This window comes from Sylvia atricapilla, chromosome 3 (assembly GCF_009819655.1).
Source record: "Sylvia atricapilla isolate bSylAtr1 chromosome 3, bSylAtr1.pri, whole genome shotgun sequence".
NCBI classification, from domain to species: Eukaryota; Metazoa; Chordata; class Aves; order Passeriformes; family Sylviidae; genus Sylvia; species Sylvia atricapilla.
In genome coordinates, this window is record NC_089142.1 from 88,263,908 (window position 1) to 88,318,237 (window position 54,330).

The window sequence follows — 54,330 nt, forward strand, 5'->3', positions numbered from 1 at the left end:
GCAAAGCTTTACAACACAGAACTAAAGCTTTAAAACACATAAGCAATTAGAACACAGAGTAATGAACACACAGATGTGTTTTCCATCCTTGCGTGTCCTCCTGAAGCACTTGTAAAATCTTCTGTGTTGCTTTTCTCTGCGCTGTTCCTAATATATGTCATACGTGCCACAGAAAGTGTTCTGATCCTGTTCTGTTGTAGCCCTCTGAATTAACTAAGTGATCATCGTATGTTCAAACATGGACTAAAACATCAGCTGTTATTACAGAGTGCAGTGGGTCCTTTCATGTCGGTGGCCCATAGCTCAGACTATTTCCAGAAGTGCAAGACTCACCAGCGCCTTGTCACTCGTTCGAACCGTACGTGAAGCAAACAAAAACCCCCAAGCCCACCCCCGACCCAAATCCCAGGCTGCAGCCGCGGTCCGTGGCAGGCTCCCGCCCGCGTCCCGACTCCTGGGGTTCTGCTGCCATCCTGTGGCGGCCGGGCTGCCGGCGCCCGCACCGGGAGCCTTCCTCCCAGGGAGCCCCACCTGCTGCCTCCGCTGCTCCTACCAGTCCTGGGTTGATTTCTGCTTGATAAAGCGCAGAGAGAGATAGTATAAAAGCAGGAAGCTGCAAATTATGCCAGTGAGGACAATGTAGCTCACATAGAGAGGGTGGGAGTCCAGGTCCATAGCCTGAGTGATCTGTAATGACCAATAACACAAAATTAGAAAAAGACACAAAACTTTCATGCTGGATCTGTGAAGTGTGTTTTATGTGTAAGCTTCCCTGGCCCCTGTTTTCCAGCTTGGGTGTAGCTTCCAGGGTGGTTTGATAGAGGAGTTGTAGCTACACTATTCCAGTTCCAGAATACACAGTTCAGCTTCTAAACAATTCCAGCAAAGTGCATTGTTAGGGTGGGTGCAGGAAAGAGCTGCCCTTTATTATGTTGGTTTTTGTCTTCAACTAAAAGAAAGGCACAGAAGGAGTGACTGCTGTAGGGCCATCTTTAGGAACAAATTTACAACCAAGCATAACAGAACTTCACATGCTGATTTGGAGATTGCTGAATTTTGAGGCCTACGCCATCTATTTAAATATGATAGGTATACAAATAGCATTCCAGTTTCCTATCAAACGTCTGCAACAATTTTTCCTTCTGACTTACAAGTTTCCCTGGTATTTGAAAAGTAATGTTTCCATCAGTCATTTCATATGTGGTGTCAGTGAACTGAACTTGCATCATTCCTTGAAAATTCCATCTGATGAAAGAGATTTTTGAAACCCAGAAAGGAACTGAAAAAGAAAATGACAGAAATTGATACACACACAAAATCTGAGACCTCGAATACTGCCCTGCTGCTGCCAAATACAGCAGGTTTGTCTCACTTCTTGACAGCCAGAGGCTGTAAACATGTGACAGTTTATTATTGGACAAAATGGCAGATATACTTTACATAGTTACATGGAGATGGGAAATCAGGAGTTAGCTAATATCCATATCCATCAAACTCCCCCTGTCAACTAAGTCTTCCTGGAGCTCCATCTTTGTCTTTTGAATACAAGTCTTTTTCCTGAAGAATTTAGCAACCACATAAGAAGCTAGCCCTTCACTAGTGCTTTTTTGACCAAACTTTTTGTTGCCTGATTTTCAGATGGAGAAACTGATGTAAAGTAGATGACCTGACTGCACCTTCACCATCCAAGAAGATAGTTACAAAGGTAAGAATAAAGAAGAGTTTTTCAGCACAGGACACGCTGTCACTGATGAAAGTCACTAATGTTTTAGTTTGGAGGCAGGGTGGGAGCTTTGTCTTACCTGTCCAGAGGCTGTTCAGGCTTATCACAAAACCACCACTCAGGTAGAAGGATGTGAAGAGGACATTGCCAAGGAAGGCCGAGAGCTGTAACGTCGGCAGCAGAGCTGCCACCCAAAGTGCCATGGCACGGGCACTGTAGACAGCCAGCCACAATAACAGGAAGTTCAGCAGGAAATGTTCTGGCTCAGGAACAAGGTTTGCCAGCCAGTAGATGGGAACCCCATAAATTATGACAAAAATGCAGTGTTCTGGGAGCTCCCCCAGAATCTGTTTGGGAAGATGAAAAAGAAAATTTAAAAAAAAAAAAAGAAAAAAAAAGTGAATGATGAGAAAATACATGAGATGTACCTTAATGTACTTTTGGACTGTTTATAAAAGCTGTAGGAAATACTTCCTTAGAATGCAATCATCTCCCTGTTAGGGCTTGCCAGTAACATGCAAAACCAATCCACAAGAGAAACAAATTCTTGCTAATTTTTTCTCTGTTGTATCAATGCCTAAAACTAATTGTTACAGATTGTTAAGAGTTTTGGGACATAAAAGAACATAATGCACTTTTGCTGTGAGCTGGTGTGCTTGATAACAATAACACTGTTACTGAATCCTGGCGACTGAATGTTTTGTTTGGTTGAAACCAGTGTGAGATCAAATTTGAGACAAATTTGGCTGTTGGTCCCTTCGCCACCTTGTCCCAAAGGCAGACCAGTTAGCAACTGCATTCACTGTAAAACAAAAGCACAACTGGAATTTTCTCAAATACCTAAACAGGTATGTAGGAAGAATTAGTTCTTTCCAAGAGGGTTGCTACTATCCTCTAATACCAAGGTTGTAACAAATTACATCGATTTCTCTGTGAATAATGTGAAATCTTTGTGACACAATGTGAAGAATATTTTTCTCTGGCAACCACTAATAAGCATTTAAAATCTTGTGCAGAAATGGAAACCTAAATTACAGATGCCATGGCAGGCAGAACTCATCTAACATCACAAAAGAGGGATTATTCAAAACCCTTGTGAAAAAGAGAATGTAGTTTTTTAAAAGTTCTAAATTTAATTCTAGAAACTCTGGCTCTTTGAGTACGTAATACATTTTTTAGCTCAGACCAATAGAGGCCCAAACAACTACTGGAAATATCACAGCATTTTGTCATTTCTGTTTTACCTCTGCTTTAGCATTTGATACAAATGTTTTGTTTTATAGATCAAGATATGGCAGCAAACTTTCAAAGATGCTGCAGTGAATTAAATATGCAGGTATGTAAAATTGTCTAAACTTGGAAATCTGAGTCTGAGATTTCTCACATTTTGGCCAAAGAACCCAGTGAAAAGTTCTTTGGCTTTTCTGGTGTGGGATCTCAGCCATGACTTATGGCAAAGTTCTAAACTAGTGTGGGGCTTAATCTATTAATACTAAGGAAGCGAGACTGATAGCCTTAGCTGGCAGAGAAAAAAAGAACAAAGTCTGATATGAACTTGATTATTTATACAACAAGGCTTTCTTTTGCTTGTGTTTTTTAACGTTCAAGACAGCTGTTTGTATTTCCTGGCAATAAAACAAATTACCTTAGCAAAGAAGTATGGGCTGACAGAGTACATTCCACCTTCCAAGTCATGATAAAGCATTGCTCTTTCTGAATGACCTGCAGGGTAGGAACAAACACACTAGGCTGTAATAAGAAGTTTACTTTTTCATAGATTTAAGAATTTTTTGATTTTGATTCCTTATAGTGTTTACAAGAAGACTGACACTTACATTTGGCAATAACATCCAAAATTATTGTGAATGGGATTAGGGCACCTATCATGTACAGCAGTGCTGCTGCGTCACGAATGGAGAGTCCATTTTTTTCATGGCCATAGTACAAAAATCCAATTAGTAATGACATAAGAAGGGCTTCAAATCCATGGATTAATAATGTTGAAAGATCTCTGAAGTCATTGGAGACCTGACGACTAGGAAAACAGCAATATTGACCGTAAGATACAATACTTACTAATGCTTATATTAGTAATACTTACTAATACTTACTAAGTTATATTCAGACATATAGCCCCAAACAGTGTTAAAATCAGTTCCTGGAACTTGCTGGCTTTGGCTAGCACAGGTGTTGAGCTCCCTGTTTCTGTAAGGGATTTTACCTAATCAAACCTATGAAGAACCTACCTGCAGCCACCAAGTATTTCAGGTAAAATGCTGAAAGCTTGAAGGAAGGAATTAGTGTGGCACGTTCTGTGCCTCTTTCTGATGATTTTATATACAAATGGGCATGATACAAAATTGTTTATGCTGAAGAATATGTTACCTTAGTAATATAGTGAACTGCTTTAAGGCTCCTGGTAATTGATCACTTGAATGGTGAGGCATATTGATAACCTCTTCTGAATTCCTGCCCAAAAGAAAAAGAGGAAAAAAAAATTAGCACAAGGTGTAGCTATTATTCCAGATCTTCCATATGACACTCTTTTCTTTACCTCTCCTTGATGACTGTGGTCTCTGCATTGTCTCCTTCAGTAGCTTTCCATAAGAAATCATCAAAATGTTTGACCTTTTCTGCAAACAAGTTGGCAAGAGCATTTGCTGTTTTTCGGCTCTCCATCTCCTTTTCTGCAGTCTGTTTATCGATACTGGTCAAGTCAACTGTAAGATATTACTTGATATGAGTCCATGTGCTGTAGAAGAATTAACTTTCTGATATGTTTAGAATCAGGGATTTCATTGGGAGCAAACAGTCCAACTTATGTACATGCATTAAAACTATCAGTTATTTTAGGTAATTAGAGACTAACAGATTGTTAATGTGTGTATGTTTCTTACCTAGTCACTCAATCACTGAGAGATTACATAATTGCTTAATATAGTATTATAAACTACTATTTCAGATTTTTATAAATTTCATAGCGCCTTGAGGACAGTGCTGAAAAAATAGCTTGAATTTCCTTCCTGGCATGTAGGCATTTACAGTCTTCTATATGACTTTGACTTAAATCATGTTTCTTCTTAATCTTCAAAATTATAGTCACTGTCCTAGTAGTATTTTACAGAGGTGCCATAAAATTTACATGATACTGAGAAAGTCCAAAAGGAGTATTATCTAAGGACAACATAGTCATACTCATACCAATAATAGTTGACTTAGCTCTTTTTTTTAATCTGAATTTACAACAGTATTTTCCCATGCTGACCTTTGGTGTAGATTGACAATACCTGATGTTTTACAGATGCTTTTTGAGAGAGCTATCACTGCACATTTCCTACCTCCTTGCACTGGGCTGATCATGTCTGTTCAGCCACTCTTAGGAGGAGTCCATCTGACATTCTTTGCCTTCCCTTCTGTCCTGGTCACCTGTTTCTCTGTCAGACACAAAGCCAGCATCTGTGTGTTTCCATCAGGTGCTCCCTCTTGCTATGGATGCTCTGCCATCCTGTCCTATTTCCACCTTCCTGGTGCCCATATTTCCTTTCTTTTCCTGTGGATCCCGACTCAGAGCTTACCATTCAATGATCTTCCACCCGCCTCTCTGCCCTCCCACCTCCATGTCACAGGGGTTTGTCTCTGTGACCACAGGCTGGAGCTCCAGGTTTCCCCAGGACTGCCCCTTGTTCTCCATTCTCATACAGGGGTGCTGCAAGCCTTCCCCCAGGCTGTGCTTGGCTGAGGACTGCTCTGAACCCTGATGGTGACAAAGGTCTTTTTTGTGGAGCTTGACACCGAGGTTAACTTCTGTTTATCTCTGCACAGCTGGCACTGCCTGCCACTGAAGAGATTACTCCAGAACATTATGGTTGTCTGAGGTCTATACCAGGTTTTCTGGCCAACTTGAGTGCAAAGACCTAAGGGCTGGAACTGAACCAGCCTGTGTAAAGAGATTCCTGCCATTAGATTAACAGGGGCAGATTCCCCTTCCACATTGCAAAAACCAGAAGATTAATAGATTTGAAACCATGTACACTTTCTTCAGGGAGTAAAAAGGTTGCTGATTTGCTTTAGGATTTTCTCCCTACCAGTATAGAGCAGCACTCCTTTTTCCCATTACCTGTTCCAGGTTTGTCTCAGACTAGGAGCTAGCCTCTGGGAAACAAACTTATACATTTTCTTAATTGAGAAATCAGAAAACTGTCTACAGAAAGCATTTGATCAGGTTATCTGTGTCTTTACCAGAGAAGTTTCAACCAGCTAAGACATGGGGATAAGTATGCTAAACATGTCGACAAGTTACTGCATCTGGCACGATTAGAAAGAGCATTTTTTAAATTAGTTTTGTCTGTATCTCTTGGTTTTGCTACATTTCCTGTACAGACAAATAAGGATCCTATTAAAAACTGAACTTGCTGCAATATCGATCTGAGTTAGTTACAAGAAATTTCGAAGAGAGTCATGGTCAATAAAAATCAATGTTACCCAGCCACTTAGGAAAGCAAATGATTTCCAGTAACCCTTTTTTTTTATCACAGTGCTTGATACTGACCGTAGAAATCTGCAGGATTGCTGTACTTTGGGCAGGGATAGCCTAGATCTGTGAAATACTGGACCATGTCTTTAGCTGTTCCACAGTAGACAGTGAGTCCAGAAGTCATCAGAAGAACCAAATCAAACAGTTGGAAGATATCTGACCGGGGCTGATGAAGTGAAAGAAGAACTAATCTGTTTCCTCTGGCCAGTCTGGATAATGTTATCACAAGGTTATGTGCAGTAAAACTGTCCAGTCCAGATGTGGGTTCATCAAGTATAAGTATTCCTGCCAAAGACAGTAAGTTTAGCTGTGGAAAGCAGCATATTTGGTTTGGAAAATATGTTCTAAGTGAAATGGTGCTAATGCATGAAATTTCACTCATTATTTTTAAATTTAAAGATTTTTTTTTTTTTTTTACTTCAGTACATCTATTCTTGAGCATCACTTCTTGTAAAAGCAAAAACCTGCTTTCCCCATAACTATAGAAATATAACTTTATACAAACAAAGGGTTTTCAAATCCATTTCCTAGGGAAAAAGCTGATGGGGAATCCTATTCAACAAGAGGCTCAGTCAAGGTTAGTAGTACTTTTGATATATATAAGATCAAAAGATATATATGTCATATATATTTTGATTGATATATATATATCTCAAAAGTAGTACTTTTGATATATATAAGATCAAAAAGATCAAAATAAGCCAGCAAAATCAGCTGTGGATTTAGCCTCATGTTTTGCTTTTACTGAAGCCAATGGAAGTTTCTAGTTCACCTGCAACATGAAGCCATGTCAGTAAGTTGCAAAAGATTGCAATGACTGACTGTACAGTGAAGAAAGTGACCTTTCCTCTTAATACTGCACATGTGAATGGGGGCAGTGTCAGAGGAAAGGAAACAATCTCCATGTTAAAGCCAAAGTAACTTGTGACATGTGGTTGGATAAACCCCAAACCTTATTCTGATATGCACAAAGCAGGGCACTACTGTGACACTAACTTCAGGCAACTTTGAGTGATCTTGGTGGTGGTGGTTTTAGAGTGGTGGGTAAAAGCTCTTGGGGGCTCTGCCTTGCTCTGTCTCCACTTTTCCACAGGCAAAGGTGACTGAAGCAAAAAGTGTGTCAGCTGCTGAAACACTGTCTTACAGAATTATTCCAGTAATAATTACAGTATTATCTGTGATCAGCACTGATTGCAGTTGAAGGAAATGGACCAGCAGCAGTCACTACTGTGCTGTGGAGAGGCAGCCTCTGGCAGAGGGTGGTGCAAGGCCTGTTGAGTGTCCGATTATCAACCCCTCCAGCTGCCCTAGGGGCAACTGAGTGTGTGACTCCTCCCTGAAAGCTTCCATCGTCATGCAGTTATGCCCAAGCGGTGTGCGGTGGGCCCCAGGAAGGTGTGAGTTGTGCTCACCCGGGTTCCAGAGCAGCTGCACGCCGATGCTCACCCTGCGCCGCTCTCCCCCGGAGACGCCCCGCAGGTACTCGTTCCCCACCCTGGTGTTGGCGCATTGCCGCAGGCGCAGCTCTGCGATCACATCTTCCACCTGCGGGGATCCAAGGGCGACAGCCGTCAAGCAAGAGTTCGTTTGCACATTCGTGCATAGATAGAACTGGAAATAGGATTAATGGGGTTAAAATTCATCTGGATATTTCAGTGCTAGAGACGCTTGGAAACAAATCTTGATTTTAGAGGTAACATTAAAAAAGACTCAGCGATCAAAAATTTAGTTTGTCTTTCAGCCTCTCTAATGCTTTCTCTAGATTGTCATTTTTTATGAGCTTTGGAACAATTGCTGGTTTCTATCTTGAAAGATGAAAAAGGTTTATAATTCATAATCTACTCAAAAAAATGCCAGATTAGCTGTTCTGACTCCAAACACACAGGATCTCTTGGATAATTCCTGTCAGACACATTTTTGACAACTTTATTTTTTCCCAACAGCTTAATTACCCTTTTTTTCCTCTGTGAGTCTGAAAAAAACTTTGGAAGGCGCAGTTTGGCAACGAACAATAGTGTTTCTCTGACAGTCAGGTGGGGGAGCAGTCGGTCATCCTGCCTCACGTGTGCTATGCATTTCCTAACAAGCTGGGGAGTGCTGGGTTTGTTGTTGATCATGACTTGACCAGACTTGATTTTGCCTCCATGATCCCGGCAGGTTATCACGTCAAGCAAGGATGTCTTTCCACCAGCTAGAAAAATAAAAATTGAAAATTAATTTCTAAGGGATGGTTTTGAAAAGTGACCTTGTCTTGGAGAGAGATGTTAAGGAAAAAAAAATCTTCTCCAACCCCTCCCGAAATTTTCCCCGAGTCACAGAGACATGATGATCTTCAAAGGAAATACTGGCTACAAGCTCCTGTTCAGGAAATCTCTCTCCTCTGGAATGGAGCACGTGGTTTGAACCCTTATCATTTCTCAGCAGAATTGGCTAGCTGGGCTTTGAGGGCGGCTTCATGAACACAAGAAGTGTCTCTTATCCCTTTGGTAAACTCTCTTTCACTTTTAAAACAGAGGTGAAAGGTGGTCCGCCCAGGCTGCAGGGCTGGCACCCAAATGCTCAGCAAGAGCTTTCTTTGTGGAGGGATTTGTGAACTCAGAAACAGCAGCAGGATCAGCTGAATGACTAAGGCATTGAATGATTATACAGACAATAAGAAGATTATTCACAATTGAAATAAAAATTATTATTACTTAAATAAGACAAAACCTCATTTAAATAATTAAGAAAAGCTGGCTCATACCCAGAGGTAAGAAAAGTGAAACAATGAAAACAAAACCTGATTTGGAGTTAAACAGCAAATGAATTTTTCCTTTTTGTTGTATGATTCTGTGTGTAAACACACAGAACTCTTATGATTAGATGTCATTTATTTCTAGTCTCCCTGTTGAAAGATTAACTCCACACTTGCTTCTTAATACATACATCTTAAAAAAGAAACCCATCCATCTGTAAACCACGTATTGCTCTGTTTAAGAGTGACATATTGATTGCCATTGACAATGTGAAACCCATCAGCAGTTTAATCCATTTTACTAAGGCATTTGATGAAATAGATGATAAACAGCTTTTGAAAATAGTTTGACTAGTTTGCTGAAAGGGGTTTGTGCTCAGTGTATGTTGCCTTACAAAGGTGCTATATCTATAACTCAGTATGTTATTTCATCACAAAGCTTTTCCTTTTCTTATCAGGAGAATCTCTGAGGTGAGCTTCACCTACATTAAGAATATGTGCTAAGGAAAATTTCCCATGGCAATAGGGAAGAAAACTCTCATTTTTAAGGAATAAAGTTAAAGCTTGTTTGGCAAATATGCCTTGCCTTTGAGAGAGCATCTTCACTGTATCAGTGAGCTAACCTGATGTAAGACTGTAGCAGAGACAAACCATGGGGGTTTTTACCTCCCAAGTATGTCACTTTTAACTTGAGTTTAAAGGTCCTGTGTCTACTTCTTGTCCCCCCTTGACCAGTCCCACCAGAAAATGGAAGGAAAGAAACCAAACCCCAGTGTAATAAAACAGTAACACCAGACAGAAGAGGAACTGTCTTTTCTTCTCTGTAAAGTTCTATTAATTAATGCAAATGCAATATTTTATCCTGTTAGAATTGTTTCAGTCCAAATGGAATTCCCGCTTATGGTTATGCAAGTTGGCACTGATCTTTCTTAAGGGGTCTGGCCTCATTTGTTTGCTATTGAGTGTGGTCTTCAATTGGCCTGTTTTGAATCTGAGCCATGAAACTGATTCATGTCTCCAGCAGATCTGGGGCTGCAGGGCCACACTTGTAACAATACCCCACTACACCTCAGAAAACAGAATGCAAATGTGTTCAGGGCATAACAAAAATCAGGTTTGAAAATCTATTTTAGTTTCCCCCCCCCCCACAGTTTCTTTGTTTCCTTGTTCATCATGTCACTTAAAGAATGTATTTTAGTGACACATCCAATAGCTTATTCTCAACTCGATTTTGACATCATGAAGACTGCAGAGTGTTGCTCTTGATGGTGTACATTTTATCTGAGAGCTGGTCATATAAGGAAATGTGGTTGCTCTTACCAGTGCTTCCTATAATTGCAAGCATCTGACCACTTCGCACTTTTAGATTCAGATTTTGGATGACTGACAGGCGGGAATGTGGATCTGATTTCCAGGTCCAGGGCATTTTCATCTGAGCAAGGTTCTCATACCAGGGAATTTGGGATGCTGTGTTAATCTAACAAAGAAGAAAACAAGTCCTTTCAATTCAAGAAATACAGTATTTAACAACAAATACCTTCAAAGTTACAATGTTACAAGCAAAGCATATATTAAAACATTATTGTTCATCTTCAGAAATATATAGAAGGAAGTTCTTTTGCAGCTGCCTAATGCTTTCATGCCTTGCTTCTTGTTCTGTTAATCACTAAAACTGTCTCTCTCCTTTGTTACTTTGGTCATTTATTAAATTGTAAACTTTAAATGTTTCAAAATTTAAATATAATTAGAAATTCCATGAAACTGAAAATTGTGAAATCTTGTTCAGATTCCATGATGAGGAGGAGATGAAATATTTCACTGGTTCATTGAAATCCTCCTTTCTTTATCCCCTTCCACATACTTGTTCTTGCCAGCAAGGGCTCCTTTCATTCCTAGCTGAACAGAAAGTCCCTCTGCTCCAGCCCTCAGAGGAGTAATTTTGCTCAAGACTGAAACAAAGCGGGGCCTAGAAAGAGATCTCTCTTCCTGTCTTATCCCTTTACTGGATGTACTTACAATACAGGGGTTAGTCTGCTGTCAGTATTGCAGCCAAGAGTGCAGTTCTGCTCGCAAACTGTGCAAAAGTTGTGTGAACTTTTTCAACTTTATCTGGCTCTTAAAATGGCCTGGTTATAGAAACAAGCATTGCTGGATATGCTTCCTGCTGAAGGGAGATGTATAAGTAACAATTTTTACCTGGTAGTTGAGTTCTTTGACCTCCAGAACGTTTGATTTTCCACTGTATGTGAAATAAAGGCTGTTATCTTCTTCAGAGTGAAAAATAGTATCCTGGGTCTTGGTCTGGAAAAGTTGTTAGGTAGATTACAACAGTTAACTACAATAACTAAGATGCTCCTAAATTCTGAGTTCAGAAAAGATGTATTCCCTTTGAATACAAAGGGAAATATATTTATGGAATGTAACAGTATTATTGATGAGTTACTGTATTGCAAAAGTCTGAAGGGTTGAAATGAGTTATCAGTTATCTGTTAATCAGTGTGAAACACTTTGTTCCAGTGACGTGTGAGGGCCAAACATACTGTGCTGTGCTTTTCTAGTTGCTTTCAGATTAAAACAGAAAACTTTGAAAATGGAGATGAATGTCACTACAAAGAGATTAGACTTCTTTTTTTTTTTTTTTAGGGAAAAAAGATGTACTATTTCTGCAGTATTAATCTACTGAATCAAAATGGTGCATATTGTAATTGTTGCTTTTTGACAGCTAAAAAATGAAGGTTCAATGGAAGTATGTCCATTATTGAATTCCACACGGATTTGTAAACTTGGAGGCTTTATGAACAAATAAGTGTGCAGCCACTATTGCACTCTCTTTCTTCCCTTTTGTTTTTAAAACTCGCCTTTTATCAGCTGGAACTTAATATTCTGAGATATCAGTTAAAATAACAAGACTCTACTTGGCCCTTTGGCATACAGCTGCAATTATGATGTCCTAGCCGAGGCAGCTTTCTGGCTTTGGGTTTAGCTCTGTGTGCATGCCTGTAGTTTTCTTTCCAGCCAGCCATACCTCTCCCACAGCTCTGTGCTTTTCCTTCTTGTCAGACTCATACCCTAGCCAAGGCAAATATACCTGTTCCCTGTGTACCAGACCCATGTGGTCACCCCACATGCCTGTGGTGTCTTTGGCAGAGGATGACCGTGATCTTTGCGTGCACCTCCTGCCCTCCTCACAGCAAACAAGGCTGATTGGTTTTTTCAGTCTAGAGATACGCAGCAGAAAGCAACATCACACCAAGCAGCCTGAAAAGCTACAGGAAAGCCCTCCAAACTACCTGTGCTGCCAAAGCACTCTGAGCCCTTCCTTATGCTGAACCGAATTTTTAAAAACAGGTGCTCCCCAGCAAATGTGGGGATCCGGTCTGAAGGCATTTCCTGGGAAAGCCAGTTCAGGATGGTCTGGGGCTTTCTCCTCCATCCGCACCTTTGGAGACCCTCTCTCAGCTCCACCATGGCGGCACCTGAGCAGGGCTTGCATGGCACCAGTCTCACGGCCAGTGTGCTCCGGTGGGGGACGTGGGTCTTTCTGCTCCCTGTTTCAGAGCGGGACGAGCTGAGGCTGGCGGACGGGGACAGCCCGCCGGGCAGGATGGATGGCTGCCTGCCTCTCCCCGCTCCCGGCAGCGCTGCAGCTGCGGGACAGCTGAGCCCCTCGGGCCCCCGCTCCACGCGGCTCCCGCTCACAGCCAAGCCCTCGCACATCACCTGGCTCCAGCTGGCGTCGTCCAGAGAGACGCTGTCGGTAGTCTCCTTCATGGCGGTGGTGGTGGGAGGTCTCGCTCCCTGCAGTGGTTGGACTATCGTTTTAGCGAAAGCTGTAGGAATCCTTCTCCTCTTGGCTTGGAACGCAGTCCTTTCCAAGGCACCCTCACCGCAGCACCATTTCTCCTGGCGCGCTGCGTCTCTGCAGCTGGCATGACCCCGTGGACAGGGAAATATTCCCCTCCTCTGGGACGCTAATAGCTCGGGCTAAAGGTACATCAGATAGCGGCTCCAGTTTAATCACTGATCAGTTGTCCTCTGGAAAAAGAAAGAACGGGGAGCTCTTCTGTTTTCTCTGAGGTGGCGAGTGCCGGGGGCAGCGACCTGCTGTGACCCGGGGCAGCGGGAGGCGCCCGTGCGTGCGGCCGGGGGCGGCATGGTGGTGGCGGCGGTGGCAGTGCCCGGCACCCGGCCAGCAGCGTGAGGGGCGCAGGGAGGCTGCGGAGCCCCGGCACCCCAGGATGTCGGGCACAGCGTCTCCCGCCCTGGAGAAGCGCGGCAGCATCGGGCACGCCGGCGAGGGGAAGGCTGTGAGGCAGCTCCCCGACAGCGTCAGCGTCCAGGGCGTCTCCTACAGCATCAGGTACGGCCGGCAGGGCGGCGCGGAGGCTCCGTGCCCGGGGCTGCGGGAGCGGGCCGGCACTGGGGCGGTGGGCTCGGCCACGGCCCAGCACGGCAGGAGCGATGGGGCCGGGCCCCCTCAGGGCAGAGCCCTCCGAGCCTCAGCACATCCCCTTCACGCCTCTCTGGAGGACGCGCTTTACAGATTCCCAAACGTCGTGCCCTTTCCCGCTGCCTTTCTTGCTGCTGCCAGAGGGATAACACGAGGCCGTAAGAAAAGGGACACAGGTGGATTAATGGCTGGCAAACATCATGAGCAAATAAAGCCACAGTTCACATTTGCCCTTTTGGTTGTAGTCCGAAAGCCTCTTAGCAGTCATTCTGGAAAATGTGCTCAGGCCTCGTTTTGTCTTCCAGATAATGCCAAAGTCACAAGCATTAGGAGAGGAAAGGCTAAGGGGGAAAATACTTTTATTTTTCCATATTTTAAAATCCTTGCAGCTCCCATCCCACATGTAAGTAGCTATGAACCATTCGCTTGCTTTATGCAAAATGTTTACATAGTCTTATTTTTTTATTGATGTTTGTTTTCCAAGAGAGTGCGTTGGCCCGTGGTGGAACTTTTCTTTATATGGTAAAAAATGGACCCGGCAAATACTAAAGGATGTTTCATTTCACATAGAAAGTGGCCAGATTATGGGAATTTTAGGAAATTCTGGTAAGTTGTTCCAGTCATTTAAAGGAAATAAGATCACAGTTAATACTGGTGACTTCCACAGTGACATGAATGTGACTGAGGTCTGTGTTTTAAATAATAAAATTGTGGCTGATTTTATCTTCTGTTTTGTAAAACTGGTGCTTGGTTTTCAGAGTTTAGTCTTCTGTCATCTAACTAACAATTATAACTTCAATAACAGACAAGGTTACTTCAAAACTCAAATGTTTCACTGCAAAGTGTGATTTTTTTATGGATTAAATATTAATTTGCATTCAAGTTTTCCCATTTACTTTCCCTTAATTAGCTGCATTTTCAGAGCCTATAATTTTAAAGTTATTGAGAAAAAAATCCAACTTTGTACTTTTCATATGTGTCCATCCAAGTCAGGCTGCCACTCTTGGAATCATAAAACTTATCTCAGCACATGATTAATTTCTTTTGTTTGAAAGGATCTGGGAAAACCACACTTCTGGATGCAATAGCAGGAAGACTGGCACATAAAGACAACTTCTTTGGTGAAGTGTATGTGAATGGACATCAGCTGAAGAGGGCACAGTTCAGAGATTGCTTCTCTTACGTGCCACAGGTTGATTTCTACTTTTATTTTTTTTTGTGTACTGTGCTTCCTTTTGTGTAAAAAAAGTTGTTAATGTAATGGAGTAGTGTCATGTGAATGTGATTTTACTGGTAAATTTGGGACAAATCAATTAATAAGCTGTATGAATGATTAAGCTTGCATGAAGAGGGACAAAATTTTTAATTACTACAGGACTAACTGCTTTTTCCTCTTAATTTTTTTTTTCAGAGTGACACTTTGTTAAGCTTTCTCACCATCCGGGAGTCTTTGACCTACACAGCTTTACTAACTCTTAAGAAATGCTCCAACAACTCCATCAAAAAGAAGGTTTGTATTTTGCAGTCCTCCACCAGAAAGTCATACAGGATGCCATGTTTTGTTTTCATGTATGTAATGTTTTCATGTATATATGTTTTCATCTCATGTAATGTTTTCTTTTCAGCAGCACTTTGCATCTATGGCTGTGTTTATGAGGTTTTGTAATCCTCATGCTACAAATGGGGAGAGATCCCCCTGCTGAGGAGTAGGACACAAGCTCTCTGGTGGTCCCACCACTTGAAGGCGCTTGTGCTGGTGCCCCAGGGCAACACCATTATGCTGGGACAAAACCCTCCCCCCCAAAGCTGAAGCAGTTACTGCAGGAGAACCTGGTCTTGGTATTGAGGTTCCCAGATGGAACCTCAGTTCTCTGGGGTATTTAGGGCCATGTGTGCTGGTAGGTCTCATGGACAGAACAACTGATTTTGACACCACTCTGTCTCCTGTAGGACATCTCTTCCTAACCACAACAGCTCAAAAAAGCACTGGTCTACTAAGCCTCCTAAAAGCTACTGTCTTGATAAAATCAGTGTGTTTCAGATTTATTTAAAGGGCTCTTTTTGAATTCTACTGAATGTGAAATTGGATATTCCTGACCAGAGAGTCTTGCTTTTTCTGTCTTCTCTCTTCCCCAGTCTTCCAGTTAGTACTTTTCACTTTCCCAGAATTTATGTGCCTTCCTGCTCCTTGATTTTGGAAGCCAGAGCAGCACATTATGCTCCATACCTTAGCTTCTAGTCCCGTCTTTGAACTCTTATCTCTTAATGTCAAGTGAAGCTAAAATTTACTCATTTCAGAATACCTTGAAATAAATTAAAAAAAAAATAATTTAAATAATGTATTAAAAATAATCAAGTAGAAATTAAGCCAGATACTGTCCAACTAGAACGGATGGAAGCAGGATATTGGTAAAGCTATAACTTTAAATTACGTCCTCTTTTTTTTTGCTGTTTTTTACTATGGCACACAGGTATCTGAGTTGGACTATGTTTAGTCTTTTGAAATTGTAATTATTTTTCAGGTAGATGCAGTTATGGCTGAGCTGAGTCTCAGCCACATTGCTGACAAAATAATTGGAAGCCGGAATGTCGTGGGAATTTCTGGGGGTGAGAGGCGTCGCGTATCAGTTGCAGCCCAGCTTTTACAAGATCCCAGTGAGTACCACTGCATGGATTTTCAAAATAAAACAAGGCTGTGTCACTCTGTGCTCCTACCACAGGCCTCTGTAAACCACTTTAAAATACAAAAGCATTTGCATTCTTTAGTTCAGCAGAAGCCAGTCTAGTGATGTCAGAAAAGAATGAGCAGAAACTGAGGTCTGCCATTGATCTGTCAGTTGATCTTGGAAAGCAGACAGTTTAAAAATCTTAGGGACTGAGCATAGGTTTAGACTTGGATTTATTTTAAGTCCTTCTGGTTTCACTCTTCCCAAGTGTTGGTTGTGGCCCATTAATTTATCATTTTTGAGTGCATTAGAGCCATACATGTGCACGCGCTGAGCCTTCTAGTGGAGTAGCTGCCCTTGATCTATGTATGTGTGAGTGCCATGCATGTTCCAGAGCCAAAAAAATTCCAATGAAAGGAAATCAAACTGAGCAACTATGGAAGGATTATCCATGGGAAAAATTTTGTCAGTTTTGAGAAAATTTCTTGAAGGTGCCAGAATCTCACAGAGTGAATGTACAGCACATATTTATTGGATGCTGGAGTCCTTGTGGCCATGTGGATGTGCTACAACTGCAGGAAGGAGATTAAATAGCACAGTGAAGTACATCCCTGCTTATTGGTGACTCCTGGGGTGTAGCTGCAGCTCAGGACCTCACTAACCTCTATAGTAAACACTATAGTAATTCTGTGTAGATAAACCTATAGTGAAAACTCTGCTGCCCTCATATCCCAGTCATGGTTGGACTGCCCTCTTCTGTGCTATGTCTCAGCTTTATAAAAATAATGGATTCAATTATAAGTTTTTCCCTTTCATTTGCAATAAAATAATGAAGAAAAGGCAGTAACATCTACTTCAATCTATGGAATTGCATTTGCTGTACTTTAACAATTCTTGGTTTCTTCATAACAAGTTCTGTGTGTATATATACATTTAATTCAGAATATATAACTCCTAGCTAATTTTATCAATTATATTTACAGTTTTGTAAATGCTGAAGTTTATCATTATTGTTCTTAGAAGCAGAGGTATGCATCAAAACTATTTTGGTAATTTTCAGATTTCACATGAATTTAGAAAAAGAAGTATTATGCTCTGGAGTATTTTTTAATGTCCTTATTCCTAGTCATTGAAACTGAACCACTGAAAGTAACTCAAACTGAAAAATCACATAATGGCAATGTCTGTGCATATCCTGTTTTATGTGTGGAACTTCACCTGTAAACTCATTTCTATGCTATTTGCCATTTGCTCCTCATTTATCTGAATTTTAAAGGTATCCCTTGTCATTTGACAGAGGTCATGCTACTCGATGAACCAACGACAGGGCTGGACTGCCTGACTGCAAACCAGCTTGTCTTGCTTCTCTCAGAGCTTGCACACAGAGACAGGATTGTGATCCTTACAATCCATCAGCCTCGCTCAGAACTTTTCAAGGTAGATGTTACCTACTGACTATTAGTTTTTCCACCAGGCCTTTTAATACTTTGGTTCTTTTCAGGATGGAAGTACAAGATCCAGTACAGCTGCTGCTTTTCCTTTCCTTTGCATAATTAGGCTTCTCTTGAACTTTGCAACTCTGGCCTTGTGCCAGTCACAGAGCACTTTTGGGACACACACTGCGTTGTGAAGATAGTATGGACTCTGTCTGTGTGCCTAACACTTGTGTAATGCAACTACCCAAATCAAAACCGGTGGGAGAAGCCATGACAAGGCATGGGGGTACACCTTGGTCATGTGGTGGGGCAGTCCTGCCTTGCTGCAGGGTTTGTGCTGAGGAGAGCTTTTCTCCCTTCCCATTACTGTTTCTCACTTTGCTTTTGTCCACCACCTGCCAGATGAATGCAAAACTCCTCTTCCCTGGCTGACTGACTGGAGTGTAAATGGCTGTGGAGCCTGAGGGGAGCAACAGTGCTTTTCTGGGCTGAAAGCAGCCCTGGTGTCTTGAGAACATGGATTGATCATAGCTTATGGGAAGCTTGCCCTGGCAGATGCTCACCTGAAGGGCAGTGCTGTTAGAGTCCTTAAGCAATTCAGGATAATCTTGCCAACAATTTGGGGGGTTTTACAGACTGGGGCTATTAAGCACTGAAGGAGGTCAGTCAGTAAGTGAAGGGGCATTAGAAGTGAAGTCGGAAAGCCACATCTCTTTTTGTGGATTACCTCTGTATGTTGTTGTCATTGACAGTTTTGAGAACCACTAGAGCTTAAAGATGTGTCATTTTGCATAACCACCAATGAGAGGAGTGAAAGAAAGGACAAACTTCTTTTGGGAGAAATATAGTAAGGAGGTTTGAATGTGTCAAAACTTTTTCCCATCAAAATATTTCTATTACCAAGACAGTTACTGTACTCAAGAATGAATGCACTCCTGATCTGATCACTGTGGTGACCAGTGACAGGACCTGAAGAAATGGCCTGAAGTGTGACAGGGGAGGTTTAGGTTGGATCTTGGAAAAAGATTTTTCACTCAGAGGGTGGTTGGGAACAGGCTCCCCAGGGAAGTGGCCACAGCACCAAGTCTGACAGTGTTCAAGAAGCTTTTGGACAATGTTTTCAGGCACATGGTGTGATTCTTGGGGTGTCTTATGCAGGGCCGGGAGTTGGACTCAATGATCCTGATGGATTCCTTCTTAATCAGCATGTTCTGTGATTCTTAGTACATACTGCTAATATATTAATTTTTCCCCAACAGTTATTTGATAAAATAGCCATCATGAGCTTTGGAGAAATGGTTTTCTGTGGGAACCCTATGGAAATGATCACATTTTTTAGTGACTGTGGCTATTCTTGTCCTGAACAATCAAATCCTTTTGATTTCTATGGTAAGTTTGTCTAAGTTGTTTTGGTAAAACAAATTTGTTTTCTTCCCTAAGTTAAAGTTTTTCCAGAGATAGAAATGTGTTTGAATTCTGCTCCAACTTTTTAAATTATTTTCAACTCGGAGAGAGGGCTGGCCCCATGTCATTCCTAATGGCTCCATAAAATAGTCATATTTGCAGTAAAGGAGTAAGCTATCAATAAAAGAAGAACCTCAGCTTCATGAAACCTGTGGATTCCTGATGGCATTTCCCTATGGCTGTGCACTGGATGTTGGAAAATTAATTTGATTCCAAAACTGTGGAAAATCCCCTGTTCTTCCAGGCTCTGTGGTGCCAAGCAACTGAAAAGAGTTGTTGTATGGAAGGAAGGATGTAGAATAAATATGGGATGACTTGAGGCATCAGTTTCCAGGAATTTTGAGTTTGAAGTTTCTGAAAGTTTGGGGAGTTACTAATACCAGGGTGAACTACTGGAACAGAATGGACGCTTCAGGAGATGATGATAGCAAGCTGTTGGCATAAGCTGGAGAATATTGTTTTATCAATTCAGGATGAAAGAGAAAGGCTCAGCAGGAGGCTTTGGAAATGAGGCTTAGTGTTGCTGCAGGACATCCATGTTACCTGATCCATACAGGTACAGGTTTGAAGAGAATGTGGATGTGTTTATACGTGTACAGCTATGCAGCCATGTGTATAACTCTATTTAAATCCAGTAGGTTAATTTCTGGCAATACTAGCTGAGCACTAACTAGAGAATTTGACCAATCCAAAAAGCTGCATTCAGAGCAGGCAGTGTTTTCCATCGTCTACATGGCATTCTAAACTCAGAATAGAGGATGGTTGTTGACATGAAGCTGGAATGGGATAAAGCTGAAAATACTGGTATGACAGTGAGGATAATTTTGCTTTCATGAATTTGAATAGTCTTGAAAAGCATAGATGATTTGAGATTTAGACCCGCTTTTAAAAAAGCATGGTGAAGAGAGTACTGCATTCTTCAAATGTCAACCTTTGAATGTGACAAGAAAAGGAAAAAATACAGATTAGAGCAAAGAATCATCAGAATATTTAGTCTTTTGAAAATTGGTAGTTTATATTTTTTTGTGTGATTTGATGTGAATGAAGGGACAGATTCTGATATAATTTACACCAGCAGCAGAGGAAAATAGATCCTATGTATTGAGTGTGGATTATATTGTTGAACTGTCACATGTTTATAAAAAGTACAAATGCATGGTAGGCATTAGCTAGTTGGTCTAGTTAGTAGTCAGTGTCACAATTCTTTTAAAGCACACCCAGTTGCCATTTATTTCCTGTGTGACTTCCAGCAAGTCACACTGGCCAAGCTTTAAAAAGTTTTTCTCCATTTCAGATGTTCTTGTTTGTAAAAGCCAAGGCTTCATTGTGGATCTGTTTACCATTAAAGACCATTCTGCTGAATTCCAGCTTTTAGAACACCAGGCAACTATTCATATGCCTAATTCAGGTTTTGAGGACAAATTCAGGATCTTGGACAAGGCCTCCTTTTGTTGAATTTTTATTTTGAAGTTGAACAGAACATTGCAAAACTGAAATCTAAGGATGAGAGAAACTCTAGGAATAAATAACTGATGAAGCAATCTTACCAGATGTAGAAGACTAATATAAAATTGGGTAAGAACAAATATTGCTGAGAACAACAATCCAGTTTCCAAACCTTCACTGCTGTTAGGGAAAAGGGAAATTTCTAAAGTGTTTTAGCAGTATTACTGAATCTGTATGACTTGTAAAATGGAACACACAAATTTTCCATCTGCCAGCAAAAGAATTGCTGGTGTCAGGAGTATATTTGGGTGGATTTATTAGAAAGGACCATTAACTGTGTGAAGTAGTTAGCTTTCCTGAGTTCCATGGCAGTCAGTAATACTTCCTTCAGCTTGGGCTGAGCCTGCTAGGGGAATTTGGCCAGCTGAACATCCTCTGACTTCACATAAAAAGAGAAGTATATCTGCAAAGGAGGTGGGTGAAACCCAGTGCAACAATGCATTAACAGCTCAAGTAGAGAAGAGCAGTGTCTCTGCAGTGTGAATTCACACTAACCAAAAAATAAAGCTCCATAGTTATGGAGGGGTGGGTAGAGGACGAGGGGGAGCCGTGAAGCCATGTCTGAGCATTTGCCTGAAAACCTGAGAAATACATGACCAGATAAGTCATCTCTTCATCTTCTTAAATGTTCATCCTCTGGTGTTTTGTGTTGCTCTCTACAGTTCTGTGTTGTGCAAGGAAAATGCTAAAGGTCTGACCAGCACAGTGCTTTTCCAGATCAAAGACCTCAACTGCAGGGTACTACAGAGGGCACAAAACACAGATTTCTTGTGGCTGCACAGTTAATTCATTCCTGCTGCATCTGACAGAAAGGAGAAAGAAGCTTTGACTACTTTTCATCTTTGCACATTTTAGAATGGAGACAAGAAGTTAGTTGCAAAGGGGAAAAAGATGTGAAGGGAAAGTGATGTGTATATAGAGTAAAAACTTTGTCATTTTACAGTGGATCTGACGTCTGTGGACACCCGAAGCAAGGAACACGAACTCAAAACCTACAGTCGGGTTCAGGAATTTGTATCAGCCTATCGAAACTCGGAGACCTTTAGCAAAGTACTGGCAGCCATTGAAAAAACCAAGTGTATGAAGGAGCTGCCACCAATACCACTCAAAAACAAAGACTCACCTAGTGGCTTTTACCAAATGTTGATTCTTTTACGGTAAGACTTTTTTCACCTCATTTTTAAAGCAATTATTTTTTTCTTCTCCACTGATGTTTCAGGTTTGCCCTCCATGTATAAATGTACTTCCTTGGTTATTTGATCTCCCACTGTTCTTGTCCCTTGTGTCTTTTAATATATTAGCTCTTTGTGGACACTGTGTGTCTAAGATTTGTTCAAAGCTTAATACCCTACCAACATGTGTTCAGCTGTAGCTAACATGCCTTTTGTTGTTTTGTTTCTATTATCAGGAGAACAACAAGAAACTTCTCCAGAGATAAGATAGGCATCATCATGCGTCTCCTCCAGAATCTGTTGTTTGGCTTGTTCATAGCCTTTTTCCTTCTCAGACTAAGGAATGACCTGGCCCATGGAGCCGTGCAGGACCGCGTGGGGCTTGTCTACCAGTGTGTGAGTGCCCCTCCCTACACAGGGATGCTCAATGCTGTGGGCCTGTGTGAGTTTCTGTCCTGTCTTACATGCAGCAGCAGGTGTTGCTGCCACTCTGTCTTATATATGAAAAAGTATTTCTTAAAGGTAGCAATTTAAAGGATCTTCACTGTTCTAGGTAATGTCAGAGTTGATAAAGAAGCACAAAATTCAATGGAATTTAAGGGAATATGCCCTGATCCCTGCCTTTCTTTTTTACAGCTGGCCTGTCTGTGAAGGCTTTGTTCTAAACTGTGCAGAAGATTTGCCTGTGTGTAGCATTTTACAGGCAAGACAAAGTCTAGGACTAGTTAATATCTAAGGGAGCTCAAAACCAGACACGTGGAAAGGATGGAAATACAAAAAAGTTTTGACAGCAATTAAGCAAAATTGGATTTATCAGTATTATGTGGTGATTACATTTTTAAAGGATTTTTCTCTTACAGGTGTCACACTGAAAGCAACAGTAGTTTCTATTTACAGCCCTAAAAACTGTTTTCCTGATGTAGGGAACATACACTGCTGTCATCAGCATGAAATCAGAGTACCTCAATAAATTAGCCAGTGACAGAGGTTTTCTCATGTCTTTAATTTGTATATGCAAAAAGAGAAGGCTGTCCTGCCTGCTGATAAGTTAGGCCTCTTTCATTAAGCCTACCAATGTCTGCAATCTGCAGGGAGCATGCTTTACATTTATAGTGGGGGAAAAAAATATCTGAATGGTTTAGACAGAATGTTTGTGTTATATTCTCAAAGTTGTCTCTGTGCTTAAGATCATTTCTGCTAACAAGTCTTGCTCTCTCTCTTTAATGGTAATTTACTTTATTTCTTTTATATTTAATTCAGTCCCACCTCTACGTGCTATCAGTGACCAAGAAAGTAAAGATGGCTTGTATAAGAAATGGCAAATGCTTGTAGCTTATATAGTCCATTTCCTGCCCTTCAGTGTCATCAGCGTGGCCATTTTCAGCACCTTCATATACTGGTGAGCATTTGGACCATCTGTTGGGTTGTCATTTTCTTTTTGTTACCAGCGTCAGTTAACATGTCAGCAAAAGGCCTCCTGGCATGACTTCCTGCTGTTGTCTCTCAAAATGATAACACAGAAAGCATAAGGAAAGATGACACAAATGTAGGCCTTCTCTTTCAGGCAGAGCTGAAAACACTTCCCCAGTAAGTAAATTACCGGTTCTCTAGGTAACTTGGAAAGTTTTAATGGACCTGGGACAGTTATCATCCTTGTGTCATACTGAAAGCAGGAAGTGTCATTTTACAATGCATTTAGAAAGGCAGGAAATGTAAAAAAAAAAAAAAAAACAACCAAAAAAAAGCCAAAGTGAGGAAGTCACCTGTAGGTATATGACTGTAACAAAACTTTTATTTCCTGGGACATTGGGGTTTAGCTACAGCATATGGAAATGATGAAATCTGGATCCCTTTCTTATGCCCTCCAGAGAAAAGCACAAATTTCTGTCCTTCAATCTTTTTCTTTTCTAATGTTGGGAGATGTCTAGTGTACCAAAGTTAATTTTAGTTTTCCTGGGATGGTTGCAATCAGTTGGCAGTCTGTAGTAAAATGTGTACAAGTGATGAGCAGGTTTTGTTTGTGTTGTGGATGCATGGTGTCTGATGAGCTGTTCAAAAATTATAAGTGGATATGCTCTCATAGAAGAGCTAAAATGCTGAAGCCATTCTGCTGTAGCAGTGCATGTTAGTGCTCCTACTTTCCAGTAAGAAGAATGGAAAATGGGTAAAGTAGAACTACACAAAATTGCTTGGACTTATGAATCAGAATGTCTGCACAGGGAATTTTGTGGTAGCATTTTACCTCCATCTGGAAAAACTCAGGAAAAAAGGATGACTATTTTATTCTTCCTTCTGGTCTATAGTAGGCAATGAGTACAAGCGCTTAGCACTTACTTAATTTTTTCCATTTGAAATCTCAATGTAAAGAGAACATTCCTGAGAGGAAGATTTCTGCTCTTCCAGGTGTGAGGACTTGCATGCACAGGCAGTTTTTTTTGTAGTTTGGTCTTGATATGAAAAGTAGCCACCTTTGTCCCCTTAGCTGCTTGGGCTTTTACTTCTGAAAGGTGTCAGTGCTGCCTGCTTCAGGCAGGGCTCCCTGAGAAGCCTTTTTTGTCACAGACAGACAGACAGACAGACAGACAGAAATTACTCTTCCTGCCACTAACTGCTATGCTGACCTTCTGTTTGTGACTGGTGCCGAGAAAATGGCCATTTGGAAAGCAGCTTTCCAGGCTCAGTGACACTCTGCTCCTTAAAAAACAGGGAATCCACATGGGCAGAGACTTTGTGCCTGTGCTTTGGTTGGCTCAAACACAATCAACAATAAATAGTGAGGCTCCAGTTAATGGATAATATTTACAGATACTATCTTTCCAATACTGCGGTTGTTTGGAAGCCATTGGGAGTGTGTCAGAGTGATTTCACAATGCTCTTAGACCTCTCAGGGCAAGCAGCTTCTGGATGAAATTTTGACAGTTGTTATGCAGGACTGAACTTTGCTGGAATGGACTAACTTTTTGAGAGGCTTTGACAGCCTCTGGCATGTGTTCTTACAAGCCATTTCTCATTGAGTTTGTGTTTGTGGGGTCAGGCAGACCCAAACTCTGACCTGATCAGACACAAGGCAGGTCTGGCCAAGCTCAAAGAGAGCCTCTTTTGCAATCAAGTAAATGTCCTGTCTGCGCAGATTTTCCTAGCTGAAGATACCTCTGGGAAATCTGACAGTTCACATCTTGGTTTTATTCTGTTGCTGTGATATTCTCTCTTTGGGTTGGGTTTTTTTGTTGTTGTGTTTTGTTTTCTTTTTTTAGACTTTTTTCTGTTCTATTCATACCCTAGATTTACTTGCCTGTGTTTCCATATCTCTGTGTAAAGTATTAGAGAGCTCAGAGGTGATAGTTTTCTGCTAGGACTTTGGAAGGCTGTTTCTTCTGCACCAATCTATACTTAAAAGTTGTTTTGAGTTTACTGCTAGCTCGCTGAGTGTTTAATACTGGAAGGGTCCATGTTCACCCATTTATTTATAAATTATTCTGGTGTTACAAAAATGCTACAGGAAAGCCTGTGAGAAATTTGATACTTCTATTTTAAGACCATATTTGAATGTAGTGATTTAAAATAAAACATAGGGTCTTGCACTGAGCAGCCAAAAAAAAAAAAAAAAAAAAGAAAATTAAGTCTTGAATTGCTGCTTGTTAGCTAAGCAAAGCATGCAGTGTGCACCTAGTGTGAGCCAATTTTGGTATGAGGTATTTTGGAAAAAGAGTAATGTGTCACAATGTAATAAAGGGTTTTGTCATCTGTCACGTACACTATAAGGCTGAATTAAGTTTGTCAAGCAATTGCTGGCTTTTCTTAACTTTTTAATCTTGAGTACAGATTGAGAGGACTCTTTCCCTTGGGTTAGCTAGGGGAAAACTGAGAACAGCATGTTGCATTAAAGAATGCAGGAGTATGGGAGAAATTGCATTGGTATGAATTATATGGGTGGTGAATTAAATTAGTTTTTAATTTAATTGAGTATATCCATACTTATGTTTGCTTGCACATTATCAGAAGCGCAGAATCCCATCTGTTAATTACCTGCATAAAGATGTTCTTTAAATATGTGACTTATGTGATGACTCCCACTGCAAAGACGCTACAAGAAGCAGCGGGTTAGTTTAAGGAGTTGAAAAGCTGTGGTGATTGTCTTGAAAGAACTTGGGTTTCTACAAGAATTACATCTTTGCATAACCCTCTTCCATCTAGATGGAGAAAACCTCCTGTATCTGCACTTACATTATGATAGTAAGTGGATGTCCTTTGTGTTAAGATTCCAAACAATGTACTAAGGATTAAGGCTTAAGCTCTTCACTTAATCAGCTATAACTGCCAAAATCCCAAATAGAAACAAAAGTAATAGCTACTTTCCAAGGTTACTATCCAAACATTGTTTTTTAACTGTTCTTTTACTCATCTTTGTACAGGACTACAGGATTGTATCCTGATGCTTCCAGATTTGGAATTTTCTTTGCTGTTGTCCTGGCGTCTCACATGATTGGTGAACTACTAACGCTTGTTATACTTGGCGTGGTTCAGGACCCAAATATAGTCCAAAGTGCCGTGGTGCTACTTAATTCAGCTGGTGTGATAGTGGGAACAGGACTAGTGAGGTAGGAAAAAAAAATCTTACTTTGTTACAGTGTTGTTGTTAATGATCCAACCATGGAAGAGTTCCTAGAATAGTTGGTATTGCAGAAATCCGGTAATGTACAGGTAGCAATGGAAAAGCAAGAGCAGCTCTGCTCCTTCAGTGACAGAACTAGCTAATCTTGTTGGGCCTTGTACTAAACACAAAAACAGACAGTATCTTTAGATATCAGCAAAGATACTGAAGATTTCCCCCACTTCTTGCAAGTACATTGAAGATAAAACTGAACAATTAATATCTATCAGCTCATCCGAATTCTTTTACTGATGCTGACATTATGATGTGACATGCTGTCCTCATTAAAGGAGCCTGTCAAAAATCCCTGTTCCTACATCTTTTAGTAACTGCTGGAACTTATCAGACATTAAACACTGGTAATGCTCGTTTAAAAAAGCAGTTGCTCTCTACTATCCTACTTTCAGTCACTTTTTATACCCATACAGACTGAAATCTATAAAAATTATTAAGTATTGTATTAAATATGCAGGAAAATGGTGATCCACTTGCTCTGTTACTGTGCAAATAATTGGTTTTGTGTTTTAATTGTGTGAAGTTTGAACAGTTTTCACTTGTACTTGTCAATACTGAAATTAGTGGGTTTTTTGAGGGACATACCAGAATAAATGTGTAATTGTTAAAAGTAATTTTCCTAAGATGTTGAGCAAGTAGGATATGCTTACCTGAGACCCTCCCAATGAGAATGAAGCAAGCCTAACAACATATGGTGTTGTCCTCAAGAAAACCATCTGAATCTTCACAAAGTTGATGATGCTTTGTCTCTTTAAAGTAGATCTCAGCTCACACTTATGATATAAAGCTAGTTTCATGTCTGATTATTTGGTCCCTGCCTAATTTCAGGAAGATGTGTGTGTATAGTGACAAGACATTTATTCTTGGTACCATAGTCTAATGCCTTAATAATAACTTAAGGTGTTAGAGTGATTTCTAACCTTATTTTACAGCACAGACATTGCTCATTAATATTATGAGTATTTTTTATTAATCTTCATAAGCAATGAAGGACATTAAAAATAGCATTGAGACTTAGGTTGCTGGGGTTTTTTCCTATTAATTTTTTTGTTGTTGAATCTTGAGTCTTGAAGTATTTTAGATATTGAAATTGCCCAGTAGTGTTGAATGTTTCTTCTCATTATTTTTGCTTCACTTTTGCTTTGTTATTATTGCAGCAATGAATTGCTATTCAGTCTTACTTGGCTTTGAAGACGGAGGGAGGGGTGGTGGTTTCTTACTTTGAAAGCAACACATTTTGGCAAGTAAGGGTCTTTATACTGGGTCTTGTCATCTTCAGTTTATCACTGCCATACAAATAGCAAACAACCATAGAATTCTTTGTGACTGTCCATAAACAAGTCAGGGCTGAATGTTGTGACAGTGTACCAAAGTCAGGGACAGCCTTCATGGTTGTCTCATCATTTAGCCCTGAAGTTGGACTTTATGTTTGAAAACCCTACAGGTAGAGACAAGAACTGTTTCTGTCACAGGTTACAAACAAGGAGAGCTTGTTTTAATTTGAGGGCTCTTAGTATGTAGCAAAAGCCAGCTGAACTTCTCTGTTTTTTTAGGACCATTGAAGAAATGCCAACACCTTTCAAACTACTCAGTTTTCTGACGTTTCAAAAATACACCAGTGAAGTCCTTGTAGTCAATGAATTTTATGGCTTAAACTTCACATGTGGTAAGTGTTCCAAAGAAAGTCCATTATAAATAATTTTAATGAGATGTTGATGCTTATTTTCCTTCTATGTACATGTATCCTGATAAAATAAAGGTAACTTTTGAGTTGCTAAAAAGAACTTAGTAAAGACTATAATGCCACATCAGCAAGCTAGAGCAGAATTTGATTCTTTTGTTCCAACCATTTCTCATTCTTCCAGTTCTTCCATCTTTCTCTTTTTCACCGTTCTCTTATCACCTCATTGGAGGAATTTTGGGAGCTGAGTTTATTACATGCTGGAATTTTTTTTTTTTTTTTTGAGCAATGTTACACAAATAGAGCACAAGGTCAAAGCTCAGTGGAGGGAGTACTGAGAGGTAACAAACAGCTGACCAGGTATCTCCTCTAATACTAGGGAGGCTTCTGTTCAAATGTGTTTTCATGGTATTTATTGAGCAGCGTGAGTCTGTCAGGCTGTGCTTTGCTGGTTGTGAGCAAGATAACCTGCAAAACAAGAGAATCAGGGTGGCAAGGTTAGTAGCTAATACACCTTAGTGGGGTAAAGCTTACAGCTTTGGACCTACCCTAAGATATTCGAGGTGGTGTAGCCAGGGGTCTGTGCTCCTCTCCAAGGCTACATATTATATTTATTAATCTCTCCTGCACCTCTTTATTACAGGATCAACAACTTGTAATCCAAAAATGAATCCATGACTCTATTAGTACAAATAAGCACCTAATTTTTAATGTGTCTTTCAGACAGTCACCATTTTTTGCATTTTGGAACCCTCAACACTGTAAATCTACCACATGGGGCAACTTGCTTCTTGATGCCACTCCAAATAATGTGTCTGAAAAGCCATAAATCTCTGTTTGGCATTAACAAAAGAGAGAGTTCCTAGTGACCCTTTGTTCTTCCCTTCAAAAAGTATGTCATGGATTAACCACAGGAACATAGGGCTTGTCTGGTTTTATTCTGCAGTGATGAGAAATACTGCTGTGGGTATGGTTCTTTATGGAAGTGATGTCCGGGACAGGTGTATTCAAGGCACGAGCTAGAGACTGGAGTCAGAGTTTTAATTTTACTGACTGACCTACTAAAGACACTGTTTCTTTTGACAGGTGGAGCCAACAGTTCCAGTGCAGGCAATGCTGTGTGTGTTTTCTCGCAGGGCATGCAGTTCATTGAACAAAACTATCCTGGGGCATTGTCCCGATTCACAGTCGATTTCCTCGTACTCTACGCCTTCATACCAGTACTTGCCATTATTGCAGTTCTGAGCTTCATATTAAGAGAGAGAATTATTGACAGACAATGAAAAAGTAGCAATTCAACAGTCTCTAATAATATACTTGTATTTATATTATGGTCAAAGGCTTATATTGTTGGATTTTAGATAGAATTTAAGTGATTACACATATAGAACACATTCATCTTCTCATGTTTGCTTTCATCTTGAAAACCAGTGTTCTCTTAAGAGTGTGAATGAATGAGTTCTGACATTGGCATTCCCCACCCCTCTCCTCTGGCTGATTTCCAGATCAGCCATAATCAACAGATTTCACGTTTTAAAGCGCTGATTTAGTTTAGTCAGCTGTTGCTGACAATTTTTAACAACATAGCAATGGTGCTCTAATTTGTTTTCCCCATTTTGTTTTTTAATCAGTACTACTAAGCAGAGGGGCCTAACTACAAGTAAATCTCATTTATATAATTGTACTTTTAGTCTTATACCTTCTTTTGGTACTATTGGAGGAATCTGTAGAAAGGAAACAAGCCAAATATATGTAAAGATAGAATCACTCCACTTTAATCTCATACACACTATACAACTGATGAGTACAGGATCTTGAAGCAGTATCAAAGTCACCCAACTTGGTTTTACCTTGTAAATGATGGTAGTAAATCAGTGAAGACAGCCAGGTTATTTATATCAATTCTTTCTTTTCACTGTCAAGTTCTAATCTTGGTTTGGAAGCAGTTTATGAATTACATGGAAAAAATGTTTGTTTAATAAATAATGTTTTGGTTTTATTTAATAAAAATGTCAGTTTAACAAGGGAAAAAGTATAAAAGTTGTTTGTCGGAAGCAATACCATTTTCATCTTTGGAAATTATTCTCATGGGCCTTTCAAAATTGAAAACATAACACAGAATTACTAAATTTTGTATCTTATTTTCATGTTCTGTGAAGAAATTAGTTTTTGCAGAGAGAGAGATTTCTCCAAGGAGGTAAGTGTATTTGTATCTTAAATTTCTGTAATTATATAACTAGTTTTATATTACAGTTTTGAGATGAGGCAGTTCATAACAAGGAATTCTAAATCCAATCCTCGAGGTAATACAGTATTTCCACTTAAGTGTATTTTTCTAATATCTTTATGTAAAATATTCTGAGATACAAATGTTATTATCAGAAAAACATCTGGTGAACAAATATGTTAAAAATAACAAATAACTTTAAATAGCTGGAAAGACACCAGATTAGTGTGTCTCTCTCATGTTTAGGAGCAAGTAGTGTTTGGTTTGCCAGTGACTGTTCAGACATTCACTCTCTGACATGTCTGAGCTCTCAGGAGTCACCTCTGGCTTTAATCTGGATTGCCTTGTGTATTCTCAGAACACTCAGTGCATCTCACACTAGTGAGGTGTGCATGGACCAAAGCCCACTCCTAGTTCAGGCAGAATGTGAATCAATAATATTCTCAGTGCCAACCAAGTATCTCAAATCAATTAGACTGACTTCCTAGCATTTGAATATAAGACAGAAACATCCATTTTCTAAACTCTGTGTGACATTATATATTGCAAGAAAAAGTCCTGTATTAAATGGTATGATTCTGTGACAAAGAGAAAGCACACTTCTGAATTCCGGCCAAAGAGGGTTTTAACTCCACTTTATTCTGTCTGTTTTAGTTCTGTTTATTTATTCAAATGTATCAAACAATTACCCAAGTATTTCTTAAGCTTTGGTTTTGAACTACAAAAAGATTCCTAGCACACTACACACTTTCATATTTTGGTGTGAAAACTTGTTTATATTTAAATATATGCTTAGGCTAGAAGTATTCAAAAGTAAATCAAATAATGTGTTATAGGTAGAACTGATAATTCCAGTCTACATAAACAAACCCATCTGAGAGCAATCTAAAATACCTTTCTCCCCACTTTTTAAAACTCTTTGCCAGTGTCAAGATAAACAAATTTGGACTCAGTGAATAAACAGCTGCTTTTATGAAAAAATAACATCAGGGATGCTTAATAAATACTAACTTTGTAGTTGGGTATTATGTATTTTCAAATGCATCAGATGAAATTGCTAATGTAATGTAAAAATGATAAAAAGAATTTTGTAAGTGGTGTTAAACTGAAGACAGAGCAGTTCATCAATCAGAGTCAAAATCCATTTCTTTCCAGGATTTAGAGGCATTTCTTTTGTATTGCTCAAGTTCCTAAAAAAGAAACATAAATACATGGTAAGCTTATTTTCTCACTACTAAAAGTCTCCAGAAACGTCACGTATTTATTTAGCAAATGTATGTATGTATAATCACTTTTCACTGTAAAAGAAAATGTACTATATTTTTATATTTAACAAAATTATCCTAAAAGTGGTACAGATTTTGCCATATTTGCTGTCATGTAGGGAGCTACATTTTGTTGTACATTAGATCCATAGAGTGCTAGCAGTGTAGACAAATTGACCTCATCTCAGTCAACTGGGAGCACTGAAGCCTAGAATAAAAGGTTCTAGCACCATTACAAACAACAGTTTCCTCTGCTGAATTTTATGTAGGGTGTGGCCTGTCAGGAGTAATTTCTAAAGATTTTTTTCAGACAAAAAAACCATTTAGGAAGCATTATGATGGCTTTTCATTTATTTCAGAGTAAGGGTTCCAACAAATTTACAGGAAAATGATGCTCTAATGAGGTACTGTTAGACCTAACCCTGTACTGCTGGCAAGACAAAAAACACCAGATCTTATTTAGATCAGGAAAGAGGTGGTTATAAACCAATGCTTAGGATAAATGCAGCAAAGACCTTCAAAAGTGGACATGTGCTTTACAGTTGTGTTATGGTTTTAATAGAATGGACTTCAGAGGGTAAGAGAGGTTTTGCTGTAGGCATTCAAGTATCAGCATGACAAAAATAACAAAACTCACATCTGGTGAACTTAACAGAAGTATCAACTATCAGTCCAGAGCAGAGAGGGAAGAAGAAGAAATTAAAGAAAAACAAAGCAATCACTTTAAGATTGTATGGAAATAAATGGAATTTTCTCTCAGGAAATAACTTCAGCAGCTTTGTCAGAGGTGCAGAGTTTTCAGAAAACACCCCAGCTGTATGATTTTTAGTTAGTGCCCATTCATCCTGATGCTTATAGGAGTCTAGTGGTAGGGTTATGTAACTCCTTGGGTGACTGACAGAACATACTGTATCAAGACTAATGCCAGTAAGTTGCATTATTAGCTACAACTCCAATACTATCCAACTGTTCTATCTCTAAGCTGGTCTTTATTCAGCATTTTCACTCCCTCATTATTAATACAAAGTAATTATGATCTTGGAACATACTGAACTGTTGGAAACTTGCCAACAGTTAAGAGTGGAAAGAATACCATGGTATTTGAAGGAGCACATGGAACCTGCTTTAAAAAACTTTCTCAAAGGCTTCAGGAAGGGGTAGAATTAGATAGACAGGTTTTACATATGACAATACTGTTTTGGTGTCATGTCTACAGGTGTTTGCTAAATAATTACCCTTGCAGATTTATAATCTGATTAAACTCCTTTAAGAAAGAGGCAGATAATTTAGAAAAAATAATTTTGCTCTAAGTTTAGCTAGCCTAGAAGGCAATTAAAAACAACACAAACATGCAAACAGTCAAACCACAGCATATCTTAAAGCTGTATAGCTATTTCACCACATACAGAAGTACAGAACAAAATTAGAAGTATTTATTTTGGATGTGTATCTAGGTAGAGCTAACATTTAAACAATGAGAAATGAAAAAACAAAAAAAGATATATTAAATGGGAGGATATTTAGGAAAGAATAATTTTTTAACAAATATCAGTGATTCAGGAGGGAAAATGTCAGCAAAGTACACCTACCTGGTTTCTATATAAAATAGAAAGTAAAATCTTCTGAAGTTAGAAATGTAATGCAGAATTCTTTCAGACACTACTTAAAGATCATTCCAGAGACCCTCCTGAAAGAGGGCCCTTTCCTGCTCATTAAGTTCTATACTGCAAACATGAGCAGAATTCTAGAATAGACTGATGGTACAGTCAGCTAAGAGATTATCTCTCCAAAGTGAAAGAAGATCCTACAAAAGAATGTATCTCAAAGTACACCAAAATCTTTATGCTAGCATTATGCTCTGCTTGTTTTGTGGGTGCAAGTATAGGGGGCTGAGATCAGATCAACAAAGAAAAAATAATTGCAATTTCAAGGTGTTCTGAGTGCTTTAAGCGTAATTAGTGCTAGCAACTTACCAGAGATGTTTCAACACTGGCAAAAAGTGGGCTTAATTTTTTTTAAACCTTAATACTTCTGTACTGCTGTGTTTTATAAACTCTTCATCTGTCAAATGGGGAAGATTACACCTAATCTCATAAAAGGATTGGGAAGAAAGACTCAACTGATGTTTGTGAGGCACTCAGATAAGATAACATTACCACACACTCTCAGAGGAAAAAAAAATTAATACTTTTGTGTTCACTGAAGTGTCTGAATGGCAGGTTGAAAAATAAGGTACATAAAGAATAAGGATGATGAAAAGAAATACTGAACAATTGAACTGAGACATCAGCAAAACAGTATATGATCATGTAATTAAAGACAATACTACAATGTCTACAAACAAGAAGGAAAAATTAAGATTGTAGGAAAAGCCTTAATTGTTGCATTTCCTCTGTTCTGCATGCGTGATATGGTTTCTTTTCATGCCATTTCTTACTGGAAGTGCCCTCAATCTGGAACATGGTGAAAGCAACCAAGTACTGAAACAATAATTAAAAGTCTTAAGAGCACAAACTTTAGTAGAACATTTAATAACTGTGCTCTAATAATGCTCTTTAATTTGGTTTAAAAATGAAATCTTTTTTACCCATTTGGAGATGCTTTCATGTGAAAACAAGAAAGCTTGTTCTTGGCAGCTGAGTAAATATCCTAAATAACTTCTTCTCTTATGAAGATTAGCATATGTCCTCCTGTGGAGAAAATGAAAGGTGGTACTGCTCTTTTATGCAAGTTAAGGTAGGGGCCTATTATATTTTTCTGCACAGTAACACTGGTGTGACCAAGGGTTTATGGTACAGTATGAAATCTTCTGTTTTGTGGAATGAGACTGAAATGGTCTCCCAAAGATCAGCAATATGTTCATGACAGCAAAGTATGCTGAAAAAATATGGCTCTCGGACTGTTGGCCAACAGCTGCAGATCTGACATGGCGGTGACATTTGGTTGTGACTGACATGGGTGATTAGGTTGCTGCAATATTAGGGGAAATGCAACTATTCTTCCCCGTGAGATGTAGAACCTTCTTGTGTTTATGACTTTTTAAAGTCTTAAGTTACATCTCTGTCTGTTAAGATGGGCTTCCATGACTTGTTGACACCAAATGGCACCAGGCATCCACTTTTTTGACTTTACTTCATGGCATGAGGCTTCAGCTAGAACTGGCACCAATCCCTGAAGTAATAGCTCTGAGTAACAAGGACCAGTCACTGTGAACTTCAGCACTGCATGACTTCTGAAGCACCTGAGTAGGAGGCTCTCCAGTTCTCTGAGCTCAAGGCTGAACTTTATCTGTTGCATCAATAAATGAAGCTGCAGTCAAATGTCCAGATCGAAAGGTCCAAGCACCTATTCTGAGTATTAGCAGTGAAGGCATAACAGGAAACAAAGAAAAACCTTCAAAAAGACACTTTAGAGTACTTACATCTGTGGCAGAGAGCATTTCTAAATTCAGACATTCCCATGTGCCAGGCTCTCCCTGCCACAAACATTTAGAAGGAACTAAGGAACAAAACTTTCATGCCCCCCATAGGTGCTCACAGATGCAGGTGGATATAGGTAGCTCTAATCAGAAATATTATTTTAAAAGGTCTCACTCTAATTCAAGTTATGTGTGTATCAAACCCCAAATTAAGGTGATCTGAAAGCATCAAAAGCCAAAAGGCTAACAGGGAATGAATAGAGGATGACAAGTTTGCCATGTGATGTAAGTATTAATTAGAATTATTAAGAATTAACCAAAACCTAGACATTTAATGCCTAATAACTACGCAGAATGAAATTTTTTTTCTAATCTTGAAAGCCTTGCAGAAAAAAAAAAATCCATTAATTTCTGGAGAAAATCTACTAGTTAAGAATTACATTACAAATACAAATTTCAAAAGGGTCTCTGGTGCTGTATTCTCTCTCAGAGCTTAACTACAGGGAATGAAAAGCAGTAAACAATTCCAACAGCAGTATCTGATAAAAACCTGTGCTAGGTATGTCTGTGGGACAAGAACTAGGAAAAGAATTCTGAAAAGACATAGCTGAGAAAGAGAGATGTGCTCCATCTTGAAGAAAGACACAGTGAGGAAAAGAAAGCCACAGGGAGCTTTCCAGAGCAAAAATGTTTAGAAAGGAAGTGTAACATCTCATAGTTAACTTTGAAAATATTATGGAGGCAAAATAGTCTGGTCTAGAAGAAAAGTTATGTCAGAATGCTGATGAGCTGAACTCTAAACTTCTACAGCCAAACAGCATCTCAGATAAATGCTGGCTGACAGTACCTCGGAGTCAGTCAGAGACACTGTTGGTTTTTTTTAAACTGTTTTCTTATTTTATACTCAAGAACTAGAATTCAATCTTTTACTGTGCTAGAATGCAGGCAAATCCTTCAATCAAAATTACCAAGTTGGAAATGATTTATTTAAACTTTGTATGGCCCCAGTTATCTCTGAATCTGTTACAGTATTATCGAGCTGTCCTGACCTGACCAAGACTGTGTCAGTCAGGTATTGCTAGCAGGTTCTTGTATCAGATGCAGTGTCAGAGGCTGTGTTTTGCTTCCCTTGCTGGTTATGTGTTTATTTATCTTTTAAAGCTTATCTTTGAGATAATTAAGAAAATAAGCTATCACCTGGAGTCCAAAGTAACATTAATTAACCGAAAGTAACCGAGAAAAATGATAACATGAAAACATTCACTGTCATCACATGACAGTTTCAATTTTGCATTAGGTCCCATGACTTCATTAGCAACATGTTGAATTTTGACCATATCATATACTGGTCTTCCCACACAACAGATACCATGAGACTCTATAAAGAATATCAGACACATAATTAATTGTAAAAGTTGCTTTAAAAAGATTATTTTTGTGCTGCATTCCATTGAACTGGAAAACAGAAGGACACTTCAAGCAACATTGCAACTAGAGAGTTCTTTTCTTTTAGATGTATATTTCTAGCTTGGTGCATTTCAAATTCCTGGTATAAAACAATTTAATAATGTGCAAATAATCTTGTAAAATTAAACTTCGTGATAGAACTTAGGAAATAAGTGCAGATAACAAAAGTAATTTTCTCTTTAATACTCAAATTACTTGTAGTAGTCCAACAAAAAGAAGCTATAATGGTTTGCAATGCTCTTGAACAGATTAAAATTCTAAAAACCTGTCTCTTTTGTTTAAAAACAGAAAACTAAAATAACAAACCTAGTACACCATATAGTTATTTTGAGATCTGTAGCTACACTGAGTATATTTGTATTATAAATTCCAAAAGCAGCAAGCTTTACAAATTTCAATGATTTCTAAGACTGCTCTTGATGTGACAGAAATTCATAACTGATACCTACATTAACAGGATATTGCAGGTAATGTGTAAGTTCAAAGGCTGCAGGGGATTTTTGAAATAGCTTTATTCTTTGGATAAATCTTGGTTTGATTTTAACAGACCTACACCTATGATACTGATGAAAACTGTTACACACAGTACTGCTACTAAGCTGATGTTATATACTGATAGCTGTAAGGCAATCCTTTCACCTTCATCTAGTTTACCACAGAGTTTTCCCATAAAATTAATTCCCCACTAATCTAGAGAAAGTCAGAAACACTTCAAAATTAATAAGAAAAAATAGAAGACCCTTTCCCCACTAAAGGTCTTTACTGGAAATCAGGGGTTATGCCGCATATCATCACTCTGTGGAACAACTCCATTCACTCTGCTTAAGATAAAAGGCCTGCAAATTCAAGTTAGAAATGTAATCATCGCAGTATCCTTCCAGTTTAAATAAGTTTTGAAGGAGAAAGAGGGAAGTAAGCAGTCCCCACCACAGACCTTGACATTGCTTCCTACAATTCCTATTTGCTTTCAACACTCAAATGAGAGTACTCTCATCATTGTGAAGAAATTAGGAAATTATTGTCAAGAAAGCTTCAAAGTTTATTTTAGTGAGTTAATTCTACAGTTTGAGGGAAAATTTGAATTATTAATTTCTAAAGAAACGCAGAGCCAAAACTTTGAGATCTAATAGCTGTCTGTCTACTGGCTTAGTATCTTAACAAGGGGAAAAAAACCCCTCACAACCAACTACTAAACTGAAATCTAAAGCTGAAATTATTTAAGGGCAAAAAGGGCAGGTATAAGTATCCACTATTAAGTTCAGCATTGTTGGTGGTTTTCTGGAACACCTGACTGTGAACAGCATTTGGAGAATTACCACACACCTGGTTTTTCTGAGCTCTCATGATATCAACTTCATACTCAGCATATTGACTGTCCTGTGCAGGGTCCTTGGTATCTTGTAAATCACAGAAACTCTAAAAGGAAAAAAGACAAGACCCCAAATGATAGAATTTATCTTATTTAATAAGAAAAAGCCACACTATGGTACTTGGAGGGGTGGGTGCAGGAGGAAACATTTGTTTATTGTGTTTTTAAAGGCTATGAGGAAAATTAACATGAAAAATAACTCTTCTGTATAGTTTCTTAGAAGTTTAGTCTTTATCATGTTGGGGCGCTTCATATTAAAAACAGCATCTTTCATAATTTCTAAATGTAGGAAGGTGACCGAACATGTACAAGCACTACTACATACACGTCATCATCTTTTAAAAATGTATTAAAGAGAACTGCTAAGTGAGACTGAAACTCCAGCCAGTGGACTTGAAAGACAAGAAGAAGCAGGCATATTGCTGCTGTTCTGTAAGAAAAAGCAGTGCTGTGCATGGCCTAGACATCCCTACCTTGGGAGGAAACGTTTTCTCAAACACTTTTTTCCATAGTTCCAAGGGCGTGTTGGCACGCATTTTTCCCAGATCGCTGTCAGAGGCAGGTGGTGGTCCTGAGGATCACAGAACACGTAAGACAAGTGTGTTGTCAGAACAACATAAACCACGGAATAATTTTGCATAATGATTCATCTAATTTTGTATTTTACCTTCTACGCTGACAAGCAGCAACAAATGTGACAAAGACATTGATCTCCTACCATGAAATGGGCTGAGAGGTTTTGTATATTTTGTTTTCTTTCAGATCTAAGCTTATTGGTACTTTATTGTTTTACATAGTCCAGAGACTTCATGAAACTACCTAACAAATCCACACAAGTAATTCCCAGTAATATAATGAATCATGATTTTAGAATCTATAAGCTATTTCCTTCAATAGTATGTTCAAACTGACACTGATGTGCTGTAATTTATCTATTTGCTTAAAATGTTTTTCTTGTTTTCAAAACAATTAAGCAACAAACAATGAACAGAAAGTGTTCTAACCTATTTGGCTCATGGAATCCAGGCCTGCTGGTATAAAGAGAGGTTTGCTGGGATCCACTGATACAGACTTGCTAAACAAAAAAAAAAAGAAAATGTATCACATGAGCATTTAGAAATCAACGAAAAACATTATTCTAGCCAAGACTAGAGTCTTACTGGGGTTTGCATATAAATACATGTAAATAAAATTGTACTGTATTTATTAAAATAGTACTGTACTATATAGTGAAAATAATACATGTAAATAAAATTCCAGTGGTAACCATGTTTTTCATTCATTGGTTTGAGGATCAAAATTAAGGAGTTATCCCTGTCCTTAGCAGAGATAGGCAGCTGAGCCACATGAGACCAAGTCCATGAACAAGAATCTTTCAGAGATAATATTTAAGAAAAAAAAAAAGTTTTTATGATTAAAATATTTTTATTAAGCAATTTTAGGCTCTGAGCAAGAGATTTAATAGTTGAACAATAAAGTTACCTTCTATCGTAGCCAAATGCTAAGTGATTAATAAGAGCACGGGCTTTCAGCAGGAGGGCCTCAGATTTACTGGTAAACTAAATGAATCAGAAAACAAAATATACGTTATGAACTTCCATCATAAATATATTGCATTTTACCATCTACAAAGAGGATAGAGCCTTGCTAATTAATTAATACCTGACCCAAATAAATTTGGTACATGTTCACTGAATTGACTAGAATGAAAATCTCACACTCCCTTTCAAAAACATTAATATATTTGTTACTGAATATATAGATCAAGAAAGATTAAAAAGTAGCATAGATAAAGATTAAGGAATAATTTTTGAAATACTGATTCAAAACTTTTAAAATATCCACATTATGAGACACAAATCTTTTGCCCAAGACTAATGAGTTAAGATTTTAAATTGCATGAAGAACTATCCAGAATACCATAAACATTTAGAAATGTAGTGAGTAACTATATAATTGTCATAAAAACAGTTTCCAAGTGGCAGAATGGTACAGGTTTATCAGAAAGCAGTTCTCAGAATATATTCTCAAACAACATGCTTCTTCGTGTCTAAGGGCTTTTGTATCTAACAGATTCATGTCTTTGAGAAAGAAGTCAGATCCCTGCTGTGGGAAATTAAGTTTCTCCCTCTCATTTCAATGACAATCAGGATTTAGCAGACAAAGAGTTTTATGTTCTATTTAAAATTTTTAATTACAATAATGCTTAAATACTAAAAAAACCCCTCAACCAAGACAGTTGTACTCTCAGTTAACAAAAGACAAATTCATGTATCAGAGCGAAAAAGCTTTACGTGGATGCAAAAGAACATGCTGGGATTGTAACTATTCAAAGTAAACATAAGTTGTTTTGATAATCACTAAGCTACTAAGAAATATTATTTATTGCATAAATGATGGTTGATACAATTAGACCCATCTTCTGATGCACAGTCAGCCCAAGAGGCAGTGTTTTTGGACTGTGAATCTCAGCATGCATATTTCTGTATTTACTCAGAGGATGGTCTGACAAACTAAAATAAATACTTCACTGTCCTCATGTTGGCATCTTTCCACGCACTTCTGTAAGGAAGCTCCTGTCCTTCCTCAAAACACCCAAATGTAGTAATCTGGTATACACAAACTACTGTGAAAATGAGCCCACGATTTTAAGCCTACGAAAGCTGGGTCACCTGATGTAAATTCATGCTTCTACCAAAAGGGCCAGTTCTCAAATTCAATCTAAGGCAATCACTTTTGCCCATTCTCCTTTCTTGTAGCAAAAAACATTTGCCCAAGATGCAGTAAACTCAATGCAGGAATGAAGGTGGCCAACAGGTAACTATTTTCATTTAGTTTTTGTTGATACTGGTACCTTGTGTATGTCCATTTATCCCCTGCCAGTACAGTGACTTGTTCAACAGATAGCCTCATGAAGAAAGCTACTGTAAAACCAATGAAATCCAATTTTCTCTAGTTTTAAAGTACTATTTTAAAAATATTGTTTTGTAACAAATATTCTTCATCTTCTCGATCCTTAAATAGAAAGTGAGTATACATACCACTAATGATGCTCCATAATAATGTGAAACAAATCGAAGTGTCTTGCTTATTATTTTCCTCATTTCAGAGTCAAACTCCTGAAAATGTTGATAGTGGAACACAGACGTAAGAAACAAAACCCAAAATACTACAGTTAGAACTTTTCCTCTTTTTTTAATATAAACTGCAACGCACTTAAGCTACAACATATAAGGCTTTCAGCTGTCAGCATAATTATATCTTAAGACAGAATCAGTAACAGCCTACTCTGAAAAGAAATGTCACAATTTCTCTTTGTTTCTTTTTTACAGATGGAGCCTAATTCAGGCAATATGTTAGTCCAGGAAAAGTTTTTTAATTGAGAATGCACATTTATGTTTCAATTTATTTGTTTGATATTTTTTTAAATTTTTACCAGTAGAAATGCTGCCTACTAGACGAATAAGGGTTTTTTTTCTTTTTGTGAAAATGTTTAAGTAAATCTTTGGTTATACGCTGTCTAAATTCTAATACCTGCAAGATTTGAAAGGTGCATTAAAGTACCTTTTCATCCATGTCTGTTTAATCTAAAATCATACTGATGGCTTTCCCTGGATAAAATGGGTGAAAATTTGGTCCCAGTGATGCCTGCAGGAGTCAATCCACAGACCCCCAAAGGAATCAGGTTGGCATTTTCTCCTTATTACATGAGAGTCATTTAAGGAGGTCGTGGCTCAGCCACAAAGCTTCGGTGTGAGAGGAGGCAAGACCCTTATTAATAAAGAATTCAGCAACTCAGAGGATCAGCCAGGTATCAAGTGCACTGTGTAGCCACCCAGACAAGCACAGGCTGCCAGCACAACTGCTAAAAACCAAACATCCTGTCCCTAGTTTGTCATGACGAAGTGCAGTGAGTATGTGTTTGTTTGGGGTTTTTTTGTCCTGGGAGAGAATCCAGCAGTACAACATTTCTTTTCTCCCCTCCATAAAAGATGCAATTACTCACTTGCCTCTAGAAACTTAGGAAGGACTTTAAAAGAAGTTCCAGACTAAAGCTGCCACAACTACCAAAAAAATCTGATCAGCTTGACTTGAGGTACACCCCTCTTTTACTGCCATAAAGGTCCAGCTGCTGTCACAAGGGACATGTGGAGCTGGATTTCTCTCATTATAAAAGGAAATTATCCACATGGTGTTTTCTTGCTTCCCTTTTTCATCTGCAGCAACTTGTGTCTCAACATTTTCTAAGTACATCTCAAAAATCATCACTTTGGGGGTGAGGTTTTTTTTTTGGTGGTAGAAGACAGGCTGTCCACACTTTAGTTCAAAAGATTACTATTATATTAGTCAAAGTATATAAAATATTTACTCTGAATAATTTAATTATTAAAAATGTGCTTAAGTATTACTTACATTAAAAATATCATATTTGCTTCCAATTATCACCAAAGGCATTGGAAAAGGGTCGACTAATGCATAGTCCTGTTAAAAAGATATAGGACAGTTAAGCTCTGTAAACAAACTGTAGAAGATTTTGACTGTTAAAGGAGCTCAAAGGGGTTAAAATTAATTCACAGAAGACAAAGTTTTGCTAACCTTAAGGTAGAGGAATCAATTTTATTGCAATACCCATATTATATTCTACATTTTCCCATTTTCTTCCTAAATGGTCAGGAAATAATCCCTCTGAGCAGTCAGAACACTTACTTAAACAATATTTAATGTGAATTTCAAATATTTGATATCAGCACAAAAAGGAAAGATCATCCAACAATCTTGAAAATGTGATTCAGTATCAGTGGAGGAAAACAAGCCTGAGAGTGCAGACTTAAGTGCTAAATAGCTAATGTGGGATAAAAATTTTAATAAGTGAACTACAAGAATTCCCAAGTGACCGAGAAGGGTTTGCTGTAGTCCATATGAAATGAGATAATCCCTTTGTGTGTTCAAGCAACTATTTATTCAAGCTGCTATGGCTGCAGCAGTGCAAGAAAGATGTGTTGGAGCAGACGCTGGTCCAACTGCTCCCTCATAACCCCAGGTATTTCACAAACAGGTTAAATGACAAAATATTGACAGCAGCTGCACACACTGAAAATCCTCTACTTGCAGAGGAGAAATAATGGCTTCACTTGTACCCTGCCAAAGCAAAAGCTTTGAGCAAAACAGTGGCAACTTAAAAATGAGTATATAGAATATAAATCTGAAAAAATACTTTTCATAACTAAGAGGAAAATTTGGAATAACATCAGAACCCTTAAAACTAGCTTATTGAACCCTATTCATGTTTTGACTGTGGAATTTAATTTTGACTATGGAGTACTTTAGATGCATCCAGCCTTTTTAAGCAAGGTCTGCAACTGATATGTTTTATCATCATAGCAGATAATTCTTTAGCCAGACTGATGAAGTACATCTTAATCCCTAAAAATATGAATATTTCATTGATTCCTGTTTATGATAAAAATGTTTAGCCATTAAAAGGCACATAAAGATCTCCATAAACTCTCATTTAATTTGACTATAAAAGATAGTATTTTCTTCTAACAAATTGACACAATTTTTCTTTGAACAATGATGAAAGTAAGAAGAGAACCAATCAGTAATATAATATTTTATTTGCATTATTTATGTCTTTGATAATGGAAGCTAAACAGAAATTTTAGTTCAGAAGGTATAACTGTGTTTCCTGCAGTGCAAGAATAACAAGTTTTCTTAACAATTAATAGCATTATTATTTTTCTTTATTGCAATAAGCTTGCAATTTTCTGATCTGTAAATCTCTATATGAAACTAGACACTGTGGTCATAATTTATTGCCAGGTGTGCACGTAGGTGTTATCTTTTTGTGAACTACCTTCTCTAAAAGTAAAAACCAAAATAATCCCAGAATCAAACCCCATAGGCTAAATCTACGGAGTGCTGCATATGTTGCTCTCATATATTTTGGGTCACTTTTAAATTTCTGAGCTCTACAAGCACTTGCTGTATTGAAGCATTTTACAGAAATTACAGTAACTAGATTTACATGCCAGGCCTTTGAATTGTTGAATCCTTATTTGTGCATTATATACACAAAACATTTGCAGAGGTTTAATGCACAATGACTTTTCATTGCTGTTGCGCATTATCGAGTTTAGCTTTTCCAGAGATTTAGTTAGCAATTATGTTTAAAGGACTGATGTTAACATTTCTGAAACTTTATAATTTAATTAGTTGTCAGATTATCAAAAGGCATTGAGTTTGTGATAGACATTTAAATAAATGCAAAGTATATAGTCATGTTGATGGCTGTTATAACTATATTCTTTGCTTAAATTTGTACCTTCAGCTAGTCTCTTGCTAGATGACTTTTGTACATTCTAGTTTTCATCTTCATTTTAAAAAGATGAGGGGAAAAAAAGCAAACTGCTACTCTAAAACTATTTCTTTTGATTGGTGTAACATGCCATAACAATCACATTAGATATCTAACAAAAAGATATAAGAAACCTTCTTTCCTTGTTTCTGCTCTTATTGAATTTTTATTAAATTGCTATAATTTTCCAGTGAACAGGTTCATCTACATCAAATGGATTTTCAGTCATGCATAAAAATCTAAAAGAGTTGTTTATGATTTTCAAAAGCATTATCTTTAACTGTATAAAGGCCTGTGACATCTGGAGAAAATATTAGAAGTAACTTACAGGGTGATCCCTCTGCAGATGATTCCACATTCTCTGTTTAATTTCAGCAGCTACTTCAGGGTTTGTCTTTTCTAGTTTGGTTAAAATTTTGTTCACGTGGCTCCTGGTGACCTGCAGAAGGCTCTCCATAGTAGTCCAGAGTTCATTAGGTCTGGAGAGATCCAATACCAGAACCACAGCAAATGACCTATTGAAGAGGCATTATATTTGCATAATATTATTATATTCACATAGTCACATATTCAGTGCATGAGGCAATCAGCATTTTCATACAAAACCACCCCTGTAGTGTAATTGTGAACATCTAACTGCTAAAACAGATTAAATGTGACAGCAAAGCAAGATGGCTTTTAGGGATATTCTCCACTCGGAAGAAACCTTTCCCTTGTCTCTTGTTCAGAATTATAATTTTGGCAACTTTCAGTCAAGTGTTGTTTACTGTCCTCAGACAGTAAAATATGCAAATAGCCTCAGCCCTGTAGCTCCTTCCTGTATGACTGAGGATTTCTGCTGTTATGTATCCCTGCAATCTCCTAAGTCTACACCCCTAGACCAAGCAATGTTAGCCACTGGCTAGGACCTTTCCTAACTATTACCTGTATTCTCTGTATACCTGGGAAAGTTCCCTGCTTTCATTATTCTTTTCTAATATGATATGAAGGAAACCTGGTTAGGGACACTATTCCGTGTCAGGGATGGTGACAGTTTGTTGGAACCTTGAATGGGCGCATGAGAAAAGTCTTCCGAAAGACAAAAGAGTATTCATGACATCCTTAGCTATTATCAGACTTTTAAAGGTGCATTGTTGATAAGAAATGCTTTACATTTCATGTCCTCTCTTTCTAAAACCCTGCCTTCCTAAACACCAGCTGCATTTAAGTGCAACTTGTAAAGATCATTGCAAATGCAGTAATCTGAATGGATGGCATCATTCTATCCCATTCCAGCCTGACTTGGAAAAGAGGATTCCAGACCAGAGTGGTATTACAAAAGCTACGAAGCAGCTGAGTGTTCAATTTCATTTTAAAATGCTGTGGGTTAGAAAAATCTGATGAAAAGTCTCTTGATGAAACTAGATATAGTTTATGGAACTTTTAAATAAGCAAATCGTTTGACTACAATGATGAGAAAACCAGCAAAATGCACTTAAATTTGTTGAAATGGTAGAATTTTTACTGGCATATTAAAATACTGCCTTGTGAACAGAAGTGAATTGTTCTTACAGGACATTGCTATTCCAGCAAAGAATCTTAGGATTCTCCACGTTAGAAAATCCCTTATCAGTAAAAAAGGAAGAAAAGACTGATGGAGGTAGAGTTCAAGTAATTTAACTCAGTCAGAGGCTGAAAAATTATACTTCATTTTTTCTCTCCCAAGCTCTTCTAGAGACAAAGAGCTTCACATGCCATGAGTGTTTTATTTTTATTCCTTCTTAGTCTCTCAGCAAATGACATTATCTAATGGCATAATGGTAGTCAAAACAGGAGCAAATGTACCTGATAAAAATTATATTCCTCCTTTTTCTTCCCCACAGAAGTTAAAGCTCAATACCAATGAAATAAAGCAATACATCATAAAACAAAACTTACCTTTTGATCCTTTTCTCCCCTTTTAACTATCTTCTCTAACAAAAAAAAACCAAACAAAAAAAACCAACCAAAAAAAAAACCAACATAAAAAGCACCCCCTATCACCTAGTAATTTCTTTATGCAACTTTTCATGCATTTCTTCTTCTTATGCTATCCATTACTTTAATGGATTTTTCTCATTACATTCTCTGAATTTGATAAAAATTTCTGGTTTTGTTTTCAAATAATTTCATTATCTCTAGCCCCACCTGGAAATGTCATCTCTCTGTTGGGAAATGACTTTCTCATTAAAAGGTCATTTCCCAAAAATCCAGAGATATTTTTTGTCACAATTTTTGGCTTTGTTTTTCACCCTAAAATAATGTGTCCCAGAAAGACCATCTAAGTGTGGCCACACAGAAGTAGGAAGCAAGATTTTATTTTTCATATATCCCAAAATCTGATTTTTCCTATTCACTAAGCATAAAGATATTATGCTTGTCTATTCTTTTTCTGTATTTCTTGTTCTGTCTACTTGAGGCCAAGCTACTTCCTCCATGTTTTGCTGAGATTATTTAGAACTTGTTTATTTAGGAGAGAACCATGAAAAGGAAGACCAAAGCAAAGCATCATAGTATTACAGTGACTCTCAGCAAAACCTCATAAATGTTCTATCTTACACTTTGAAAGAGGTTTACACACACACCCCCCAGAAAAAAAAAAAAAAAAAAAAAAAGGCCTAGAGATTACTAATGTTTGAAGGAAAGCTCAAATTAACTCTGGAATTGTAATATTTACACTTACCTTATGTTGTGGCTAGTGATTGGTATCCGAATGAGTTCCACTAGTGAGGTTCCACCACCTAGTTCCCAAAAATGAGCTACATCTTTAGGCTGCAAGAGAGTTTCTTTATGTTATTTTTAGGTCTGTATATATATATATATATAAAGATATGGTAAATTATACTTTATACTCACTGTATTGTGTCTCCTTGCCCTTCTTCCAAAAGTATATTCCAAGGCTAACGTTGGCTTTGGAGACTCTTCCCTAAAGGAAAGGTAACTGAATTTTGTCAAGATCCTCTCAGGAAAGGAAGTTAATTCTATGGTTACTAAATTGTATTTATCAGTCAGTTCTGAATGTGGCTTAGTACAGGGAGGACACTTTTAGACAGGAGGTGTCAGGTACTGAAGACAGGAGAAGCAGCAGCACCAGCCCAAATAAATGAGTCATTTCAGCCAACACTGGAGAAAGACTGAAAGGATCACCTGAGAGCTTATAATGAAGGGAACTAAGTCCATTCCTAAATGATCAAACAGTTACAGAACACACCTGCATACATCTATTATTATTATCATACAATATGACTGGCTTTTAATCTACAGCTGAAAACTGCTTTAAAATATTTAACACATACCTCTCAAGGCATCTCAGTATGATAGTAGTCTTTCCCTGGAAATTAAAAACAAAGAGGAACTGCACTGTTCTGTCTTTAAAGCATGAAGTTGTATCACTAAGTCAAATTCATTTACCGTAACAGTAACAAAGTACCAGAAAACTGCAAATGCATGTAACTGTTTGCAGGTTTATAGTGGAAACTTAAGTCCAATTTTCAATCAGAATCAAGTCACACTGCCATTATTTTAAGTATAAACTATTAGACCTGACAAATACAGTAATAAGAACACTGTACTTAAAACAGACATTAGTGAGCAATTAAACCTCTGCAGAATGATACCTTTAAAATTAAGTGAACCTTAACATCTGAAAATGAGATGTTTTCCCTGACACAAATGATGTTTGCAATGTGTAGAATTGTACAGTATTTAGATTACCCCGGTTTTGTTTCCCATAAATAATACTGATTTTTCCCAAACTTCCCCTGGCTTGACATCATCATCATCAGGATTTTTTCTCTTCTCCACTTCAGCTATAGCAAGATCCCATAAAGTATCACTATTTGGAAAAAAAGAAAGAATAATTAGAGAAAACACACACCTTAGGCCCTAATTCCTGAAAACGTCTAAATTAAGGTTATTGTGGTGTAGATGATTATTTCACATCACTTGCTCTCTGTTTGTCGAAGTACTTCTAACCAAACCTGCTGAAGTGACATTCCTCAGTAACTCCAGCAGCCACTTGTTGCACGTACTGAGCACACACAAGCTGTGCAGCGGGAAGCTTTGCTTGGCGTACATTTAAAAAAACGTAAAAATCACGGAATCACACAAACAATCAGGTTGCAAAAGCCCCCTGAGATCATCCAGTCCGACCTGTGACCGAACACCACCAGACCGAGTACCACGTCGAGGCCTTCCTTAAGACACCTCCAAGGACGGCCACTCCACCTCTTCCCCGGGCAGCCCATCGCGGCACTAAGACGCTTTCCAAAGGTTGTGTGGCGTGTCGGGCTTTTCCCAGGAGCCTGCGGAAGGCTGGCAGCCTCTGGAGCGGGCACGGTGTGCCGGGGAGCTGCTGCTCGGGCAGCGAGGGCTCCCCGCGGCCAGCTCCCCCCGCGGCCACCTGCAGACCCTTATGTGGGGTCCCTTACAGAAACAACGGGACAGGGGCCAAGCGTGCCCCACCTGCCCTGGGCCCCGCTCGCTTTAGGGGCAGAGGCCGGCACGACCCGTTTTAAACCCTCCTTCCCTCTCTCCCTCCCTTTCCAAGCTTTCGGCCCCGGCCGCCGGCCCCTTCCCGCAGGGAGCGGCAGCGAACCCCGTGTCCTGCCCGGGCAGGGCCCGCCGTACCTGGCCTTGGGCATGGCTGCGCGGGGCGCGGGCCCGGCTGCCCGTGGCCATGGGAACGGCGCGGGGCACGCCGGGAGCTGTAGTTCCGCGGGGGAGGGACGGGCCCGCGGCCGCCCGCAGAGCGAGCGGCGTGTGGCGCTCCCAGCGAACGGCCCGGCCCCTTGGCGCGGCACCCGCCGCTGCCTCTGCGACCCGGGATCCCACGCCTCGGTACCGGCGCGGGGAGGGCCCTCGGGGATGGAGCCCCTCTTGTGAGGGGACAGGATACTCCAGCTGTGGAGGAAGCCGGGGGTATATAAACAACACCACCGGGAGTCTTACTTGACCTCGGCCTTAAGCCCTGGCTCCTGGTAAACTCATGGTCCCTCAGTGAGCTTTGTTACCAGCGGGGGCAGTGAAACGAGGCCTGAGTTGTTCCCCTTCCCTGGGAACTGCTTTGTAACTCACAGTAAATGTAGTACATTTACAAAAATTACTGTGTAATTATTTTACTATGCAGCGAAGGGCAACGAGGGTGAGGGACTGGAGCATCTCTCTTAGGAGGAAAGGCTGAGGGAGCTGGGCCTGTTCAGCCTCGAGGAGACACGACTGAGAGGAGACCTCGTCAATGTCTGCCAGTGTCTGAAGGGAGGTGTCAGAGGATGGAGCTGGGCTCTGCTCAGTGGTGCCAGGAAATAGGACACGAGGCCATGGGCAGAAACTGATGCCCAGGAAGTTCCACCTGAACATGAGGAAGAACTTACTTACTGTGCAGTAACTGAACACTGGAGCACATCACCCAGAGGTGTTGTGGAGTCTCCCTCACTGGAGACATTCAAGAACCATCCAGAAAAAATCCTGTGCCACATGCTCTGGGATGACTGTAAGAAGCGATCCGAAGATCCCTCATCTGCCTCATGACCGTCGTCAAGGACTGAGACTGAACCCCTAAAGGGACTCTAAAACCCCAACACAGGAGTGCTGGCCCAGCTGAGGTGGGACGTTTGCCAACTGTTGCCTGCAGGTGTGTTCAATGGAAAAACCTGGCACTCATTTCCATCGGAACATCAGAACCTGAGCAGAAACAATGGGCAAGTCACGATGAATTGACTGCACTTGCTGACGGCTGTACTGTTCTGAGTTAACACTGTACCTGCTGACGGCTGACCTGTTCAGAGTTCTCAAAACGAACACACCGTAAAGATTTCCCCACCTTCTGGCCAACTGCCTGTCGCTTTGGAAAGGACCCCTAAGTTAACCAAAGACTTCGTGATCACCCCACGGAAGAAGATGGATCTGTTGGCCGGACCACGAGGATTTCGTCTCTCCCTTGGTAGCTATACCTTCTCTTTCTCTTTTCTTGCTATCCTTTGTTTCCCTTTTAATCCTTCTATCGCATTTGATGTTGGCACTAATAAATATGCATTTGTTTTGATGCATACTGAAATCCCCTCTTTGCTGTTTTTTGCACTCTGAGATCAATTAACGAACCATCACAATTCCCACTTGCATTAGCGGATCGTGACAATGACCCTGCTTGAGCAGGGGAGGTTGGACCAGGCGACCCCCGTGGTCCTTTCCAACCTGACCCATTCTGGGATTCTGTCACTTCATAGTTACAAGGGGCACACAAGTAAGACACTGTAACAAACAGGGACTGGATTATTTCAAATACGATTATCAAAAATCAAGTCCAGAAATGCTGGGCTTGGATTAGAAAGTAGGATTTTAAAGGGTGCAGTAAAACACCAGGATGACCCTGAGTATGAAAGGGGCATAGGATGTAGGTGAACCCAACAAGTCTAAAGCGTCCTAGATCAGAGAAGTGACCCAAAATCCAGGACAGCAATTACAGCTCTCTTCTGTAGCTGAAGAGCTGCTTTTTATCTTGAGAGAGTGGAGACAGAAAAACCTAACTAAAATAGTTCCTGTTTGATCAAAGCCAGGAACACAGCTTCATTCATAAGGATTAAGTCAGATTTCATTTTAACTGTTCCTTCTTCCTTACTCAGAGAAGGCTGATGTATCCTTCCACTGACCCTAAGTAATGTTCATTCTTTAAATAAAAATGTTTTTCTAAGTTTAGCTTGCATAATCACTCAGTTTCAGTCCCAGAAGCCTTTATATGGCTATTTTTGTCTTTTTTTAATTACTTCCAGGTTTCTACATGCACATTATCAGGAACTTGCTAACCTCCTAAGGAAACCATGGTCTTGCTAATTAAAATCCAGAAAGAAACTGAATCATGTAGTGTTGTACAATGCAGATCATGCTGATGTCTGTCTAAGTGCATTTCTTTCATCAGTTTCAGTTCAGCACTTCTGATATCTTGGTATATAGCACCCAGAGGTAGTAAAATCCCTGGACAAAGCTGCTCTTGCTCTGCCAAAGAGAGCAAAACTATTGTCGGAATTGCTCCTGGCACTGTAACCTATGCAGGTATTACTGCAACAACAAGTGTAAAAAACAAAGTATTTTTACAGCGATTTACTCACTGTCAGAGGTGGCAGATCTGGGCACAGTAAAAAGGTGTACAGTCAGTAAATCTACTGATACCCAATCTGGAATTTAAATTGGAGTTTTCAGTATTTTATGTTTCTCTGTTTCTTTTGCCCTAATAAACTGTTAAAAAAAAACACCCTGAAACAACACACACATACACACACACACAAACCCCTTTTTTTCCCTAATTCATTATTACTGAGTTACTTATCATCTTAGTTAAAATTTACTCAAACTAATGGATTGCACTAAGCTGTATGGACTATTAAAGCTCTAACTAAAGCTTTAAGTGGCGCATTCCTTTATGCAAGAATGATTTCTTCCTTCAGGAACCATTAGAACCTATGAAAACCGGTAGTCTGACAAGGAACTCCAACACCAAATACCTACCAGCCTTCTTTCATAGAGAAATACATGCTTTTATTTCAAATTTAAACAAATTTTAAATATAAATTAATTTTATGGATTGCATTAAAACCTTAAAGCTTTATCCTTTGCCTGGTGTCTACAGGACGCAGGAGTAAATGGGTCTTGCTTGTTCTAGAAATCAGCTGTTCTCTTGCTAATACTGCTGCTCAAAAACTGACAAGGCAAAGTGAAGTTCAAGTAATATATTAATTGACATTGCATTCCAAATAGTCCTTTTGAAACAATGTGATTGTTTATACAGACATTTACCAGTGACTTTCCAGTCACTGTCAAGCTCAGATTCATTGATCATTTACATGGATTGTTGATTCTGACCACTAACTCCAAGCATGGAAGGTGTTCTAAAGTTCATGGCAGAAGGTGAAGTCTCCTTGCATGTGCTAACATATTAATCCCATCCTGCCAATATTTTTACAACCTGGGTTCTGCAGGCTTTGATCATGGGAAGTTTTCCAGCAACAGTCCCAGCAGCTGCTGCTGCTCATTTGGCAGCTCCCACAGTACCATCACTGCTGAGGTGGGAAAGGCCAGGTTCCTACCTGGGCTTTAGTCATGGATTAGGTAGCACAGTATGAATTTCTTTGGTGGATGATGTTGAGACTGAGATGTGGATCACTACTGAAACTTGGGTGGTGGGGAAGGAAGGACAGATTATCTGCTTGGACTGTGAAAGTTTCAGCCTTTCTGTCTTGCATTGTGTGGAGTTCTTAAAGTAGCTCTGGAGGTGGATTACCGTGGAGCGAGGCCCTGAGGTCTGCAGAGCTGTGCTTGGAAGTGTCCTTGCCTGTGAAAGGGTGACCCTGTCACCTTGCAGGGAAGTGTCTGCTGAGGTTACTGTCACTACAGAAACCTCACTCTTGCTCATCAAACTGAAAGCAGCTCCATTGTTTAACACAGTGTTGTCACGGTAACTGTGCATTTATTTCATAAAATAACACAGCATTTCTGGTCATGTGACTGTGTGGGATTAATGATGACCTGTAATGAGCAGTTAGTAAGACTGGAAAGTCGTGCCAAAAAATGGGAAATAATGCATGAATTGCTTCGGATTATGATGCTGTAGGGACATACTAGAGCAGCAAGAGCTCAACAGAAAACGCAAAGCAGTGTCTAGAGTGTCCTGCCCAGAGGCAGGCAGGAAGGTCATACTCTGCTTCATAGACTGTACAGTTGCTAAAACAACTGTTTGTAATGTTGTTCATGAAATCTTCAAATGTGCACATCAGCTGTTTGTATTGCTTATCATGTTGTCTCAAAATTCAACCGAGATTTTAAAAACGACATGAACAAGCTCACTAGCAAAATGCTCCACTTTTTTTCCTTTCTAATAACAGAAGGTGATCTACCACATTCATTTGAAACTGGACAACTAGGAAGGACTACTAGTTGGAGTATTCCAGGTTTTCATAATTTCATGATTACCAGAATACTTTTGCATTTGTAAAGTGAAGTTTTTAATCATATTTGAGAAGCTTTATACTGTTACCTAACTGATGCAGTAACATGTTTGCATTTGTAAACACCCTTCCTCCCTCAAATCTGAATGTTAATTATTCTGCTGATTGCGAAGGGGTGTTAATTCCTAAATTAATTTCACCATGGGATCTGTATCACTTCCCACGGGGAAGAAGTAATGCCACTGGTCTCTTGTAGTTCCCAAGATGCTTCCCTTGATCATGGCAGGGGACTGGCTGCATAGAAGGAGGTAAAACCTCCTGCTGCTGGCCCTGCCTCATGGAAAGAGAAGGGTCTAGTGTACCACAAGTACCAGCAAAGTTACCAGGAAGCTCTTTCCACCTTGCAAAAGTGAAAGCATCTGGGTATTCCACATGTGTTGTTTGGTTGTAATTTTCAAGAGGAAGCGTTGGCCCATGGTACCATTCATCATCAGGTGGTGCTTGAGTCCTGTGGACTTCAGTAGGCATGGCAGGGCTTGGAGAGCCTTCTAAAGAAAACAGCTTGCCTGTCTGCCTTTCCCCTTTTCCAGACCATGTTCTCTTCATGGTCTGTATCCCCCTTCCAATCTATTTTAATTCTTTAGGAGGACACTCCCTACTTTGAACAGATGGCAAAAAGCTGAAAATACATGTTCTCTCTCACTACGAGAATTGAAATGTTTAAAGAACATAAACCAGAGATTTTTCATTGTGAAATTACCTCAGTTTTAAGTAATGATCAAACAAAAACCAACGAGGGCTGGCTGTAAGGCATTAATGATCCATGATCATTAACATGAGCTGAAGTGGAAACTGTAAAACGTCCATGAATCAGTGATTTATGTTTGAGTATCTTCTTCATGGTTGTACCTAAATTATCTATTAGAGTATGGTGCTGATCCATTTCAGAGCCTGCAGAAGTGGTTTATTTGCATTGGAACAAAAAAGAGAGGACTGGAAGAAAACCAGTGGATGTCATTTCTATGCATTTGACCTAAGTAGCACTGAGGCTTGCACCTGAAAAAGACAACTAGAAAGTGCTCCTAGGTCCAATAGTGCAGATGCAGCATCATGTCTTCAGTGTGCAAGAGCATTATATTAGTAATATAATATGAAATGTGTAGATACAAATTAAAAACAAGAAGTAAATATTATTCTGACTCAATGTATATACAATTATACATATTGTACACAGATTTTA

At 39.2% G+C, this 54,330-nt stretch overlaps 3 protein-coding genes across 5 annotated transcripts; 1 reads left to right on the forward strand and 2 right to left on the reverse strand.

Moving 5' to 3' along the window:
* Positions 1-530: 530 nt before the first annotated feature.
* ABCG8 (ATP binding cassette subfamily G member 8) lies at positions 531-12,986 on the reverse strand. The gene is made up of 13 exons (XM_066316092.1): positions 12,691-12,986; positions 11,188-11,292; positions 10,312-10,468; positions 8,210-8,448; positions 7,670-7,802; positions 6,273-6,542; positions 4,278-4,443; positions 4,109-4,192; positions 3,559-3,758; positions 3,369-3,445; positions 1,803-2,070; positions 1,152-1,279; positions 531-687 (listed from the first exon to the last, which is right to left on the reverse strand). The coding sequence occupies exons 1-13, from the start codon at positions 12,760-12,762 to the stop codon at positions 550-552; spliced, it is 2,037 nt and encodes a 678-aa protein (XP_066172189.1). The 5' UTR covers positions 12,763-12,986; the 3' UTR covers positions 531-549.
* Positions 12,987-13,229: 243 nt separating this feature from the next.
* ABCG5 (ATP binding cassette subfamily G member 5) lies at positions 13,230-30,035 on the forward strand. Its single transcript, XM_066316097.1, has 13 exons — positions 13,230-13,351; positions 13,926-14,047; positions 14,497-14,633; positions 14,853-14,951; positions 15,964-16,096; positions 17,405-17,544; positions 18,803-18,932; positions 21,457-21,670; positions 21,922-22,127; positions 22,946-23,084; positions 26,098-26,283; positions 27,905-28,017; positions 29,119-30,035. The coding sequence occupies exons 1-13, from the start codon at positions 13,230-13,232 to the stop codon at positions 29,313-29,315; spliced, it is 1,938 nt and encodes a 645-aa protein (XP_066172194.1). The 3' UTR covers positions 29,316-30,035.
* Positions 30,036-30,877: 842 nt separating this feature from the next.
* On the reverse strand, positions 30,878-48,866 carry DYNC2LI1 (dynein cytoplasmic 2 light intermediate chain 1). 3 transcript variants are annotated; one of them, XM_066316096.1, is made up of 13 exons: positions 48,784-48,866; positions 47,869-47,989; positions 47,451-47,485; positions 47,011-47,080; positions 46,838-46,926; positions 44,465-44,651; positions 42,192-42,260; positions 40,820-40,897; positions 39,261-39,337; positions 38,783-38,853; positions 38,252-38,349; positions 37,733-37,825; positions 30,878-31,449 (listed from the first exon to the last, which is right to left on the reverse strand). In XM_066316096.1, the coding sequence occupies exons 1-13, from the start codon at positions 48,795-48,797 to the stop codon at positions 31,384-31,386; spliced, it is 1,068 nt and encodes a 355-aa protein (XP_066172193.1). In that variant the 5' UTR covers positions 48,798-48,866; the 3' UTR covers positions 30,878-31,383. The 3 variants fall into 3 exon arrangements, with proteins under 3 accessions (XP_066172193.1, XP_066172190.1, XP_066172192.1); XM_066316093.1 differs by lacking the exon at positions 48,784-48,866 and adding an exon at positions 48,100-48,186; XM_066316095.1 differs by lacking the exon at positions 47,451-47,485 and having other exon boundaries at positions 48,784-48,848.
* Positions 48,867-54,330: the final 5,464 nt, after the last annotated feature.

Bases quoted from the DNA above. Each gene is read 5' to 3' on its own strand.
- ABCG8 (XM_066316092.1), bottom strand. From the start codon at position 12,762: ATGAAGGAGACTACCGACAGCGTCTCTCTGGACGACGCCAGCTGGAGC. The intron at 3,446-3,558 runs GTAAGTGTCAGT...CCTACCCTGCAG, and splicing joins TTTGGATGTTATTGCCAAAT to GTCATTCAGAAAGAGCAATG. The intron at 688-1,151 runs GTAAGTCAGAAG...TGGTCATTACAG, and splicing joins TTCAAATACCAGGGAAACTT to ATCACTCAGGCTATGGACCT.
- ABCG5 (XM_066316097.1), top strand. From the start codon at position 13,230: ATGTCGGGCACAGCGTCTCCCGCCCTGGAGAAGCGCGGCAGCATCGGG. The intron at 14,048-14,496 runs GTAAGTTGTTCC...TTTGTTTGAAAG, and splicing joins GGGAATTTTAGGAAATTCTG to GATCTGGGAAAACCACACTT. The intron at 21,671-21,921 runs GTAAGACTTTTT...TTCTATTATCAG, and splicing joins CAAATGTTGATTCTTTTACG to GAGAACAACAAGAAACTTCT.
- DYNC2LI1 (XM_066316093.1), bottom strand. From the start codon at position 48,149: ATGTCACTTCAGCAGGTTTGGTTAGAAGTACTTCGACAAACAGAGAGC. The intron at 47,081-47,450 runs GTATGTGTTAAA...CCTTTCCTTTAG, and splicing joins ATACTGAGATGCCTTGAGAG to GGAAGAGTCTCCAAAGCCAA. The intron at 31,450-37,732 runs GTGTGTGGTAAT...TTTCTTTTTTAG, and splicing joins TGAGAGCTCAGAAAAACCAG to GAACTTGAGCAATACAAAAG.